Consider the following 72,089-nt stretch of genomic DNA (forward strand, 5'->3'; position numbering starts at 1 on the left):
AACTTGATCAATGGAAGACCCCTAACATGACCTCTTGTGACAAGTTTGTTAATATCCTTGAAATTGAGATGGGAGAGCCTTTGGTGCCACAGCCAGCTTTCGTCAGAATGTGCTTTGGATAATAGACAGATAATTGGGTTTCCTTTGATAGGTTTGAGATTGAGAGGAAACATTTCGCCTTTGCGCTCCGATTTGAGAATTACTTTTTTTTTTCTTCTCTATTATTTCCGAACCCTCATCATCAAACGAAACTTTAAGACCGGTACCTCCAACAAGCTGAGATACACTGATGAGATTATGCTGTAGTCCTTCAACTTATGCAACTTTTCTAATCGTGAAGTCTCCATTTGTTATCATCCTATAACCTTTAATCGTGCCATATGAGTTGTTCCCGAATTTGACATTCCTGCCGTTTGGAAGTGATCGAAATTCCCTCAGCTCTTCCTTCCTTCCTGTCATGTGACGTGAGCAACCACTGTCAATATACCATTCTTCGTCGAACTGCTCGTCACTGATAACCTGCAAAAATCAAGCAGATTTAGGAACCCAAAGTTTCTTGGGTCCACGTGAGCCTTTCATAGGAACAAGAATAGTAAGAGAAATGTCAACGAGATATGTTCTTTTTATTAAAGTTGTTTCATCTTTCTTCTTAATAGTGAAAACTTTAATTTTATTGGGATTTGTTACAGTCGGTTTGGAATGCTTTTGATCACTCTTGACCGAGGAAACTTTCGATTTTCCTTTCAAATCTGTTGAAGATTTTGGATTTTGAGTTTGAACAGAGTTTGATCTAGAATGGGATTGAGAAGAATTAGAATGAGAGAATTTAGACTGAGAAGTTTTCTTGACTTGAGGTTCTAGGTGACCTTTTGTTTGTGGTCATAAGTGAGACCAAACCTTGAACCTTGGTAACTTTTGCTCTCGGAACCGAACCTATGCTTTCGGTAGCTGGTGTTTTCTGAACCGAACCTTTCCTTTCGGTTGTTAATACTTTCTTGCGGTCTGACTGCTCTTTTCTCTGACTTCCTGTCACGATCAGAAAAATGGGCATTTTGAGATCGCCATAACTGTTTTCGCTCTGAAAGATTCTTCTTGTATCTTAGATTTCTCTGCTGCTTTTGATTTTTCACCTGTCTGGGTTGCCTGTAAATATTCGCCTTCTGTTTTGGCTTTTGAACAACAGGTTCGCTCTTTATAGATGAGGTTTCGTTTGTGGAGGTGACTTCTTCTACATGAATTTCTTTAGTGCCACTTGTACTTGGTACGTCAAAGTTGTCAGGCTTGTCTAGCGGCTCTGGTACATATCTTCCTTTTGTTTCCAGGACGTTCGCTCTGATAGACCAACTGTTTCATCAGCATTATCTATAGGAGTAGACCAGAAGAGCTCATCGCAGCCATCTGCGTTATCTTCGTTTACAATGGTAGTGAGTTCGACTGTTTGATGTTCGGATACTCCATTGACCTTATATACCTGATTTGGTGTTATTCTCACCTTTTGGTACACAACAGCCTTTTCCTTAAGAATCGGGGACTTATTTTGTGACAAACGAGCGAACTCCACAGAATTTTCAGAAATAAGATTTTTGTGGTTTTCGTGTTCGCTTTTGACAAACTCAGAACAGTCGACTTCATCTTCTACAAAAATTACACTCATATCATCATCCTCATTAAGTTCAGATGCGTTTTTAACATCAATTTTATTTTCCGAACTTAAATTGGCATTTAATGAGTCAAAATTTTGTATGGTTTCGGTCCTTAGTTTCAGCTTATCGTTTTCATCCAAAAGATTTTTCAGCATGTCCTTATGGTCCTTGGACTTTATAAAAGATTCTATTTTGTCCAGACCATACATGTAAGTGGGATTCACATCATCAGATGATACAACACTTTCGCAATTATATGCTTCAGCATCGATTTCATCCTCCTTAAACTCAAGGAAGGGCAAAATCATATGATGAATTTTCTGCCCTATTTCACAGTTCAGATGAAGTTGAGTGATGTTAGCATAAAGACGTTTAGCAATTAAACAAAAAACATTTCTCTGTTTCAAAAGTTTTAAATTGTCTCTTTGCAAATAAATGTTTTCATCTTTGGATTTAGTCAGCTCCAACTCCTTCAGCTCTATCCACATCCTCCGTTCTTCACTCTTGGAAGACACCCTACTTATTTGGTTAGTTAGGTTAGAATTGGTGACCCGTGTTTGAGTTAAACTACTATCTAGATTTGAGATTCTTGAATTTAAGCTTTTTAATTCTTTTTCATACGAATTTTGTGGGACTTTAAATGAAACAAAAACGGATTGTACCTTCTTGATCAATTCATCTAGCTCATTGATCTGCACACTGAGAGGTTTTGCTGTGAAGCATAGGTCCTCTCGCTCCTTGGAGTCTTCATTCCCACCATCCGTATTGTATCCCCTCATTTGAGATACATCTGTCACCATCAAACACTTCCCACCGCTTTCTTCACCTCTTGCAACGTATGCCTCTCCATGAGATGGTTTCCTGACCTCATCATCCTCTGAGTCGGATGACTAGACCTGCATGCCACCGAACTCATCATCCGCTGCTGAACCTTGCACAATTAAAGCATTCGTTGAAGGGTTAGCAATAGCTTTCTTTCTCTTGATCTCTTCCAGCTTTTTCGTCAACAAGGCCTCTTCATCATTTTCCTCATCCTTCTCTGCCATTTTCTTTAGAACACAGTCTTTGGCATAGTGGTTCTTTCCTCCACAGTAGTAGCAATTCACACCTAAATCTCCTTCAACTTTCGCCTCTTTCTTTGGTTCCTCTATCTTCGGCTCCTCCCTAACCTTTTCAAAACTATAGCTTCCCCGCCAGTTTCGGTTCTTATTGGTAGGGAATCTCTTCTTGATAAACTTCTTTGGATTAGACACCATCATTGCATAATCTTCAGAGGTAAGATCATAGTATTCTAGGTTCAGATCTTCATCTTCTACCACATTTTTGCTTTTAGATAGGAGGGCCAAGGATCCCAAACTTGAGACAACATTCTTCTCTTGCATGACAATCTTTTCTTGGGATTTCAAAATTCCCACCAGCTTTGCCAACGAATAAGACTTGAACTGCTCATGAGCTTTGACTGTAGACACAACAGGTCTCCATTCAAATCTTAGGCCATTCAAAAAGGTGACTTTCTGTTCAATCAACTTCCTTTCTATATCATGTTTGATCATCTTGCTAAGAAGATGATTGAAGCGATTGAACGTCTGAGTAACAGTTTCATCAGAATTATGCTTAAATTCACCAAACTCAGATAAAAGCAAGGTCTGAATAGAATGCTCCAAATCTTCATCTGTGGAATATAGCTCTTGCAGCCTATCCCAGATTTCTTTAGCGGTACTACAGGAATTCACCAACCTAAATGTATCAGATTGAAGAGCAAATCGGATCAGTCTCAATGCTTTAATGTTTCACTGAAACTTTTCCTTTTCTTCTTGAGCAACATCTTTAACATCTTTTAACAGATCATTACACTCTCTCTGAGTTTTAATGATTCTAGATGTTCCTGAGTGAGCGAATGGTCCTGACACAATAGCTTCCCATATAAGATACCCATTGTCTTAAGATCCGATGACGTAGTCTTCAAAGTGATGCGCCCAAACTTCGTAATTTTGAGCATAATGAATAGGAATCTTTGTTGTTGATCCAATACTGTTTGAGATGTTGATAGGATTAGATTGAGAATTGTCACACCCCGCTAAAGCGGAAACGCAAGGTATGACAGCGATAACGGTTTCATTGCAAAAGATAAAGATACATCACCATAGCAGTATTTAAAAGTTTACAACCCATAGCTTCAAAAGAACAAAATACAAGTTTTTCAAAATAACATTGTTCAAAATATAGCTTCATAATAGCTTCAACACGATGCAGCATGCTCTATGATGATGAATCTTTACATCCACTTACTAATTATTTCCTGAAAAAGCATGTAAAACGAGCGTCAACTATGAAAATAGTTGGTGAGTATCACAAGTTTATAAAATCGAGCGTACAATAAGGCTTTTCGTAAATACAAGTACATTGCTTCAATGATAAACAAGTTGATTGCTATTAATGAATACAAGTTTATTGCTATAACGAGAAACGAGTTTGTATGTGTATGAGCAAACAATGAGTCTCAACCAAACCTATGACTGAAGCCCTATCGAGATCTATGCTTATCGTTCCATAGATGAATATGGTATCATGCACTCCAGCGATTCGGGCGAGTGAGGAGTTGTCAATTCCTAATAGCGCTATCCATAACGACCATTGGCTCAAAGAGTTAATGGTTAGAGATAAGGGAAGGGCCTTTGTACGATAAGTTCTCATGTTCCGTGTTGCATAGACATACATAAAGAAACATAGCAATACAATAGCAATCATGTTTGATACAATTCAATTTAAGTACAACATGCAAACAATAGTTTTTCTGGACATGCTTTTCCACCCCAAAACATAAAACTGAAAATAGGGGAGTGCGTGAATACTCACGGTATGCTAAATATAGCAACCAAGTTTATACGAGTTAGATAAATACAACGGATATAAATAGTTTAGGACATGCTTTTCCACCCCAAAACATTTAAAAACATAAAATAGGGGATTGGTGAATACTCACGATGTTTTGTGTAGACACAAGCGGTACTTCGGGATGCACCAACGTCTTACTACCGGGATCCTACGACACCAAACACACGCACTAGTGAGTTTCCATGTCGATATCTAATGCTAATATACTAAACTCTACATATAGGGAAATGCCAATTTATGTTTTAGTATTGGATTTATATCATTTTGTTACACTTTTTCTGATGTATTGAAATTTTACAAGTCGTGCGATTAATTACAACCTTGGAAGGTTAATTTTCCAAATTTTAAGTCTCAATAACAACATAAATTCACGAAAAATAGTATTCGAGGGATAAAAATTCTCAAACTTTTTATTTAACTGTTAATACACAACACTAAGCTGGGAAAATTATAAAAATGGATTTCCAAGCTGTTTAATTATATTTTATAATTTTTGAGCATTTATTTCAATAAAAATTGAAATAAATAGTAAACAGTTTCCAAAATTACCCAAACTTTTTATTTAATTGTTATTATACATAAATAGGCTGGGAAAAATATAAAATATATTTTTCAGTGGTTATTTGTATTTTTCCTTGTTTTATTTCTTTAAATAGTCATTAATTAAAGAAATATTATTAAACAGTTAAAATAAATTACCATAAATTCTTGTAACATCATTTACAGTATAAATATCTTGGGAAAAATATCAAAAGTGGTTTTCATAATGTATAAACTGGTTTTGGGTATTTATGTATATTTAAGTGAATTTTAGTGCAATTAACTTTAGAAAATAAGGGAAAAATAGTTTACAGTGGAGAAAAATATTCAAAATTTTTATGTCACCTCCTACTATATAATATGATATCCTGGCAAATTTTCATGAATTTTGGATAATCAGAACTATTTTTCCCATTTTTAAGCCATTATAATTACCAAAAATTGGGAAAAATAGCTAGACATGATGAAAAATCTTGAAATTATTTTCTTGAGTCACCCATCACAAGTAAGGTATGCGAAAATTGTTAGATAAAATTTTCACATCCTAAAAAGTGGTTTTGTAATTTATCATGTCCTAAATAAAAGAAAATTAGAAATCATATGAAACAGTAACAAAAATTGCTGAAATTTGGTGAGGGGTCATTATTCCCCATAAGTATCATCCATGAATTTATTTAGGATTTATTGACCTCTGGAAGTATTTTATATGATTTATGCCCTTGGTTTTAGCAATAATTCTAATAAATCAAATAAATAACAAAAGCTCTTGAAATTTTCCAGATTATCTCATGCATGCAAGGGCTTTCAAAAGTAAAAATGTTAAGAATGTATTCAGAAGAGAAATGAGGGTAATGATTCCAAACAATTTAAGAAAAGTTGCATGCAATAATGCATGAAGTGTAGATGTGGCTGAGGTTCATGAATTTTTGTAGCCCATTCAGTGAGGTTTTAAGCCACGAAATTTCAACCATAACTCACTAGATATGTTAAGTTTCTAAGGTATTTTTCCTAAGATTTATGGTTGGGTTTAAGACCATTGTTTAAGCAAGATAAAAATAGTGATCACAGAAAAAGAGCTGTATGCGCAACCTTTTTGTAAAATCTGCCAAAAATCGGATATTTAATATTTTACAGTAAGACCAGTTGGGTTTGAAAGTTAACTCGTGGAAATAACCAATACAAAAAGAATATCATGATTTGGTTAAAAAATGACTGAGTTATGACTGTTCAAAGTCGAACAAAATAATCTGGCAGATTGCATGTTTGCTTGTGTGCATTTTTAGGGTATTTCAATAAGAACATCATGCATGTCCTTGGTAAGGCCCGATTTCTAACACATGCATGGAATGAATGAGCATCCAAGATGTACTAGAAATGGTTTAATGCTTTCGTTCATGCATGAACACACAAGAAATGGAGAAGAACATGAAATATTATGTTTTGATGTCACATGATCATATGTGCATCTTTTTCACTCCTTGCATGGGTTTGATCCCGGATTTTCACCATTTCAAACACATGCATTGTGTTATGGTGAGAATCTACAAACCACAAGGGGAGAATAAAGATTTCTAGTCATGGAAAGGCATAGAATCCTAAAAGAAGAGAAAACTAAGAAGGAAAAGAAGTAGAATCATCAAACTATGGAAGAAGATGATGTTGTTTACCTTGGTTATGATCTTGAGAGAAGTAAGAACACTTCAAGGTCTTCAAAGTCTTGAAATTTGGCAGAGAAATGAGAGAAATTTCGTGAGTTTAGAGAGAGAGAGGAAGAGGGTGAAGTGTGTGAAGAGAGTGAAGTGAGAAGAGTGAAGAGAGAAGAGGTGGAGTGTGGGTTTGAGTTTAATCATGAGTTTTGGGAAGAGAGTGCATGGGGAGAGGGGAGATGGCCAGATTTTTGAGGCATTAAAGCCTCCTCTCTCCTAAATTCAAATTTTTATAAAAAATCCCTCCTTAATTTTTATAAAAATCTAATTTTTATAAAAATCTAATTTTTATAAAAGTGATTCTTTAAGCAATTTTTGATTTATTTAAAAATCTTGTTTTTAACTAATAAATTATGATTAATACTTGTAATTTATATTTCTATTTCATTGGTATAATCCATAATTTGATTAATAAAATTTGATATTAGAAAGTTTATAGCCAAATTTTATAAAGTTTTTAAGCTTTAAGATTTATAAATTTGGATTTTTGGCTGTTTAGAGTTTTTGGAACATTGATTGATATTCAACAACATGTTGAAGTATAATTAGAGTGTTTTAATTTATTTTTAGAGTTTTATACCCTATTTCAATTATAACAAAGTTTGAAGCTTATTCTAATTATAGTATTGGCATTTCCTATTGTAGCTAAGCAACTTACTAGAATTGTAAGTATCAAGTATATTAGTCCTAGACCTTAGTTGGATCCTAGTTTATGCAAGATTTTTGACCTAATTTATACTACTAGGTCATGGCATGTTGTGCATGAATGGTTATTATAAATATGCATGAGTCCAAGAATGACCTGAATTGACAGTTGTCACAAGAATCGTCAATGCTTGATCATTTAACCTGTTTGAAAGATCAGACTTGTAATATATAATATTAGCGAAAAACGAATAAGTAATGAGATACGTCAATTATGGAGTGACGGCTCAATAAATATCAGTTAGTGCGGAATAAACCCTAATAACTTCTTTCACAGAAGTGATGTGTATGAATTACACAGCCTCCTGCTCTGATACCAATTGATGAGTTATAAAAACTCTTTGATCGATTAGATCTTTGTAACGGGTAAATAATAAACGTAAAAACAATGAGATAAAACACAAGTATGGATCTGAATGAGTCGAATGATTAGATTACTTAATCCTCAGCAGAGCTTGATTAAGAACTTCCACTGTAGAGGATTCTAGGGTTACAAAAGATATCTTCTAAAACAAGACGTGAAATCTACTTCAAAAACTATATAAAAAGATGCATGCAAGCATCTATTAATACTCAAACCCTAACAAACAAATCACGGATGGACATGCCCATACCAGATACAAAATAGGGTTGTGAAACGAGCCTATGATGCAACACACTGCTCCTAACATGGTTGATAACACTGAAATTGACAACAAAGACGGAAAAGGTCAAACAATAAAGAAGAAGAAAAAATATGTCAAAAGAGCGGCTTGTTGGGCCGATTATGATGAACTTAAGATTAACAACGTTCAACATAGCAAATGCAAATGGTGTGACACATTGCTCAAAATTGATTCCGGTGAAAATAGTACATCTAGTATGATTAGACATACAAAAAGATGTAAACAGAACCCAAAAAAATTTAGAAGAAAATTTGAAAAAGCAAACCACTTTGAATTAAAAAAATAAATAAATAAAACCGGGGAGAATAGTATTGGCACTTGGAAGCATGATGAGAAAAGAATTAAAAAATCTTTGTTAAACTTATTTGTAGTTGGAGAATTACCGTTCAAGTTTGTAGAGAATGAAACATTTATTGAGTATACTAATGCATTGAACGGGAAAGTGGTTTTGCCATGTAGAACCACAGTTTCAAAAAGAGTTGTCGATTACTATGTTGAAGAAATGGCAAAGTTGAATAAGTTCTTTAGTAATCCCCTAACGAATGTGAATTTGACCACCGATTGTTGGACAAGTTCATGTCAACGATCGAGCTATATGGTGGTCACGGCCCACCTTATTGATAAAGATTGGGTCATGCACAAAAGAGTTATCAACTTTAAATTTTTAGATTTTTATAGGGGAGAAGACATTGGGCGCACGTTGTTGACTTTTCTTGAAGCGTGGGGTATCAATAATGTAACGACCATAACCATACACAATGCTACTTCAAATGATAAAGCAATTGATTTTCTAATGAGAAAACTACCAAACTTATACGATGGGAGGGGGGGGGGAACAATTACACGTATAGTGTATGGCCTACATCCTAAACCTTGTTGTTAAGGATGTGTTTGATGAACACCAATCTACTATTAAGTGCATGCAAAAGGCCTTTATATATTTTAGGAATTTCACTCAACGAATTCAAAGGTTCAAAGAATGCATGAAAGAGCTAAATGTGGAATCCAAGAAGTTTTTGTGCAATGATTCCCCAACCCGATGGAACTCCACATACAATTTATTGAAGATTGCAGTGGAGTTGGAGAAGGTTTTTGGAAAGTTTTAAGTTAAAGGTAATTCCATATTCCATTCCATTGTTTTTTGTTTTATAAAAAAAATTAGCATGTTTGTAGATTTTTATGTCAACTTTGAACTGTCATATCTTCTTCATTATCTATCCAATTTGCCTAATTTTTTTTCCAGCATTAAATCAGAATTTAACATTCAATTTACACTATTTTATGCTATTTTTGGTTGTATATTTAATGAGATATATGCCCTTAAACATAGGGTATCGAAACTGTTTTTTGTGATTCAACATGTTTGCGGATTTTTATGTCCACTTTGAACTACCATATCTTCTTCATTATCTGTCCAATTTTTCTAATTTTTTTTCCAGCATGTAGATCATAATTTAATATTCGGTTTACACTATTTTTGTGCTATTTTTGGTTGTATATTCAATGAGATATAGACCCTTAAAAATGGGGTATTTGAAGTTATGTTTTTTTAACTAACACTTATTTTATTTTAATAGATCCTACATATGTTCGAGATGTTGTGTCCCCCGTAGAAGAAGATTTCAAAACTTGTTGAGCTATGGTTGGATTTCTCGAGAAATTCATGGTAAAAACCAAAATAATATCGACATCAACAAAACCTATGACACATAGTTTTTTTGCAGAAATATGCGATGTATACAATCACATTAGAGACTGGTGTCTACTCCCCAATTTTGCTTGAACGGGAAGGATATGATTGAGAAATATGAAAAGTATTCGGGCGACCTTGAAAAATTAAATGACTTTTTGTACTTTGTGATCGTATTAGATCCACAATTGAAGTTTGAATTTCTTCAACAAGCCTTTGAGAAGTTGATTATGTTGAAGAATATCGGAGAACCTCCCATATTCAACTCGGAAGTCACTTTGAAGGCCAAGGCCTTAATACAAGACATTGAAAAAAGTGTTGAGAAATTTTTTAATTTCTAAAAAGCAAAGTTCAACAATGCCGAGTCTTCTCAAAGTCAAACACGTGCTCATGAAGATGTGGTGATGCTTGATGACGAGAATGAATTCATGGGTCATTTAATAGTACAAGCAAATTACTCATCGACATCTACCGCAACGCAGTTGACATGATACCTAAACGAGCGGTCACTTAAATACAAGAAAGATTTTGACATTATGTTTTGGTGGAAACAAAATGCATCTCTTTACCCTATTCTAGCTCGTATGGCGAAATGTATAACTTAATTTATTTGTATACTTTTTTTATAATTATATTTTAACACTTTTTTTGCTTATGTTGATAGATATTTTAGCACTAAAAATTTCTAATGTGGCATCCGAGGCAACTTTTAGAACAAGTGGGTGGATATTAGATCCATATCGAACAAATTTGTCTGCTAATATATTAGAGGCCTTGGTTTGCACCCAATATTGCGTAAGGAAATCAAGGAAGCCAATTGTAGACAACATTGTTGAAGTTTTGAAAGATGATGACGTCGCGAAAGAGTTGGAAAACATGATAAACAATGGAGGTGGAAATGGAAAACAACCAATCAATATTCCCGAATAGTTAATTTGTAATTGGTCATTGTTATTTTGCAAATTTAGTTTAGGTGTTTAATGTTTAATGTTTAATCATGAATTATGGATCTTTGGACTATGAATTATGGATTTTTGAAATATGAATTATCAATGTTTAATATTTATTTTCTTGAACTAGAAATCAATATTTTTTTATTTGGGTTATTCGGGTTATTTCGGTTATTTCGGTTAATTTAGGTTATTCAGGTCAAAAACATAGTGTAAATGTTTATTTGGGTTATTTCGGTCCTTTCAGTTTAATAACTGAACCAAAACCTGTATTACACGACCCAGAACGGTCCCGTATTAGTATAATAGGTTCGGGTTTCGGTTCCCACTTTTCATCCAATTCGGGTTTCGGGTTGTTTGGGTTCGGGTCGGTTCCGACCCGAAGCACATCCCTAACTTCATATATGGTACATTCAAACTCGAGGTTGAAACACCTTTATAAGTAGTGACAACCCAAAATAAGACATATTTAGATGCATATGTTTATCTCATATGAACATATGTAGATGCATATGTTTATTTCATATGAACATGCATACACATGTCATATGTAGATGCATATGTTCATGCATATGCGTATAGATATATGCATATACATATAGACATTCATAAATTCACATCTTAAGATGCATATGCTTACTCACATACCTATGAAATATATATGCATGGACATATGTATACGTATATGTATATTACATATACACATCCATGTGCACTTAAGATACATATGCATATACACATGCATGTTCATATGCATACACATGAACCTATGCATTTGCATATAGTTTTTATATGAATATGCACATACATATGAAATGTTTATGCATAAACATATGTATATGTATATGCATATGCATATACATATTAAGATGCATACGCATATGCACATCCATGTGCACTTATGTATGTATGTATGCTTATGCATATATCCATAGGCATATGCATGAACATATGTATCTAGATATGAAATGTATAGGCATACAAATATACATCGGCATATGACATTTGAATGCATGTTCATATGAAATGTATGTGTATATAGATATACATATCCATCTACACACGTATATATATGTAACATCCCAATTTTTGAGACCCAAAATTTTGTTTTTAATTATGTTACTTATAAAACAGTTTACTTAAAAACATCACCGATATCATATCAATCCATAAAAAAATAATCACAAATCATATCATCAATAGTAATAATGTCAGAGTACAATCCCATGGATCTCAAGATTCCAAATCATGTTTGTGCAATGTGCTTCTACCGTGTCGGCTCCTTCCCCTTCGATGAAGCGATACCTGAAACCAAAAATGAAAACTATAAGCACAAAGCTTAGTTAGTTCCCCCATCATACCATAAAGCATTCAACACTACTAGAAAAATAGCCTTTTACGACGTGCAATTTATGATATGCATCAATTTACGATATGCAAAAATGTAAGACCTAAAAATGATGCCATTTCTCCATAAATTTTAAGGATTTAGGACGCACATTTTTGCGTCCCGTTAAATTAGTGTCTAAAAAAACATGGAGGGCACCTATAATAAAATGTGTGTCGTCTGAAGATATCAATTTATAAATTTTAATTGAAACGCACGTTCCATCCTTTAATAGCTGGGGGGAAAATGAAATCCTAAAAAATTAAAAACCCCGCCTTCCTTTTTCTTCCTTTTCCTCTTGCCCTAATTATTGACGCTCCATCCTTCTCCCTCCCGGCATTGACTACTGCCTACTTCTTCCCTCGCACTTCGACCATCATTACTTGCCATTCCTGATCGTCGACGTCCATCAATGCAAGCATGCCACCTACCGAAAACCTTCACTCTATCCTCCTCCTTTTCTCTGTAAACCCTAATCTGCCTCCGCCACTACCGAATTTACCTCAACTCACCTCTAACCTCGGCTCATCTCTTTCCGTCGGATTTTGGTTCTCAAGATGCTAGCGACACCACTCTTTCCACCGTTTCTGTTAAAGTTGATATCATGTTTCCGATTCTGGAAAGAAAACCAAATGTTATTAGTAATTTTGATGTTCAACTTGATGGTGATGATACAGTTATGCAGAATGGTGAAGAGAGTACTTAAAAAATTTCTATTTCTATTGACATTTCGGTGAGAAAAGGTGTGTGGGGTGGATCAATTACTAAATTGTGCTATTTCTGTTGCAATGATGGTCCTAATTCCCAATTCCTTATTATTTTGACCTTTTTAGCCTTGTTTCTTTTGTTTGTTTTTCACTTCTCACAAGTTTCTTTAAACTTTTGGTCATCATTAGATATTACAAATCCCACCCTGGATCTTACAGTTTACATTACTGAGGGACATATATACATTGACCGATAGATCCATACTAGACAGGTCAGATTCTAAACTTAACTTTCTGTTCCTTCACTTGCTTTTTAAGATTACTTGTATGATGAAAATCTGTAGATTTACCCATCTATCAATGTGATTTCATCCCTATCTCGATTGATGAAGGCAAGGTCAAAGTTTTGTCTTCATATGTTACTTTTATGTATATTCAGCTATATGCAAATTATGCCATTGGAAAAGATGTCCAGGCGATGAAAGCAGTGGTTGGAGAAGAGGCTCTCTCTTCTGAGGATTTGGTCTCTCACACACACACACATTCACGTTTAGATAATATAGTCAGTGATTATATATATATATATATATATATATATATATATATATATATATATATATATATATATATATATATATATAACAAATTGTCTGTATAAATGGAACACATCTATATTTTGAGTTTCTGGACAAATTTGAGAGGAAATTTGTGGCTCAAGGGGCATACGACACTATAAACATCTTCCAGTCACTTGATTTAGCATGGACACTTCTGCGGATCTTCCCCCATGAACTTCTTTACCGTATACCCGCCAAAACCCTTGATGCCTTCTACAACCATGAGACTCCAATTGAAACACACATGCTTTTGTACCATAGTCGATCTTTCAAGTTTTCCTTTGCCTCAAGGTTCCGCAGAGGATACATGGAGTCAAATCTTGCAAGCAATGAAGAAGGTATATTTAATACTTTTCCCCCTCTTCCCAAAAAGTAGTTGTGGTTTGACTTTATGGTCAATCCTATTGAAAATTTGCATAAAAATTTAGAATGGTTTAACATTTGTTATCTTACTCGTTTTGTTCAAGTTTGGGCTTCTAAATGGAATGAAAGAGCATATAAAAACAGGAATAATGATACATTATGCATTGGTATTTTGATTCAAGAACATATTAGAGCTGATTATGCCTTTGTCATATACAAAAATCATCATGTGTCTGGTGACTCCTCACATATATACTCAGAGGTAAGTCTCATATTTATGGCTACTTTTGTTTAGGGCTATTTTCAATTATAAGAATATGGATAGTATTAATTCCCTGTTGACACCTCATCTTTTTCAGCATGAAATAATACATTAACCTAATGTTTTTTTTTTTCCAGGATGCAGCTCCTCAATAAATTGCTGGTGTAGGCTTTGATGTTGTGTAATACGGGTAATGTAATTGTAATCATGTCTTCGTTTATTTTGATTATTTTCTTTTTGGGTGTTATGATCTATTTAATTCTTTTTCAGTTATGTTTTTGTAGATTAGCATCTACTCCAACAATGTTCAATAGTACACTGACAAAAAATGAAAACTTTCTATGTCTAGTTGATGGAGCTATCATGATAACAGCAAGCGATCATCCTTATAATATAAAATGGTTTCAAATTCTTTACTAATGAAGGAGGCCTTGGAAAACCCGACATTAAAGACAATTTGGAGTGTGTTGCAAACATATACATTGGATTTACTCCAAAATCTCTAGAAGAGGCAGAAAGAAAAGTTTCATCTTCCATCACTAAAACTGACTACATGGCTATTTACGCTTCGAACCTTGTAACAGCAGTTCGCAAAGCTTCATGAAACATAGGTATATGTGAAGATTACTTTTTTTTTTCTTTCTCTCATGCGTATTCTCTTACTTGTTGTGGATTACAGAAAAGCCATTGGAGGGATTTCATATAGTTATGGATGTTGGGAATGGAGCTAGTGGTTTTTTTGTTGTAAGTTATCTTTTAGCATGTGTATATAATTGTTTACCTAGGTTCTCATCTCATGTACAGCTTACCCTCCATAAGAAAACCAACATCGGGTAAGAGTAAGAATCTTAAAAAAATATACTATTTTCTTGTATAGTAATGATTGTGACTTGTGAGGGATTAATGGAGCAGGAATGCCACCAATGGATGCAATGTTTGATGTGGAACTGGGAATTTTAAAAGATAAACAACTGGAAGCAGCAACATCAGAGGGCCATGACGAATCACATATCTTATCAAATGAAAAGAAAAGAGATGGGGGCTCGCATGCTTCTTTTGCTTTGTCAAAGCCTCCACATGGACCTTGTTAGTGTCCTTCTTAAACTATACCTACCTGTACAAAGCTAAGGTGGTCTTCAATATGATTGAATCAGGGATGGAATTCAATGATTACTTGCTTTTGGTCCCTGAGTATAACTGATTTTTTCAGTTTTGCTCCCACTAATACAACCATTTTACTTGGAACAGTTTCTCATAGGATTCCAACTGTTATAGACAGTGACATGGTCATGGTCCTCTCCTCTGGTATGTATCTTATTTTTCAGAAACCCATATATCTCATAAAATGACACAATTACCCTCTACAAAATAGTTAAATTTCATGTATAATAGGTGAAATGATGGAATATGATGCACCCTCTAAGCTAATGGAGTCGGATTCTTATTTCTTAAAGCTTGTTGTTGAGTACTGGTCCAGCTGCAGGAGATGATCCACATGTATTTTCTTTTCAAGTTAAAAGTAAAAGTAAAATTTATTATTATTTGTTATTGTATATATGTATATGTATGTGTATGTATGTATACAAATATACATATATCTTTTAATTCATTATTCTTTATGAAGATTTGAACTTGATAGTAGATGATAATGATGGAAATCAGGAAGAATAATATGCAGGTTATACAAAAATTAAAAAGGGTATTTTGGGTATTACATCGGGGGGATCTTATAACGTTGTAATATAATAACATTGTAATATGGAAACACTACAAGAGACATTGAAGCTGTTGGAGAGGTTTTTCCTGCAACGAGTCTAAATCCCACCTAAGAAGCAGAACCAAACCTTTCTTTCTCAATCTCGGGTAGGTTTTTTTATTTTTTTAATTGCTTATTGTCATATGCTTTACTTTTTTCATTTAGCATGTGTAGTGGTTAATTTGTTTGTGTTTGATATAGTTTGATTGTCATTATATATAATAAGTGAGTTGTCCTGTTTGAATCTGAAGCTTATTATTGATACAAAATAGGGATTTCATACCGGACTCAAAATTATTAAGAAAGTGAAAACTCTAGGACTTTTTTTTCTAAGGTTCTGTCTTTAGACTCTGAAGTGTTTGATTTGTTGCGTAAGTGGAGGGTCATAATCTTTTTATCAGAACACAATGTCAATTGATTGAGAGTTTTTATAACAAGGTCTTATCTTTTTGTTAAGAATATATGATGTCTGTATCATTTGTATAGAGTTTAGGGTAAACCTTATCACATCTCAAATTTGAACACTTTTAGCATATGACTCTTTAATTATCATCAATCATCACAATTTTATGGTTTTAGGTTAAAGGACCTGAAATATTAATTTATGGTGGAGGTCCTGTTGCATATACTTCACAACATATGAGTCAAGTTATTTTATTATTGGTGCCTTTTTGTATGTCAATTTAGTAACTTGTCTGCAAATTCTGATATTTGTAGTAAATTTTCTCATGTTTATGGTAACAATGGTGGATAGCACTAAACAAATTTTATCTAGTTTTTCAAAGCGACTACAGGTCCTTCAACTTCAAGCTTCTTATTTGTACTAATTTGCTATGTGCAGGTTCTGACAACTCTAGCCTCTAGCAACCTCCTTCCATTCCCTGCAGCCTCTCAAAGTTCCTGCATTCAGGTTATTCTCTTAGAAACGATATTTTCAAAGGAGAATTTAGTCATGGGTTTCTTTTAATGTTGTACATGTTTTGTTTTCTATAATAAATATTATGCAATATTGGCAAGGTGTTACATTTACTTACTACTAGAATGATTATTTGTATTTGCCATATCAGTGCAATGAATTATCTTTATTATTTATTGTATTTTATTTTGTGTTATCAGAGTTTCAATGTATTATTTAATTTGAAAATTAGAAAATCTATCAATAATATATAATTTTAAAAACATTTAAAATTATGACACACAAAATGCGCGTCGTCTTCCTTTATGATAGAGGCTTCCTAGATACACATTGTGTGTCATAAACACGCGCGTCGTAAGGTTACGACACGTAGATGCGTGTCGTCTTCCTTTATGACAGGGGCTTCCTTGATACACATTATGTGTCATAACTTAGCGTTTGTAAATGCGTGTCGTATATGAGCGTCGTAAATAGACGACGCATAAAAGCATGTCGTCTCTCGTTATGACAGGGCCTTCCTTGACACACATTTGCGCGTTGTCTGAGTATTTTACAACACGCATTGTGCATCGTAAAATGTTGTTTTTCTAGTAGTGCAACAAACCTACTGTCGGGCAATTCTGGGGTGCCAGACCTACCCATGTCAAGCCGTTCTGGGGTGCTGACCTATCCTGCCAAGCGATTATGGGGTGCCCGACGTACGCATGTCAAGCAGTTCTGGGGTGCTGACCTACCCTTGTCAAGCAGTTCTGGGATACTGACGTACCCTCCGGTTTATTCCAACCGGCTCTAGGGACTAGTTCACCCCCTAATATTACCATAAAAAACAAAGCATAAACATACCGTCAGACATATCTGGGGTGCCCGACCTACCCTTCGGTCCTAATAACCGAACTTGGGGACTATTCCCATCCTACTACCACTATCACATATAACATATCATTCAAGCACATAAACATATCAAGTAGTAGCAAACAAGACGATTATCACAAAGACAATCGTCTCAAATATAATCAACTACTAGTGGGCCGGTATTGGTGCCTTCGACCCACTTCTACTAGAATCTAACTCACCTCGCATTTGTAAAGTGTATGAACTGTTCTTGCTGCCGGAATCAACCCCTCTCAGGTCCTACAAACAACAATCTTTCTTAGTTGCCATTTCCTAGTCAACCCAGGTTAAAGTCAAGGTCTACACCTTGGTCAAAGTTAGTGCTAGGTCAAAGTCAACATCTAGTTGAATCAACTCACCGAGTTAGCCCCACAACTCATCGAGTCCCGAAATCATGAAAATGAGAAGATTTCGGCCCTACTCGCCAAGTTCTCCTTTAAATCAAGTTGGGACCTTCTACCTTGAATTTGTTGGTAATGAAGTAACACCTCAGGATCTACTTGTTTCTTTTGGAACCACCAAGCTTCAATTTCTTTCTTCAAGCTTCAAACAACCACAAATACACAAAAATAGATCAAGAACACTCCAATGGCTTTAGGGTTTCTAGTTAGGGATTTTTTGGACTGTGAGAGGCAATGTAGGCTGAAGTCGGACGAGATAATGTGTTTAAATAGGGTGCAAAAATCTAAATATTTGGGTTTCATCAATGAAGTCCTACTTGTCGAGTGAGGCTCCCGACTCTTCGAGTAGATTACTTAAAACTTGTATCCAATATCCAGTCTACTCGAAGAGTTGGGCCTCCAACTCATCGAGTTCAAGTGTGAAACATGCAATTACTCAAATTTAAAATACGTACTGGGAACCGGTTGTTACAACTCTCCCTCAATTATTTTAGACTTTGTCCTCAAAGTCTGCTGCTGCATCTAGAAAAAGCTCGGGATAGTGCTCTCTCAACTCATCCTCCGGCTCCTAAGTCCATTCCGAGCCCTTGTGGTGCTGCCATTGCACCTTTACCAGCTCCACACGCTTGTTCCTTAGGTCCTTCGAATTCCTGTCGAGGATAGCTATTGGTCGCTCAATGTATTTCAGGCATTCATCCACTTAAATTTCCTCTAACGGCACCACTGTAGATTCATCGACCAGGCGTTTCTGTAGCTGGGAGACGTGAAAGTTACTGTGAATCTATCTAAGTTCGGCTTGCAGATCCAATCTATATGCCACCTTGCCCACCTGACCTGCAACCCTAAAATGCCCAGTGTATCTAGGGCCTAACTTTCCCCACTTCCTGAACCGGATGACACCTTTCCAAGGTGACACCTTCAGGAGGATCAGATCCCCAACCTGGAACTCTAGTTCCGAATGATGCTTGTCGGCATAGCTTGAGCTAGCTGAACCTTCTGAACTTCAATCGTGGAGGCTTGTCGAGCAAGTTCTTTGTAACGACCCAATTTTTACGTCCGAAAATTTCATTTTTAAGATATCACTTAGAAAACATTTATAAATAAAAACATTGTTTAAATAAAAAGAAACATTGTTTGTTCACACCATAACATATTGCAACCATGTTCTCAAAAGACAAACCGTACATCCCATCAAAATATCAGAGTACAATCCCAGTCAATCTCATAAATGCGGAAACCGAAGAGTGTGTGTATGACGTGCCGCTACCGCGCCGGCTCCTTCCCCTTCGATGCAGAGGTACCTGAAAACAAAACTGTAAACGTAAGCACAAAGCTTAGTGAGTTCCCCCAACGTACCGCATACCATACGAACACATAACATATATACTGCCAGGCTATTCTGGGGTGCCTGACTACCCGGTACGGCCATTCTGGGGTGCCGACCTACCCGTGTCAAGCCATTCTGGGGTGCTGACCTACCCATGTCAAGCCATTCTGGGGTGCTGACTACCCATCGGTCCTAACAACCGATCCTCGGGGACTATTTCACCCCCTACCACTACGATCACATATAACATAACAAACCAGCATGCAAACATATCATCACATACTGTCAGACGCATCTGGGGGGTCTGACTACCCTTTGGTCCTAACAACCAAACTCTACTACTATCACATACCACATATCATGCTAGCATATAACATATCAGGTAATAACAAACTTAGATGATATCACAAAGACAATCATCTATCATACATCTCCTACTGGTGGGCCGGCATTGTGGCCTTAGACCCACCGCTACTGGAAGGTAACTCACCTCAAAGTAGCTGCTGAACTGATCGGGGACTGACTGACTGCTGCTGCTCCGGGAATCCTCCGGCTGCAATTCCCACAACATACCCAATCAAACACTGCTAACCGACCTATGGGTAAAATGACTATTTTACCCCTAGATAACTCTAAGCCAAAGCTGGAGTCAACTCTTTAGTTGACCCGACTCGCCGAGTGGATCACCACTCGCCGAGTCCTAAGCAACCAATGTCCTTGGGTCCTGGTTCTACTCGTCGAGTCAGGCTATGACTCGACGAGTCCGCCTTCTAGCTGTCATTCCATCACCTTCATCCTACTCGCCGAGTTGTATGAACAACTCGTCGAGTTCATCTTCATCCGATGAACACTTTCTGCTAAGACTCGCCGAGTTGTATGAACAACTCGCCGAGTCTGTTCTTGAGCTATGAAGATTGCCTTGGACTCGCCGAGTCAGGGCATTGACTCGCCGAGTCCTAACATGGGTGAGTTCAGCTCCCAACTCACCGAGTCACCCCTGTGACTCAAGGCTCAACTCGACACATGAATAAGGGACCAAATCGACGACTCGCGACCAGACTCGCCGAGTCACCTATGCGACTCGCCGAGTCGTCGCCATGCACTCCTTAAATATACCGATTTGCTCGATTCCAGTCCATGCCATTCATAGATCTGGACTTCTAGGGCACGAATCACACGTAAAGTTTCCAACTTTACGTGTGGATATTCAACAAAATGGATTATAAGGCTCAAAATGTCCCAAAAGGTTAGATCTAGGGCTAACAAGCCTCATGGGGCCAAAAAGCTAACAGATCTGAGCTCCTGGAGCTCAACCTTGTATAGATCCAAAGGCCAAACACCTTATTACAACATATAATGCACATACCAACTTGGGGAATTGATCAAGAAGGACCCAAATGAAGTTTCAAGCATAGAATCAAGGGGAAAACGGGTTATACCTCAAAGAAACTGTTGCAATGACACAAGGATGGCTGATCTCCTTCTCCTCTTCTTGATCTACACCTCTTGCTCTTCAAAACCTCCAAAGACACACCAAAAACACCTCAAACTCTCAAGGAAACAAGGGAAAACGATGAAGGGGAGTTCTGGGGGGAGAATGGGGACGAGTTGGGGCGGAATGAGGGCTTAAATAGGGTGCAAACCCTTGAAACTTAGGGTTTCATTCCGCAGCGGTGACTCGCCGAGTCCAGGATATGGACTCGTCGAGTCGCCTACTTAAAACACGTCCTGAGTCCCGTCCCTACTCGGCGAGTCGGACCCTATGACTCGCCGAGTCTAAGGCTAAATTAGGGCAATGCTCAAATAAAATTCACATACCGGAAACCAGGTGCTACAAATCTCCCCCACTTATTTTAGACTTCGTCCTCGAAGTCTGCTGCCTGATCCTGAAACAGCTCGGGGTAGTGCTCCATCATCTCGTCTACCGGCTCCCAAGTCCACTCTGAACCCTTGTGGTGCTGCCATTGCACCTTCACTAGCTCCACCCTCTTGTTCCTTAAATCCTTCGACTTCCTGTCGAGGATTGCGACTGGGCGCTCAATGTAGTTCAGGCTGTCATCAACCTGAATATCCTCCAAGGGCACTACTGCAGAATCGTCCACTAGGCACTTCCGCAACTGCGAAACATGGAAGGTGCTGTGGATCTGGCTAAGCTCGGCTGGCAGATCCAGCCTATATGCTACCTTGCCCACTCGGGCTAAGACCCTGAATGGTCCGATGAATCGCGGGCCCAACTTGCCCCGCTTCCTGAATCGGATGACGCCTTTCCACGGCGACACCTTCAGGAGGACCATATCCCCTACCTGGAACTCTAAATCGGATCGACGCTTGTCGGCATAACTTTTCTGCCGACTCTGAGCAGTCTGAAGCCTGCTCCGGACCTGCTGTATCCTCTCAGTCGTCTTGAGCACCACTTCAGTGCTTCCCATAACTCTCTGGCCAACCTCACCCCAGCATATCGGGGTCCTACACCTCCGTCCGTACAACATCTCGAAGGGAGGGCGGTCGATACTCGCGTGATAGCTGTTGTTGTAGGAGAACTCAGCCAAAGGAAGATAGGTATCCCAGCTACCACCGAAATCCAGAACACACGCCCGCAACATGTCCTCCAAAGTCTGGATGGTCCGCTCACTCTGTCCATCAGTCTGCGGGTGAAAGGCGGTGCTGAAATGCAGACGAGTGCCCAACTCGTCATGGAATCTCTTCCAAAACCTGGAAGTAAAACGCACATCCCTGTCTGAGATCACCGATACTGGCACCCCATGCCGTGCCACAATCTCCCTGATATAGATGTCGGCCAATTTCTCGGCCGATATGCTCTCCGGAATCGGAATAAAGTGAGCGCTCTTGGTCAATCTATCCACGATGACCCAAATCGAATCCACTCCACGCGCGGTCCTGGGAAGTTTCGTGATAAAATCCATCGTGATATCTTCCCACTTCCACAGTGGAATGTCCAACGGCTGCATCTTGCCATGCGGCCTCTGATGTTCGGCCTTGACCTTCCTGCAGGTCAAGCACCGCTCGACGTACCATGCCACATCCCGCTTCATGCAGGGCCACCAATAGTCTAGACGAAGATCCCTATACATCTTCGTCGCCCCGGGATGAATAGAGAATCGGGATTTGTGCGCCTCCTCCATCAAAATCTGGCGCACGCCCCCGTGATACGGCACCCACACCCTATGGTGTAGTGTCAATAACCCTCGGCTATCATAATCGAAGGAGGAAACCTGACCTACTACACGCTCGCTCTTCCGATGCTCCTCCTTGATAGCCTCCTGTTGAGCTTCCCGAATCTGCTCCAACAGGGGAGTCACCACAGTCATCCTCAAACAGGCGTCCCTGATCGGCGCCGTCTTGCGGCTAAGCGCATCGGCCACCACATTGGCCTTTCCCGGGTGGTAAAGGATCTCGCAATCATAATCTTTCACCACATCCAACCACCGACGCTGCCTCATATTCAGATTCGGCTGGTCCATGAGGTACCTCAAGCTCTTGTGGTCCGTGTAGATGGTACACCGGACCCCATAGAGGTAATGTCGCCAAATCTTGAGGGCAAATACCACCGCCCCCAACTCCAAATCGTGCGTCGGGTAGTTCGCCTCGTGAGGCTTAAGCTGCCTCGAAGCGTAAGCAATGACATGCCCCCTTTGCATCAGCACCGCGCCCAACCCAGAAATGGACGCATCACAATAAACCACGAAATCCTCTACGCCCTCTGGCAGGGCTAAGATCGGCGCCTCACACAATCTCTGTCTCAGCGTCTCAAATGCAGCCTGCTGCTCGGGTCCCCACCGAAAGACCACGGCTTTCTTCGTCAGCCGCGTCAGGGGCACGGCTATCTTGGAGAAATCCTGGATAAACCTCCTATAGTAGCCTGCCAATCCTAGGAAGCTCCGAATCTCAGATGGGGACTTCGGAACCTCCCATCTCATCACGGCCTCGACCTTGGCCGGATCGACCAGAATCCCGTTCTGGTTGACGAGGTGCCCCAGAAATTGCACCTCCCGCAACCAAAACTCACACTTGGAGAACTTGGCATACAAGCTCTCCCTCCTCAGGGTCTCTAACACCTCTCTCAAATGCTCCTCATGTTCCTCCCGGGTCTTGGAATAAACCAAGATATCATCGATAAAGACTATCACAGACCGGTCCAGCATCGGTCTGCATACGCGGTTCATGAGGTCCATGAACGCGGCAGGAGCATTGGTGAGCCCAAACGGCATCACCACAAACTCATAATGGCCATAGCGCGTCCGAAACGCGGTCTTCTGCATATCCTCCTCCCTGACCCTCATCTGATGATAACCCGAACGCAAATCAATCTTGGAGAACCAAGATGCACCCTGAAGCTGGTCAAAGAGGTCATCAATCCTCGGAAGCGGGTAACGGTTCTTCACCGTTGCCTTGTTCAGCTCCCGATAGTCTATACACATCCGATGCGACCCATCCTTCTTCTTCACAAACAGAATCGGGGCTCCCCATGGCGAACTGCTCGGCCGAATAAATCCCTTGTCCAGCAGCTCCTGCAGCTGCGTAGACAACTCCTGCATCTCGGGAGGAGCCAACCGATACGGTGCTTTGGCTATCGGAGCCGCACCGGGGACGAGGTCAATCCTGAACTCCACCTGTCGCTCCGGAGGTATCCCAGGTAGTTCTTCCGGAAAAACATCAGCAAAATCTCGAACCACCGGGACCTCGCTCACGGTCGCCTTACCCGCCTCCCGGGTGTCCATCACGTATGCGACATAACCTGCGCATCCCTGCTGGAGGTAGCGCCTAGCCCTCGCGGCTGAATATACAGTGGGTCCACACTGCGGCCGCTCTCCATGAATCACTAGCTCTCCCCCGCTTGGGGTCTTGACTCGCACTAGCTGCTGTGCGCAATCTATCACTGCCCCATTAGGGCTCAACCAATCCATACCAATAATCACCTTGTTCCCACGCAAAGGAATGGGAACCAAGTCTACCAGGTAACACTCCTCAAATAGTCGCAGGACACAATCTCGAAACACCATCGATGCTCGCACCGATCGGTCATCCGCAATCTCTACCTCTAACGGGCAATCTAACTCGCCTGAAGTCTCATGAAATCTCTTGCTAAAAGCAAGAGAAACGAATGATCGGGATGCACCCGAGTCGAACAATACCTGAACCGGGATGCCGTTCACATGGAACGATCCTAATACACATGTATACACATATCAATATCATAACAACGGAAAATAAAAGATAGAAGGAAAGAATCATACCCGTCACCACATCGGGTGCGGCGCGCGCCTCCTCGGCAGTCAACTGGAATGCCCGACTCCTCACTACTGGAGCCTCTGCCTTGCCCTGACGGCCATCCGTGATCCGCAGGGTCGCTGGAGCTGGCGCCTTCACTGGCGCTGAAGCTGTCAACATGGGGCAATTGGCCTTCTTGTGGCCCCTCTGGTTGCAGTGGAAACACAGCAACTCCGATGTCTGAATAACGGTCGCAGGAGCAGGGCAATCCCTGCTGATATGTCCAAACTTGCCGCACTTGTAGCAGCCTGACGATCCCATCCTGCACGCCCCCTCGTGCGGTCTGCCGCACCTCCTGCAGCGGCTCGGTCCCGACTGGCCTTTCGGCCTCCCATCCGATCCCTTGGGCTTCTTCCCCGAAGCCCCTGATGCCTGACTATCCTCCAATCTCCGTTTCCGGATGTGCTCCAAATCTATCTCCCTCTCCCTAGCCCTGGCAATCATGGAGTCCAGGGTAGGGCAAGCCGAAAAGCTAACATGCTCCCGAATGTCAGCTCGTAACATATCGTGGTAACGAGTCCTCCTCATATCCTCGTCACCTGCATACTGGGGCACCAATAAAGCCCTCTCCCGAAACTTGGCGGTGATCTCCGCCACGGTCTCTATCGTCTGTCTCATGTCTAAGAACTCCCTGGCCAGCTGCTGAAGCTCGACTGCTGGCGCAAACTCTGCCCTGAACCTAGCCACAAAGTCCGACCAGGTCATTGCCTCGATAGCCGAGGCTCCCATCGAGTCACCCACTGACTCCCACCAATCTCGGGCCCGGTCCCGCAAACACCCTGCTGCGTACCTCACCTTCGACCCCTCAGGGCAGAAGCTGATCATCTGGGCGGACTCGATATCCGCAATCCACCGTCTGGCGGCAATGGGGTCCTTCACCCCATGGAAATCCGGCGCACCACTGCCCCTGAAGTCCTTGAAGGACAGTGTGCGAGATCCTGACTGGCTGGAGGCCACGTCGCTCCTGAATGCCCGTAGGCGATCCTCCATCAACTCCATGATCCCTTCCTTGATCGACCCAAAGATGATGGGGGTCGACTCAAGGATGCCCCTAGTGATCTCCGACGTGATGAACTCACGTAGCCTCTCCTCAATCGGCTCGGTGCCAGATCCCGAACCTGACCCCTCTCCTGACCCGCCCTCTGTCGGTCTCGGTCGAAGTACCACCATTCTGCAAAACATCAATATAATCATTAGCGGTACTGCTACTTTCTGAGGGATCTCAACTACTTACAGGTTCCTTGGTCTCGTCTTGGCCTTCCTCGGCTCGGGTACGGATCCTCTGCTTTCAGTAGTACGGGCCCATACTACCTTCCACATCTATCCGTACCGTCTCCGAGGAATTCCTCGACTCCACCAGCTCCCCTTTACTACTGCTACTCTCTGCTATTCTCATCCTGGGCTTGCCCTAGGGGAAACCCAAGTTCAACACAACTGGTCCTCAGCTGCTGTAGGTCTCCTCATAATGCCAGTTAGCCACCACCTAAACACCATCACATGTAATGAGGATCAGATAATCCTTCAAGTAAAAGATCCGTCCCTACAACGGTTGGACTCAGACAAGAGCTGCGCAATAGGGCCAGTTCCAATACTTTGGGATTATTCAACCCTGATTACATGTGGTGTGACGTGTTTACCTAGTGGCTCACTCCCATTACTCAGAATCCCACCGAGCACGAAGCAAGCAGCATTCGGATAAGGAAAATCAGACTCAAGCCAAGACCGTTCTTAGAACAAGAAATGACACTTAACATAGGATGCTAAGCTCATACTATCAGGCATAACCTAAACAGGCTACCCTACTGCTGTCTACTCAATTCTAGCATGCACTATTCGATAAGCTGTAACAAATAAACAGGCACATAAGGCATCACTCCTAGATCCTTATCCTATTCTAGCATGCAATATTCATAAAGCTGATAACATAAACTTGTATGGGTACTTTGGGGAATACTTACTTGAGCTCGGCCGGTCGCGCGCGTCACACACTTTACTCTTTCTCATGACTCTCTTCCGGGTTTTAAAAACAATTTCTTTTGGAAAAATCTTTTAATCCCTCGATTTGAGTCCAAACACTCCCGAAGGTGTGTCCGAATCCCTCAAACCAGGGCTCTGATACCAACTTGTAACGACCCAATTTTTACGTCCGAAAATTTCATTTTTAAGATATCACTTAGAAAACATTTATAAATAAAAACATTGTTTAAATAAAAAGAAACATTGTTTGTTCACACCATAACATATTGCAACCATGTTCTCAAAAGACAAACCGTACATCCCATCAAAATATCAGAGTACAATCCCAGTCAATCTCATAAATGCGGAAACCGAAGAGTGTGTGTATGACGTGCCGCTACCGCGCCGGCTCCTTCCCCTTCGATGCAGAGGTACCTGAAAACAAAACTGTAAACGTAAGCACAAAGCTTAGTGAGTTCCCCCAACGTACCGCATACCATACGAACACATAACATATATACTGCCAGGCTATTCTGGGGTGCCTGACTACCCGGTACGGCCATTCTGGGGTGCCGACCTACCCGTGTCAAGCCATTATGGGGTGCTGACCTACCCATGTCAAGCCATTCTGGGGTGCTGACTACCCATCGGTCCTAACAACCGATCCTCGGGGACTATTTCACCCCCTACCACTACGATCACATATAACATAACAAGCCAGCATGCAAACATATCATCACATACTGTCAGACGCATCTGGGGGGTCTGACTACCCTTTGGTCCTAACAACCAAACTCTACTACTATCACATACCACATATCATGCTAGCATATAACATATCAGGTAATAACAAACTTAGATGATATCACAAAGACAATCATCTATCATACATCTCCTACTGGTGGGCCGGCATTGTGGCCTTAGACCCACCGCTACTGGAAGGTAACTCACCTCAAAGTAGCTGCTGAACTGATCGGGGACTGACTGACTGCTGCTGCTCCGGGAATCCTCCGGCTGCAATTCCCACAACATACCCAATCAAACACTGCTAACCGACCTATGGGTAAAATGACTATTTTACCCCTGGATAACTCTAAGCCAAAGCTGGAGTCAACTCTTTAGTTGACCCGACTCGCCGAGTGGATCACCACTCGCCGAGTCCTAAGCAACCAATGTCCTTGGGTCCTGGTTCTACTCGTCGAGTCGGGCTATGACTCGACGAGTCCGCCTTCTAGTTGTCATTCCATCACCTTCATCCTACTCGCCGAGTTGTATGAACAACTCGTTGAGTTCATCTTCATCCGATGAACACTTTCTGCTAAGACTCGCCGAGTTGTATGAACAACTCGCCGAGTCTGTTCTTGAGCTATGAAGATTGCCTTGGACTCGCCGAGTCAGGGCATTGACTCGCCGAGTCCTAACATGGGTGAGTTCAGCTCCCAACTCACCGAGTCACCCCCTGTGACTCAAGGCTCAACTCGACACATGAATAAGGGACCAAATCGACGACTCGCGACCAGACTCGCCGAGTCACCTATGCGACTCGCCGAGTCGTCGCCATGCACTCCTTAAATATACCGATTTGCTCGATTCCAGTCCATGCCATTCATAGATCTGGACTTCTAGGGCACGAATCACACGTAAAGTTTCCAACTTTACGTGTGGATATTCAACAAAATGGATTATAAGGCTCAAAATGTCCCAAAAGGTTAGATCTAGGGCTAACAAGCCTCATGGGGCCAAAAAGCTAACAGATCTGAGCTCCTGGAGCTCAACCTTGTATAGATCCAAAGGCCAAACACCTTATTACAACATATAATGCACATACCAACTTGGGGAATTGATCAAGAAGGACCCAAATGAAGTTTCAAGCATAGAATCAAGGGGAAAACGGGTTATACCTCAAAGAAACTGTTGCAATGACACAAGGATGGCTGATCTCCTTCTCCTCTTCTTGATCTACACCTCTTGCTCTTCAAAACCTCCAAAGACACACCAAAAACACCTCAAACTCTCAAGGAAACAAGGGAAAACGATGAAGGGGAGTTCTGGGGGGAGAATGGGGACGAGTTGGGGCGGAATGAGGGCTTAAATAGGGTGCAAACCCTTGAAACTTAGGGTTTCATTCCGCAGCGGTGACTCGCCGAGTCCAGGATATGGACTCGTCGAGTCGCCTACTTAAAACACGTCCTGAGTCCCGTCCCTACTCGGCGAGTCGGACCCTATGACTCGCCGAGTCTAAGGCTAAATTAGGGCAATGCTCAAATAAAATTCACATACCGGAAACCAGGTGCTACAAATCTCCCCCACTTATTTTAGACTTCGTCCTCGAAGTCTGCTGCCTGATCCTGAAACAGCTCGGGGTAGTGCTCCATCATCTCGTCTACCGGCTCCCAAGTCCACTCTGAACCCTTGCGGTGCTGCCATTGCACCTTCACTAGCTCCACCCTCTTGTTCCTTAAATCCTTCGACTTCCTGTCGAGGATTGCGACTGGGCGCTCAATGTAGTTCAGGCTGTCATCAACCTGAATATCCTCCAAGGGCACTACTGCAGAATCGTCCACTAGGCACTTCCGCAACTGCGAAACATGGAAGGTGCTGTGGATCTGGCTAAGCTCGGCTGGCAGATCCAGCCTATATGCTACCTTGCCCACCCGGGCTAAGACCCTGAATGGTCCGATGAATCGCGGGCCCAACTTGCCCCGCTTCCTGAATCGGATGACGCCTTTCCACGGCGACACCTTCAGGAGGACCATATCCCCTACCTGGAACTCTAAATCGGATCGACGCTTGTCGGCATAACTTTTCTGCCGACTCTGAGCAGTCTGAAGCCTGCTCCGGACCTGCTGTATCCTCTCAGTCGTCTTGAGCACCACTTCGGTGCTTCCCATAACTCTCTGGCCAACCTCACCCCAGCATATCGGGGTCCTACACCTCCGTCCGTACAACATCTCGAAGGGAGGGCGGTCGATACTCGCGTGATAGCTGTTGTTGTAGGAGAACTCAGCCAAAGGAAGATAGGTATCCCAGCTACCACCGAAATCCAGAACACACGCCCGCAACATGTCCTCCAAAGTCTGGATGGTCCGCTCACTCTGTCCATCAGTCTGCGGGTGAAAGGCGGTGCTGAAATGCAGACGAGTGCCCAACTCGTCATGGAATCTCTTCCAAAACCTGGAAGTAAAACGCACATCCCTGTCTGAGATCACCGATACTGGCACCCCATGCCGTGCCACAATCTCCCTGATATAGATGTCGGCCAATTTCTCGGCCGATATGCTCTCCGGAATCGGAATAAAGTGAGCGCTCTTGGTCAATCTATCCACGATGACCCAAATCGAATCCACTCCACGCGCGGTCCTGGGAAGTTTCGTGATAAAATCCATCGTGATATCTTCCCACTTCCACAGTGGAATGTCCAACGGCTGCATCTTGCCATGCGGCCTCTGATGTTCGGCCTTGACCTTCCTGCAGGTCAAGCACCGCTCGACGTACCATGCCACATCCCGCTTCATGCAGGGCCACCAATAGTCTAGACGAAGATCCCTATACATCTTCGTCGCCCCGGGATGAATAGAGAATCGGGATTTGTGCGCCTCCTCCATCAAAATCTGGCGCACGCCCCCGTGATACGGCACCCACACCCTATGGTGTAGTGTCAATAACCCTCGGCTATCATAATCGAAGGAGGAAACCTGACCTACTACACGCTCGCTCTTCCGATGCTCCTCCTTGATAGCCTCCTGTTGAGCTTCCCGAATCTGCTCCAACAGGGGAGTCACCACAGTCATCCTCAAACAGGCGTCCCTGATCGGCGCCGTCTTGCGGCTAAGCGCATCGGCCACCACATTGGCCTTTCCCGGGTGGTAAAGGATCTCGCAATCATAATCTTTCACCACATCCAACCACCGACGCTGCCTCATATTCAGATTCGGCTGGTCCATGAGGTACCTCAAGCTCTTGTGGTCCGTGTAGATGGTACACCGGACCCCATAGAGGTAATGTCGCCAAATCTTGAGGGCAAATACCACCGCCCCCAACTCCAAATCGTGCGTCGGGTAGTTCGCCTCGTGAGGCTTAAGCTGCCTCGAAGCGTAAGCAATGACATGCCCCCTTTGCATCAGCACCGCGCCCAACCCAGAAATGGACGCATCACAATAAACCACGAAATCCTCTACGCCCTCTGGCAGGGCTAAGATCGGCGCCTCACACAATCTCTATCTCAGCGTCTCAAATGCAGCCTGCTGCTCGGGTCCCCACCGAAAGACCACGGCTTTCTTCGTCAGCCGCGTCAGGGGCACGGCTATCTTGGAGAAATCCTGGATAAACCTCCTATAGTAGCCTGCCAATCCTAGGAAGCTCCGAATCTCAGATGGGGACTTCGGAACCTCCCATCTCATCACGGCCTCGACCTTGGCCGGATCGACCAGAATCCCGTTCTGGTTGACGAGGTGCCCCAGAAATTGCACCTCCCGCAACCAAAACTCACACTTGGAGAACTTGGCATACAAGCTCTCCCTCCTCAGGGTCTCTAACACCTCTCTCAAATGCTCCTCATGTTCCTCCCGGGTCTTGGAATAAACCAAGATATCATCGATAAAGACTATCACAGACCGGTCCAGCATCGGTCTGCATACGCGGTTCATGAGGTCCATGAACGCGGCAGGAGCATTGGTGAGCCCAAACGGCATCACCACAAACTCATAATGGCCATAGCGCGTCCGAAACGCGGTCTTCTGCATATCCTCCTCCCTGACCCTCATCTGATGATAACCCGAACGCAAATCAATCTTGGAGAACCAAGATGCACCCTGAAGCTGGTCAAAGAGGTCATCAATCCTCGGAAGCGGGTAACGGTTCTTCACCGTTACCTTGTTCAGCTCCCGATAGTCTATACACATCCGATGCGACCCATCCTTCTTCTTCACAAACAGAATCGGGGCTCCCCATGGCGAACTGCTCGGCCGAATAAATCCCTTGTCCAGCAGCTCCTGCAGCTGCGTAGACAACTCCTGCATCTCGGGAGGAGCCAACCGATACGGTGCTTTGGCTATCGGAGCCGCACCGGGGACGAGGTCAATCCTGAACTCCACCTGTCGCTCCGGAGGTATCCCAGGTAGTTCTTCCGGAAAAACATCAGCAAAATCTCGAACCACCGGGACCTCGCTCACGGTCGCCTTACCCGCCTCCCGGGTGTCCATCACGTATGCGACATAACCTGCGCATCCCTGCTGGAGGTAGCGCCTAGCCCTCGCGGCTGAACATACAGTGGGTCCACACTGCGGCCGCTCTCCATGAATCACTAGCTCTCCCCCGCTTGGGGTCTTGACTCGCACTAGCTGCTGTGCGCAATCTATCACTGCCCCATTAGGGCTCAACCAATCCATACCAATAATCACCTTGTTCCCACGCAAAGGAATGGGAACCAAGTCTACCAGGTAACACTCCTCAAATAGTCGCAGGACACAATCTCGAAACACCATCGATGCTCGCACCGATCGGTCATCCGCAATCTCTACCTCTAACGGGCAATCTAACTCGCCTGAAGTCTCATGAAATCTCTTGCTAAAAGCAAGAGAAACGAATGATCGGGATGCACCCGAGTCGAACAATACCTGAACCGGGATGCCGTTCACATGGAACGATCCTAATACACATGTATACACATATCAATATCATAACAACGGAAAATAAAAGATAGAAGGAAAGAATCATACCCGTCACCACATCGGGTGCGGCGCGCGCCTCCTCGGCAGTCAACTGGAATGCCCGACTCCTCACTACTGGAGCCTCTGCCTTGCCCTGACGGCCATCCGTGATCCGCAGGGTCGCTGGAGCTGGCGCCTTCACTGGCGCTGAAGCTGTCAACATGGGGCAATTGGCCTTCTTGTGGCCCCTCTGGTTGCAGTGGAAACACAGCAACTCCGATGTCTGAATAACGGTCGCAGGAGCAGGGCAATCCCTGCTGATATGTCCAAACTTGCCGCACTTGTAGCAGCCTGACGATCCCATCCTGCACGCCCCCTCGTGCGGTCTGCCGCACCTCCTGCAGCGGCTCGGTCCCGACTGGCCTTTCGGCCTCCCATCCGATCCCTTGGGCTTCTTCCCCGAAGCCCCTGATGCCTGACTATCCTCCAATCTCCGTTTCCGGATGTGCTCCAAATCTATCTCCCTCTCCCTAGCCCTGGCAATCATGGAGTCCAGGGTAGGGCAAGCCGAAAAGCTAACATGCTCCCGAATGTCAGCTCGTAACATATCGTGGTAACGAGTCCTCCTCATATCCTCGTCACCTGCATACTGGGGCACCAATAAAGCCCTCTCCCGAAACTTGGCGGTGATCTCCGCCACGGTCTCTATCGTCTGTCTCATGTCTAAGAACTCCCTGGCCAGCTGCTGAAGCTCGACTGCTGGCGCAAACTCTGCCCTGAACCTAGCCACAAAGTCCGACCAGGTCATTGCCTCGATAGCCGAGGCTCCCATCGAGTCACCCACTGACTCCCACCAATCTCGGGCCCGGTCCCGCAAACACCCTGCTGCGTACCTCACCTTCGACCCCTCAGGGCAGAAGCTGATCATCTGGGCGGACTCGATATCCGCAATCCACCGCCTGGCGGCAATGGGGTCCTTCACCCCATGGAAATCCGGCGCACCACTGCCCCTGAAGTCCTTGAAGGACAGTGTGCGAGATCCTGACTGGCTGGAGGCCACGTCGCTCCTGAATGCCCGTAGGCGATCCTCCATCAACTCCATGATCCCTTCCTTGATCGACCCAAAGATGATGGGGGTCGACTCAAGGATGCCCCTAGTGATCTCCGACGTGATGAACTCACGTAGCCTCTCCTCAATCGGCTCGGTGCCAGATCCCGAACCTGACCCCTCTCCTGACCCGCCCTCTGTCGGTCTCGGTCGAAGTACCACCATTCTGCAAAACATCAATATAATCATTAGCGGTACTTCTACTTTCTGAGGGATCTCAACTACTTACAGGTTCCTTGGTCTCGTCTTGGCCTTCCTCGGCTCGGGTACGGATCCTCTGCTTTCAGTAGTACGGGCCCATACTACCTTCCACATCTATCCGTACCGTCTCCGAGGAATTCCTCGACTCCACCAGCTCCCCTTTACTACTGCTACTCTCTGCTATTCTCATCCTGGGCTTGCCCTAGGGGAAACCCAAGTTCAACACAACCGGTCCTCAGTTGCTGTAGGTCTCCTCATAATGCCAGTTAGCCACCACCTAAACACCATCACATGTAATGAGGATCAGATAATCCTTCAAGTAAAAGATCCGTCCCTACAACGGTTGGACTCAGACAAGAGCTGCGCAATAGGGCCAGTTCCAATACTTTGGGATTATTCAACCCTGATTACATGTGGTGTGACGTGTTTACCTAGTGGCTCACTCCCATTACTCAGAATCCCACCGAGCACGAAGCAAGCAGCATTCGGATAAGGAAAATCAGACTCAAGCCAAGACTGTTCTTAGAACAAGAAATGACACTTAACATAGGATGCTAAGCTCATACTATCAGGCATAACCTAAACAGGCTACCCTACTGCTGTCTACTCAATTCTAGCATGCACTATTCGATAAGCTGTAACAAATAAACAGGCACATAAGGCATCACTCCTAGATCCTTAGCCTATTCTAGCATGCAATATTCATAAAGTTGATAACATAAACTTGTATGGGTACTTTGGGGAATACTTACTTGAGCTCGGCCGGTCGCGCGCGTCACACACTTTACTCTTTCTCATGACTCTCTTCCGGGTTTTAAAAACAATTTCTTTTGGAAAAATCTTTTAATCCCTCGATTTGAGTCCAAACACTCCCGAAGGTGTGTCCGAATCCCTCAAACCAGGGCTCTGATACCAACTTGTAACGACCCAATTTTTACGTCCGAAAATTTCATTTTTAAGATATCACTTAGAAAACATTTATAAATAAAAACATTGTTTAAATAAAAAGAAACATTGTTTGTTCACACCATAACATATTGCAACCATGTTCTCAAAAGACAAACCGTACATCCCATCAAAATATCAGAGTACAATCCCAGTCAATCTCATAAATGCGGAAACCGAAGAGTGTGTGTATGACGTGCCGCTACCGCGCCGGCTCCTTCCCCTTCGATGCAGAGGTACCTGAAAACAAAACTGTAAACGTAAGCACAAAGCTTAGTGAGTTCCCCCAACGTACCGCATACCATACGAACACATAACATATATACTGCCAGGCTATTCTGGGGTGCCTGACTACCCGGTACGGCCATTCTGGGGTGCCGACCTACCCGTGTCAAGCCATTCTGGGGTGCTGACCTACCCATGTCAAGCCATTCTGGGGTGCTGACTACCCATCGGTCCTAACAACCGATCCTCGGGGACTATTTCACCCCCTACCACTACGATCACATATAACATAACAAGCCAGCATGCAAACATATCATCACATACTGTCAGACGCATCTGGGGGGTCTGACTACCCTTTGGTCCTAACAACCAAACTCTACTACTATCACATACCACATATCATGCTAGCATATAACATATCAGGTAATAACAAACTTAGATGATATCACAAAGACAATCATCTATCATACATCTCCTACTGGTGGGCCGGCATTGTGGCCTTAGACCCACCGCTACTGGAAGGTAACTCACCTCAAAGTAGCTGCTGAACTGATCGGGGACTGACTGACTGCTGCTGCTCCGGGAATCCTCCGGCTGCAATTCCCACAACATACCCAATCAAACACTGCTAACCGACCTATGGGTAAAATGACTATTTTACCCCTGGATAACTCTAAGCCAAAGCTGGAGTCAACTCTTTAGTTGACCCGACTCGCCGAGTGGATCACCACTCGCCGAGTCCTAAGCAACCAATGTCCTTGGGTCCTGGTTCTACTCGTCGAGTCGGGCTATGACTCGACGAGTCCGCCTTCTAGCTGTCATTCCATCACCTTCATCCTACTCGCCGAGTTGTATGAACAACTCGTCGAGTTCATCTTCATCCGATGAACACTTTCTGCTAAGACTCGCCGAGTTGTATGAACAACTCGCCGAGTCTGTTCTTGAGCTATGAAGATTGCCTTGGACTCGCCAAGTCAGGGCATTGACTCGCCGAGTCCTAACATGGGTGAGTTCAGCTCCCAACTCACCGAGTCACCCCCTGTGACTCAAGGCTCAACTCGACACATGAATAAGGGACCAAATCGACGACTCGCGACCAGACTCGCCGAGTCACCTATGCGACTCGCCGAGTCGTCGCCATGCATTCCTTAAATATACCGATTTGCTCGATTCCAGTCCATGCCATTCATAGATCTGGACTTCTAGGGCACGAATCACACGTAAAGTTTCCAACTTTACGTGTGGATATTCAACAAAATGGATTATAAGGCTCAAAATGTCCCAAAAGGTTAGATCTAGGGCTAACAAGCCTCATGGGGCCAAAAAGCTAACAGATCTGAGCTCCTGGAGCTCAACCTTGTATAGATCCAAAGGCCAAACACCTTATTACAACATATAATGCACATACCAACTTGGGGAATTGATCAAGAAGGACCCAAATGAAGTTTCAAGCATAGAATCAAGGGGAAAACGGGTTATACGTCAAAGAAACTGTTGCAATGACACAAGGATGGCTGATCTCCTTCTCCTCTTCTTGATCTACACCTCTTGCTCTTCAAAACCTCCAAAGACACACCAAAAACACCTCAAACTCTCAAGGAAACAAGGGAAAACGATGAAGGGGAGTTCTGGGGGGAGAATGGGGACGAGTTGGGGCGGAATGAGGGCTTAAATAGGGTGCAAACCCTTGAAACTTAGGGTTTCATTCCGCAGCGGTGACTCGCCGAGTCCAGGATATGGACTCGTCGAGTCGCCTACTTAAAACACGTCCTGAGTCCCGTCCCTACTCGGCGAGTCGGACCCTATGACTCGCCGAGTCTAAGGCTAAATTAGGGCAATGCTCAAATAAAATTCACATACCGGAAACCAGGTGCTACATTCTTCTTTTAGAGCACTTTCTTTGGCAAGATCAACATGAAGAGATTCCAGCCGAGAAGACACTGAACTAAGAAGTGAAGTGTTCTCAGCTTTAGTGGAAGAACGAACATCTTCAAATTTGGTATGCTCTTCTTGAAGGGACATGGAAAACTAATCCACGAAGGCTTGTACCCTGGCTTTGAAGAGGTTGTCATTAATGTGGAAAATGAAGAAAATATGGAGAACAATACTGTATTCTAGCAGAATGTATTCTGTCAGAATTTATAAATTGTTATTCTTTCGGAATGTATTAGTGTTTTTGTTAGATTGTGCGCTTTTTTTTTTTTTTTTTTTTTTTTTTTTTTTTTTAACTATTTTTATTTTTAATTTTTAAGAATAAATGTAATCCTTAAACCATTATTAGTCATAAATTTTTTAGAATGAATGTAATATTTGTTTATAGTTTTTTTCTTTACGGATGAATGTAAATAGTGATTCATAAAGAATAAAATTCGTATTCTTTAGAAAATGTTATTCTTAATAATATGTTGTATAATTATTTAAGAATGTTTAATATAAAAAATATCTTGAATCAAACAATATTCTGCCAGAATAAAACCGCAAATTTATTTACTAGTTTATTATTGACTTTTTGTTATTCTGACAGAATAAGGTCGGTTATTATTAAAAATAATATTAAAATTTAACTAGAATTAATTTAAAAAATCCATATTTTTTAAAAATAAGGGAATTAATGATCCTTTAAAATCCGAAAATTTCATTTTTTAAAGTAGGTTAATTGACCAAAATACTCTTTTTGCTAAAATTTGTATACATGCTACCCTATTGTAATATTATAGACCCTCAGATAATGACTGTTGGTTCTATTCATCCGGTAGTCTAGATCTGTGCATTATATATATATATATATATATATATATATATATATATATATATATATATATATATATATAACCGATAAATGATTAAACCTTAATTTTTTTATGAGAAATGAAATTGTCTCCTACCTTTTATTCCTACAATTAATCATACACACTAAAATTATGACAAATCACCATTCAATTTAATTTTATTTGATATATTCCTAATATAATCTTAATAATTTAGTTTAAAAAATATGGAAATATGACACTTATCATAATTTTATTGGGTAGGAACATTTGTAGGCATAAAAAGTAGGAATCAATTTAATTTCTCTTTTTTTTTATATATATTTGGATATTATATTTCTCTATTTGATTTATCTATGTTTCTAGTTTATCTACTACTAATTCCTTTTCTACGTATTTTTATTTGTTTATTAGTTATATATAACCGATAAAGGAATGTAAGATTTATTTTGTTACATATATTTGGATATTATATTTCTCTATTTGATTTCTCTATGATTCTACTTTATCTATTGCTAATTCCTTTTCTACATATTCTTCATTACGCCTTTGTACATTGCGTATTGGCGAAAACTTAAAAATGGCGGTAGGCATCTTTTCCAAAATTGAGTATAACACCCTCAAACAAGTTCCTGAAAACGAGGAAACAATGTAACGAATAAAATCTTACATTCCTTTTGGAAATAATGTAACTAATAAATCTACTCTATATTATCCTTTTAGAATCTTTGACAAGTTCTGATCATAATGAAACTATCGAGGACAAGAATGTTACGGATAAAATTTAAATCGTACATTCCTTTATAACACTCTATATAAGAAATAAAGCCAAAGGGTCTTCCATCAACACCACGATAAAAGTGACATCTTGTATCATTCATGGCCTCCAAAAAAGCAACATCAGGACAGGGAGATCTCATAACCATACTAAGCATTGATGGAGGTGGAGTGCGGGGGATAATTCCGAGTGTTATACTCGACTTCCTAGAAACCGAACTTCAGGTACAAATTTGCTATCTTTAGTTGGAAATCTCAATTACACAAAGATCAACGACCAGATTTCAACAATTCATAACACAAAACTTGTTTATGGACAACGCCAATGAAGAAATATTAGTATATTAACATGCATGGACATCACTAATTAACGTAAAATCTTTTCTTATAGCTTCTTAGTCTTTTGCTTTTTCCTTAGCTTTAGTAGTACGTGTTCTTATCTTGTATAATTTTCTTTTCTTAACAAACTTTACCCCGGGAAATTGCTTAACCTAAAAAAAATATTGACAACTGAATAACAAAAAGTACAAGTATATATTAGTCAATCTCTGTTTTATTTCAAATAGAAGACTGAAATTTGATTGTTGTTTGTAACATCTTTTCACGCACGAAAACACAACACAACACAGAGTTTAACAAAGAAACCAAACACATTTGCAGAAATTGGATGGCGAGAATGCTAGGTTGGCGGATTATTTCGATGTGATTTCAGGAACAAGCACAGGAGGCCTAGTGACAGCAATGTTAACCTCCCCTAATGAAGAGAAGCGACCTATATTCGCAGCCAAGGATATCACAAACTTCTATCTCGAACATTGTCCTAAGATCTTTCCACAACATACGTAATATATATATGTTGATTGTATAGAAAGAAAGGCATGCATGCTTTTTGTGATTTATAGCTAACAGTGTTTTCTTGTAGGAATCCGTTTGCTCCTGCTGAAAAAGCGTTGAAAGCTCTATCTGGTCCAAGGTACGATGGAGTCTATCTTCATAGACTTGTTCGAGAAATACTGGGGAACACAAGACTCCATGAATCACTAACGAATGTCGTGATCCCAACTTTTGATATCAAACGCTTGCAGCCTGTCATCTTCTCAACTTACCAGGTTAAATTAAAAAAAAAAAAAATATCTTTTTGATAAAATCAAGGTGCATGGGATGTGTGTATCTACATGTGTGTTTTCTTTTCAGAAGAAAATGACCAACTCGTGTGTCCTACACTTCATGCATGTTTCAGCTGAAGAAAAAACCAAGTCTAGATGTGATGTTGGCAGATATATGCATCGGAACATCAGCAGCGCCAACTTATCTTCCTTGCCATACTTTCAGACACGAAGATTCTGAAGGGAATCTAATTGGAGAGTTCGATCTCATCGATGGCGGGGTGACTGCAAATAATCCGGTATCTACATTTGCACTTTACGTATGTGATAAAGCTAATTCTAATGGATGCATGTATTTTAATTTGCAGACTTTAGTCGCAATAAATGAAGTGACACAGGAGATAAAAGGAGGCATTAAAACAGGTGGTTTTCTAGTATTGTCATTGGGGACGGGCTCACCAAAATTCATCGAGAAGTATGACGGTAATACATCGTCTCATTGGGGTGTTGTCGGGTGGCTGGCGAGTGGTGGCTCGATTCCACTGATAGATGTATTTACTCAAGCAAGTAGTGGAATAGCCGACTATCATACCTCCACCTTCTTGCAAGCCCTTCATTTGGAGGGGAAGTACCTTCGTATTCAGGTGTAATAATGACTGTTTTATGACTATCTATAACCATGCAAAAAAAACAAACGATATATAGTAATATATATATATATATATATATATATATATATATATATATATATATATATATATATATATATATATATATATATATATATATATATATGTCATGTATTTGATACTTTGAAATGGTTCAGGATGACACTTTAACAGGAGACGTTGCTTCGATGGATCTGGCAACAACAAAAAACTTAGAGGATCTGGTTCAAGTTGGCAAACAATTGTTGCAAAAACGACCGATGATGGGCATGGGTAGACAACCTTTTTCTGATAGCAGTACCAACGAAAAAGCTCTAATAAGGTACCTAAGTTTATATCTATAAATATATATATATATATATATATATATATATATATATATATATATATATATATATATATATATATATACACACACACACACGGAAAATAACACAAATATCATACGAAGTTTTTAAAGTTTACCCGTTGAGTTCCTAAAGTTTTTATCAGGCTTTATGGGTACCTAAATTAGGATATGACCTGCTTTTTTAGTCCATAATAGTCGGTTCAGTGATCTTCTAGACAAAAAAAACTAATAACATGTCGCTGTAAAGCCAAAAAAATAAGTTCAGGATCGATTTCTAAAAAAACAAACTCCTTTCTTTTAAATCCGATTCACACTCAATTCGTATTGATCCTCAAACTTATTTTTTTGGTTTTATAGCGACACAATGTAAGTTTTTTTTGGTCTAGAAGGTCACTGAACCGGTTATTAAAGGTTGATAAAGACTAAAAAGAGAAGTCATATTCTAATTTAGAGACCCATAAAACCCCACAAAAACTTTAGGAACTCAATAAAATGCTCATACTTTATTGAGTTTATGCCATGATCGATCAGGTTGGCGAAAATGCTGTCAGAGGAAAAGATTAAGAGAGAGCACAACAATAGCCAAGAAGTGGAGATCAATACTTCGGTTTCAAGGAGAACGGGAATGTATTTGAGGGCAGTTTCTGGGTCCCTCCCGAATTTGCAGCAAATCACTACATAGGAAAAAGCAATGAAAGCATGCTTATAATTGCGACGTCCGCCGTTGCTGTTTACTAGTATTATATTAGTCGTAATTATTTCCTCTCAATAAACTATGTAAATAAAAGTATGGTTTTTCATTTTTATTCTGAAAATTAAACAAATATAAATAAAAAATGTGGTTTTTGGTTTTTATGAATGCATTGATGTAGGACATTTGAATTTATATATTTGGACTCTTTTAATTCTCTTTCGTAATCTCCTTCTTCGATTTTGACATTTGTCTTCGTCTATATAGTAGGAAGATTACTAGGAAAGTAGGAGGATATTTGATCTCTATTGATTTTCACGCTTTTATTCCTCACACTTTTCATTACGACATCTCAATTACATTTATGTTCATAACTTTATAGAAAATAACACATGTACTTTCAATTTTTGACTTAATCTTAATCGAAAAGTCGATTTTTACCTAGTCTAAAATCCTATCATCGATTATGACACTAGTAATTTTGAATGTTGATCTGTGTGAATTATGTGGGTTGTTTGTTGATTCTTTGCGAATAGGATATCACATCTATAGTTCATAAATTACATGTAAAAATCATACCATTGTTATTTGTAAATGAATATCCAATTTTCAGTTTGCAGGTTCCCATTAGCACCTAGAGCATTTCCCAAGGGTTGCAGATGTTGGCACATCGATCACATCTGGTGATCACTGCAAGCATACTGGTGAGTTGAACTTAAGTGGTTGTAAGGGATATTACAGTTGCAAGAGATATATTTATAAATGGAGAATGAGAGGAATATATCCATATGGTCATAGCCCTAACATGGAAATCCATTCCAGTTTTTATATCGCTATATATTTGTTATATATAGAAATACATTAATGTGAGATAATAAGGTATATCAGATAAAAGTTTGCAAATGGTTGGCGTCAACTATGAGTATCTTGAGTTGCTAGATATCACTATGTATGTTATGTTAATGTATTAGCATATAAATTCCGTTTTATTCTTTACCTTCAAAAAGTTTTTTGCATAATTGAAACCAATAAGGGTAGTCTGGTAGATTACAAATATCATTACTTGTTGGATACCAATTGTTTAAGGCTTGAAGCTTTGATTTAATAAAACCATGATATTTATCATTTTACAACTTTATCAAACAAATATGATCTGTTTTAGATCTGGGAAAAGTTGTCAAAGTAATATTAAACTTTGAATTCTTGATTATGTGAATATTAATCATGGTTTTGGCTGACTATTATTTATTCAAGAAAATACTTCACAAAAACCAAATACACCATCAAGCATGCCAACACCATTTTTTTCCAAAAAAAAGAAAAAACCGACGTCTTCTTTTACGACCATATTTAGAGTCAATACGCAAAACTACATCGATTGTTTATACGATCGTATTTAGAGTCAGTACTTACTTTAAAGCAAAATTACATCTATTGTTTAGATACTAAGTATGTTCAAACGAGATTAAGAACATTTGAGAACAATTTTGGACCACTAATTTAACCATTATTATAAAAAATCTATTATTTGTTCTTTTGCTAATTATTTATTATAATTTTATAATTTATTAATAAACAAATAAAAACTATCTACACTCCTTACCCCCAACTCCATCCTACCTACTACCCACTCCACTAGTATACATGTTAGTACGTCCCTTTCATTTTGCTGGACCACCATTAAAAACACCGGACAGCCGCCGGAACCGCCATATCACCATCGTCGACCGTTTAATTGTCAGACCACTGTCGAAAATGCCGTTTCTCCGCTCTCTACATATATGCTTCAACTCCTCGTCTCATCTGAACCGTATGTCATATCTAGTTTCATTGGATCTAGATTTGAAGTTGAAGGCCAACAGATCTGGTTCGCAGTCACCATGATACAGATCGAGAATCCGGAGAAATGTCTACCGGAATTAAATTTGTCGCGCTGGGGGTAAAACTGGGGAGATCTAACTACGTGATTTCGATTTCGGGAGTTGAAAAGCAAGTGGTGGTATGCATGACGCGTCTTCGTGTGGTCCGGCCGACATTTGAGGTTTGCAACATCGTTCAATCAATTACGAGGGTTCCATGTATCGATCGAGCGTGATCTATCGATGGACTTCTGGTTCCTAGACGAGTTATAGAATATCATAGTCGAAGGCGGTGACGACGAGATCAAAAAGACCAAACTAACCGTACCTAGGGTTTTCATTGGGGATAGGTATATCAGAGGTGCAGATGAGTTCAGGCAGCTACATGAGGCCGACCAGCTGAAGAAGTCCGAGGAGGATTTAAGTCTCCAGTTTTGTTATTTTCTACTTCCCAAGTCGCCATGTTGGTCGGACTCTATTTTGGAACTGTGTGTTTCTAGTCATGAAGATGACTATAACGAAGGTACCGCTTTTCTTTTTAATTCTTCTTTCGTTCACTTTAATTTGTTTGGGATTTCATATTACTTTTTGCTTTAATTTGTTATTATAATATATTCGAAGATTGCTTTCTTCGAAAACTTGCTAGCGAGTCACAACAATCCTTAAAATATTTTTTAATTATTTCTCCTAAAGTATTATGCCATTTTCTCTTTCTAATGTGTTGTCATGTTGAGTGTTTTTGTGACAACCCGAAAATCCTTGTCTTGTAAAGTTCAACTATTCAACTCAGTCGAGTGTTAGGCTTCGTTTTGCTATCTTATAACGAAAATGTGGGTCTATATGAGTGTTCTAGGCTTATTATAACCTTGATATGAGCCTTAGGAAGGGTTAGAAGGGGTGTAGCATCACAAAATCGGGCCAAACACACCAAAGAAGGTGTGTGCGGCCGCACACCCGCGTGTCCCGCCAGCCAGCCGCACACACCCTCCAACCTCACACTCGACCCTATATATTGAACACTTAGCCAACCTTACACCCCTTTTCCCACTCTCTCAAAGCTGTAACTTTCTCTCTCTAGAAACTTCATCCAAGAACATTCTAAAGGCCTAAAAAACGTGAAGTACTCCATCATTCAACTTGTTATATTGGTAAGACACCTGAATCTAAGCCTAAAACTCATAGTGTTCTTCGTGTTCTTCATCCTTTGAAGGTGTACGGTCGCACACCATCATAAGGTGGCCATACACACCTCAAAAACCCTCCAAAGTGAGAGTTCCAACCCCTATCTACTAGTTGGACTTGGTATTGGCCTTGAAACACCTAAAAATAGACATTTTGGTCATGAATGAGGAGTGTATGGTCGCACACTCCTATGTACGACTGCACACACATCCTGGCCGCACACCTGGACCCACACTCACAAAGGTTGAGTTTGGTGGCCTTACACTCAAATCTAAGGCCTTACACTCATTTAGGGACTTCAATAGGTGTTTGTAACACTTATTTATAAGTGTTTTCATGTCCCTAAAGTGTGTCCATGTGTCTATTAGTGGTTATATACCCTAAGTGTATTCATATATGTGTTGTTACATGATAAACTAGGATCCGTTTGTACTCACGACTTCATTCGACACCCGATGATCCTATATCAATCTTTCTTTCGAGTTACTCACTTCAGGTGAGTTCATACCCCCTTAATCAAACTTTTTAAATGATTTTAAATGCTTTTATGGGGAAAATACAAGTTGAACTAGTACGTTATTAGATCAATCACATGTGATTAATAATTGGCTAGCAAATAGATTTCTGCATGTTAAACTGTTTTTTTATCCAACTAAAGGTTTTCAAATCTTTTTTTTTGTTTTTGTTTTATTTATTTATTTATTTATTTTATTATTATTATTATTATTATTATTATTATTATTATTATTATTATTATTATTATTATTATTTTTTATAAACTGACATCAAGTCATAAATTCTTATTTATAGATTTTCCCAAGGTTTTACCAAAAACTTATTTTTATACTTTTTTATTGTCAAATGCATGCTTGTATATGTATAGTTATATAAGTAATGTTTAAAGGACATAGGAATGCTAACTCGCTTTAATTCATTTTCCTTGTTTGGATGTGGCTTTAGGGTAACAGTTATCTGTCCGAAGGTCGTTTAAATATTAGTTATATATCATGTATACATATATACTCATAAAAGTTCCATCAAGCAATTCATCACCTTTGGGTAGCAAAGACATCTAGATAACCTCTCAAGTAAACTATAATAGGTATAGTATAGAAACTAACCATAACATTCATGAATGAGAACTTAGTTATAATTATATTCTAAAACAAATACTTTTTAGTAAAAAGGAAGGTTTATAGAAATCAAAACACGAGATACATCCTCATGACGCGGATTCCACCATTGTCAAGTTGGTAACCAAAGTCTTCTGGAGGGAGAGCAGGCATTGTGTTTATGGATCTATACGGGACAAACACTCCCACATCCTGACTGCTAGCTACAGTCCCGACCGACCACGCCAAGGGGTGACAAATGTCACATTCATTTCGATGGTAGTAGGTCGTCAAGTATTCGATCATCAATTAGTATGGTTACAAGTATCTTTACATTTACCTTATAATTCATGGCTTTAAGGTAAGAAGTATTATCACGATATTTTCTATATATGAAACCATCATGATATGTTTTCCTAGTTATATACTAGGCCACATTTTAAATCGTTAAACTAATCTACGTAAGATCAAAGGCTATTTTAGACTCTCCGAGGCGCATTGTTCCCTTAATACTTCCTGGAGTCTGTACTTCATTCTTTTAGACTTTGCGAGACGTATTGTTCATTCGATACCGTCTGGAGTCTGTACTTCATTACTTTAGACTTTGCGAGGCGTATGGTTCATTCAATACCACCTAGAGTCTATGTTTTTTTTACTTTTAGCCAGCAGTGTTACAACTAAGGTAAAATATTATTTTCCCTATTACTTTTGCTTGTGATCTTCTTACATATTCTTGAAAGTATAAACTATATTTTGGATAATGATAGTACTTTTGGGGGAAATTACTCCTAAAACATAAAACGGTCACGTCTTGATAGAAGATTGCTTTTAGTAGAGATACGCATTGGTTTAAACATAAAACAATTGAGTCTTGGTAGAAGACTACTTTTATTAGAAAATATAGGATTTTCTGGAAAGGATTCAAATACTCTGTAAACTCAAGTCACCATCACCTAGTGAGATTATTTTGAAGTAAATCATGTATTTATAACCAATGTCATTAAATACTTATGAACTCACCAGCATTAAAATGCTGATACTCGCTTTCAAAATAACTTGTATTCTCAGGTCATAGATAGGCAGGTGCACTCCGGGAGCTTTTGTGAAGACAACCTTGTACCAAGCTGCAGTTTATGTTATTCTCTGTATCTACTTTGATGTTATTGTTATATCTAACCTATATAAAATTATTACTATTAATGCAATGGTTGTTGTACTTTGATTACTATACTGCATATGTTGTGATACTTGACATGACGTTCTCCACCCCAGAATGTTTCCGCCGTTCTGGTTTTGGGGTGTTACAGATTGGTATCAAAGCATTGTTTATAGTGAGCTCAGTATATCAAATCATAAAAGATATACAACCTATAAATACAATGGGATAAAAACACTCTGACCAAGAAATTATACTTTAAAATATAACCATATTTTACAAAAGTATAAGAACATCCATAATATAAAAATCCGAACAAGTATCACTAGAAGAATAAGAATAAAAGTCTTTGGATGCTGAGCATTACCGTCAAACCTGGGCAGTTATGTAATCGTAAGCTGGAATAAATATAACCTGATCAACTATATTTATTCGAGATGCGACTAACGTGTGCTTAGGAGTGATGGTGGTGTTGCAATAAATCTGTAACTTACCATACAAGAATTGCTAGAGCCAAACATAAAGTTTAAAATACTATAGGAGTATTTTATGATATTAAAAGACTAACAATAAACCCAAAAGCATGTTCAGAAGTTTTAGAATCAAATACGTAATTAAAATACTATGGGAGTATTTTAGGAACCACAAATAACCTTGCGTGAAAACTAAAAAGACCTTTATTGATAGACCTATGATTACAGAGTGTATACTCCCAAGGTTATATATAGTGATGATCTCATAGGCTAAGAATGAGTGGTTCCGCTCTACTTCCTTTTCCTTGTTTGGATGTGGATATAGAGTAGTATCACATATTCGAAGGCCTATCAGATCTAAGTTATATATGATTTGTGTACACTTTGTAATTATAGTAGGACTTGATATGGATCACCCAGTGAAATGTGTGAATAATCTCTTAAGATTCTTTAGACATTCCCATTCTCGCATAAACCCCTTTAGAAAACCTTATCCACTTTAGTAATTGGCAGAAGAGTCGATACAGACCTATAAGGGGTTCACTGAGAAGATTTCCAATTTGGAAATAAATGAATAGGTACGAGACTATTGAAATTACCATGTGCCTTTACCTTTTAGAGACATTGGTGGGAAATTCATCTGAACTCCCGAGATTCCAGTCATCCATTATGAAGTGATGACACTCAGAGTCCGAATCGGAAGTAAGGCAGAGCAGAAATTCAATATGTCTAGAAGAGAAGAGAACCCTATATAAGTACCCGAAGAAAACCAACGCCTGATCCAGTCAAGGATAAGAGGTGGACTGTAACATCTTGTTTCAGATTGTCCGTGATTAGTGTTGGTGGGCCACAAGTCGGACGCAAGAAGGTTTCGGGTTGAGGCGAGTTGCTTGAAATGTAAGGGATCTCATTACCTTTCGATATGTACGAGGATTGTGGATTCAAAGTTTTATCTTTGAAGCTATGAAAGTTTGGAGGGTTGACAAGTTATGTCCTTAAAGTCAAGAAGTTGGCAGCGAAGTACGCTGGGCGTACGTATGCGTACACTTAGCGTACATATGCGCGTGTTTCTTAAGCAAGAGCCACCTAGTACGCTGGGCGTACCAGGGGGTACGCTGGGCATACTAGGCACAGAAGAAAACCCTAATTAAGTGAAGTTTCCCTATAAAAAGAAAGAGATGGTCTCATTTCTAGCCACCTTCCTCAGTTATTAAACCCTCTAAAACTCTAATATCCGTTCTTGAAGTTTGTGGTGGCTATGATGAGCTTGTTTGTGTTCTTGTGGACTTTTGAGAGTTAAGAAGGAGCATGGCAGGGAGTGAAGTCGACGAGCAAGTCGTGGATCTGAGCTTCCTTGGGGCTAGAGCACCATTTGAAGGTATAAAGCTCCAAGCTTTCCCTCTCCTTTTGTTTTGTGCATTTTGTAACACCGTGATTTTCGAAAAACAAAATTTTCATTTAAATAATCAATTTAATATTAAAACACTTGGTAAAAATCTTATTCATATTTGAATTACAAAACATAGTTCCATTTTCATTTGCATGAACAACCAGGATCCTCCAAATACAACTCTTTCTTCAGTGTGTACAATCGAACCGTTGCCATTCCGCGTTACTGAGAAAACCTGAAACAATATAACATAAACACTGTAAGCACGAAGCTTAGTGAGTTCCCCAATATACACCTTACGCACATACGCCTTTCCAGGCCCTGACCTTCCGGTCCACTGCACAATGCCTTCCGGCCCATGAGATAATCGCCTTCCGGCCCCTAACGTGTTGCCTTCCGGCCCATAAGATAATTGCCTTCCGGCCCATAAGATAATTGCCTTCCGGCCCATAAACATATATAACACATAATACATTTACTCTAACACATAAAGCACATATATCATATATCAACTTGCCTTCCGGCCCGAAACATGCACAGCACATAATACATTTACTCTAATACTTAAAGCACATATATAGCATATCACACCTGACCTTTCTGTCACATAACACTTTGCCTTCCGGCCCATATATAACATGTATATCACGCGTAGCAGCTAACTTTCCATTTATAGCATATAAACATAACACATAACATATTTGACCTTCCGGTCACACAATCAAACCCTTTCGGGTACAGTATAGTGAGAAAACTCACCTCGCGGACGCTGGGAGATAGCAACTCCTGAAGTCCCTTGCACTTGATCCTCCGAGCTACAAGCTCCCTGTAACATCATATATCTCTTATTAACACTTCTATCTTCCACGTTAACTGACCCTAAGAAATCACACCGGTCGTCTCTGGTCAACAGTCCATTGTCAGCTCGACTGGACTCGGCGAGTTCCCTGACGACTCGGCGAGTCTGGTCGTTCTTCAATCCTCTAAAATTCCCTTTCTGCTCGTCGAGTATCCCCTTTGACTCGACGAGTTACTCCTGGAAGAATCGCGGGGCCACCCCGACTCCACTCGCCGAGTCTGGAGAACAAACTCGGCGAGTCCCAGTGAATCTTCAAGCTACTCGCCGAGTCTGATCATCCGACTCGGCGAGTCCACGCCATGCAGTCGATCGAACTGCTTCCTGAGGTACATATTTTCCCGAATATACAAACATGGATCCTTCTGGACCTCTAAGGGTCCTAATGCAAGGTTATAAACGTTGAATAACAACACAACAAACCATCTAGACTCCAAATGGGTTCCATAAACCCTAAATCTATATACACATCAATCACAGGAGAATGTAATCCGAATTATTACCTGAATGATGTACCTTCCATGTCCCCAAACTTCAGAACTCGAACTCCCTGCAGTTCCTTTAACTAAAACCCTTCTCCTCCTTGCACAACAATTCCTTCAAGGTCACCCATGGCCTTCAAGCTTGCTCTAGATGCCTCAGTCGTTTAGGGTTCTCTTCAATCGGCCAAAAGACGAGCAATGACGGCATAAGATCCCTTATATACGTCCCAAACTGAACGGCTAGGGTTTTCCGCTGAACAACGTCGACTCGCCGAGTCCATACCTGGACTCGTCGAGTGCAGCCGCGAACCCGCAACCACAACTGCGACCCTACTCGGTGAGTCTGGCTCCAACTCGCCGAGTCTCCCCTTTAAAACACCCCAAAAAGCAATTAAACAATACTTGTGATTTTGGGCTGTTACAATTCTCCCCCACTAGAATTAGACTTCGCCCTCGAAGTCTCACTCTGAAAATAGTTCTGGATGCTGCTCCCGCACCACACGTTTCGGCTTCCCTAGACACTTCCGATCTCTTCCGAGGTTGCCACTGAATCAATACCAGAGGTACCTCCTTGTTCCTCAGAAACTTGATCTTCCGATCCCTGATGGCCACTGGCCTCTCGGCGTAACACAGGCTCGCATCCACCTAATCGTTCTCTAGTAGAACCACTGCTGACTCATCTGCTATACACCTCTTCAATTGCGACACCTAAAAGTGTCATGGATCCATCCCTATTCCGTTGGCAGCTCCAACCGGTAGGCCACTTTTCCTACCTTCGCACCTTCACGCAAAGACCCAACATACCGGGCCCCTACTTACCCCTCTTCCTGGATCGAAACACCCCTTCCCAGGGAGAGACCGTCAGGAATACGCAGTCGCCGACCTGAAACACATGCTCGTAATGGCGTCTGTCTGCACAACGTTCCTGTCAACTCTAAACGATCTTTAACCTCTGTTTAACCTGTTGCATCTGCTCTGTCGACCAAAACACGATCGCTATACTGTCCACCACTTCCTGCAACCGAGAATTTCCCAAGACGCGACTCTGCTCTAAATCTCAATGATCACACGACCCATAAGGGTTATGAAACTCTGAATCACCGGTCCCCCGATCCTAAGCCCACTTTATCCATATCGGAACAACTGAGGGACCTATTCTCAATTCTCAGGGCAACTCTCACGATTTCACCTCTTGCAATCGTATACACATGCTGCACTCGCCCCAACATACCTTTCCCTTCCCTCACTTAGTGAAATCCGCTTAATAACCTTGCCACTACTCCCTGTATCACACATGCACTGGATCTGCTCGCAAGGACTCTCGGGTCCATGCATTACCTTTCCTCAACGAACGAGATTCCGACATCACCTTCCATGCAACAGCTCAAAGGGCGGCATACTAATGCACTAATGATGGCTGTTAATATGGAACAACTCAACCAATGATAATTACGTACCGCGGCTTCCTCCGACAGCTAATACACATGCCCGAAACATGTCTTCGAACGTCCGCATCGTTCGCCCTCTCTAAAGTGTCCTCAGATGTCATCATGATAAGCTCCTTTCCCATATTCCTCTTCAAGACTAAGTACCAGATTAACTTTTGGCTCCACATCTGAGCCCCCAACGGTCACCCATATCGCGATCCAAATATTCCACTGACTTTTCTCCCCGTGACCACTATCCCGGCCCAGTGACACGTAAGTCACAAAATCTTTTTTTCCTCGTGAGAGAAAATACAATCCCACCGAGGATCGTCTCAACTCTAATCTCTGGTTTCTGCTGTGCCTCTTCCTTGCGTATCTCCCCGCATCTCCCGACAGAGACGAAGACCCCCGTCTCGCCCCCGACTCAACATCCAAGCTCCAGAGACTCAATACCAGGGCTACCCGAACTCGAAACTCTTCCACCTCATACGCTGCTCGAAAATATTCCAACATAAAAATTCTCTTGCCACCCAGTGAGTACTGCAACTCCACGCAGTATCACAACACCCTCTGACTAGTGAGTACTGCGACTCGAACATCCACCACAGACTATGGAGGCAATCAACATAACGAACGCCCATCTTGCAAAAATCCATCCTCTCAAATAATCTCCCTGAATGCCCATACCCGAAGACTCCTACTAAATCCGCAGATACCTAATATGCCACACGTCGATTCAATTCGGGATTCCCGAATAACTCCAAAATAAGGATATCATACCCGAATATCCCAGCATACTACCACCACCACTGATCCCCTGCACCCCATAATTAAATCTATATTTTCCCCGTCCTACAACCTTGGTGCATCTAATTTCTCGATTGGAATGCGAGATAACGTTGACGTACGAAATGTGCTGATAATTCTCCAAATCCCTTTTTCCCGACACTCAAAATGCAAACAAGGATACGCATACCGACTCCGGAAGTTGACTGCCCAATCATTCTCTATCTCCTTGCAACAACACCAATCACCTGTCATGGATACGTTCGTTCTCCTCTTCAAGTACTTCCCGCATTAACTCACTCTGACCCCTTTACTCGATCATCGACACCTCTGGTCTCATGATTTCCTACTGCATCTCTATAATCCACTTATAACTACTCTTGTCAATTCTTTGTTTTCTACGTACTGCACCCGGTTCTCCCCCACTAGGGTTCGAACCGTCACTAGTTAGCATACCATCAACCCACGACTATCTTTCACCAGCGAAATCGTACCTGCTCCAGGAAAGTGCTGTGCAACGCCCAATAGTCCCTCCCCTTATGAAGTCAATCAACCCTCTATACTCTGAACCTCTGGTTAACTCTCCAAGAACTTCTCATCACGGCTGCCTCTAATCGTTCCAAATCCCACACCAATCTAATACTAAGCACCTGCACTGCTCGATAACATCTTTGACTCGTAGACTGCACCGCAAAACCATCGTTCCTCTCATCTCAACTCATCAACCCATATCCAACGCCGGATTTGTCCCAAGGACAGGAACTCACTCTCAACCTAGACGAAACTCTCTGCACTGCAAAACTCGACTGAATTCTTCACTGCTACCACTATAACACAACCTGTCATTCTCAATTAGGTGTGGTGTGGTTCTCGACTACCTCAGTCCCAACTGACTGTCTGCTCACGGTAAATCACTGTCTCGCGGTACACCCGCTACCTGATGCTCTGAGGGAAGTCATTATCGAAAACTACCTGCAGGGTGTACTCCCAAATCCAGAACTGAAACACCAGACCCCTCGTGTCTTGCACACGAACATAAATGGCACTACCCACCTAGAAGGTGACCTCTCCTCTATCGACTGATTTCTCGACTCAGACCGGAATTTCCCTCTCCCTTTAACTCCCTACCACAATACTCCGATAGGTACTCGCCTTTCCTCCTCTCAAGGAACGCCTCTCCATCCTCAATCATGGTCCACAGGCCTAAAACCCATAGCGTCCGATCTCTACCTCATCGATCATAATCGGATAACAAGATAGTCACCAACATCATCCACTACGAACCATGGTACTCATCCCATGCCATGCCTTCTCAATTTGCTCCAGTGTATGGTACCTGAACCATAGCATCACCCTCCATCCGCTCCAACGTATGGCACTCGAACCACAACATCTATTTCAATCTGTTCCGATGTATGGTGCCCGGACCATAACATCACCCCGCAATCTGCTCCGATGTATGGTGCTCGAACCATGACATCACTCCATATTCCGTTCCTTAGGACCTTCAGAATGCTCCCTGTATCAAGTATGGGTCCTCTGCTTTCAGTAGTACGGGCCCATACTACCTGCCACATCTACCCATACCTTCCACACGGACCATACCAGAGTTCCTAAGTAGCTGATCGAGCTACTCTTTCACCAATCCCCTCACGCGTGCTCGCTCTCTAGCGAAATCCTCTACTCTACCAGCGCACTCATCTGGCTAGGTTTACTCCCTAGTCCCTTCCGCCGTCCCCCCACTTCTTTGCTATCAGCTGCTGAAGAGTTCCTAATGATGCCAGCCATCTACCTCCTGAGTATCGTCATACTCACTTAGTAGCTGACTCCCATCATCGAGAACTCCACAAGGCACGAAGCAAGCAGCATTCAAGCATCGAAGCATACATAGGACTCCCTATCCTTGATAGCTCCACCTTCTCGGCTCATCCTCGGAAGTACCACTGTACTCTGTAGCTCTACCCCTCGTGCGTTCTAACTAGATACCCTCACTCATCACATACACACCAAAGCATAACGCACATATAACAACAAACCCTAGGCTAAGGCATCACGAATCAGGCCACTCTAGTCCTAAGATATGAAATTCCTAGCCTGTCTCTAGCATGCAATAATATCTCATAAAGTGCATAATAGATATTTCATAACACAAAAGTAAGGGTATCTTGGGAAATCACCGTTTGGCTCTGGTTGATTGTACACACTGCTCTTTCTTGCTTTCTCTTTGAACCCTTATTCACTTTTAGAAAACTATTTATTTGAAAACTTTTTCTTACTTCCTCAGTTTGAGTCCAGATTCACCCGTAGGCGCGTCCGAATCCCTCAAACCAAGGCTCTGATACCAATTGTAACACCGTGATTTTCGAAAAACAAAATTTTCATTTAAATAATCAATTTAATATTAAAACACTTGGTAAAAATCTTATTCATATTTGAATTACAAAACATAGTTCCATTTTCATTTGCATGAACAACCAGGATCCTCCAAATACAACTCTTTCTTCGGTGTGTACAATCGAACCGTTGCCATTCCGCGTTACTGAGAAAACCTGAAACAATATAACATAAACACTGTAAGCACGAAGCTTAGTGAGTTCCCCAATATACACCTTACGCAAATACGCCTTTCCAGGCCCTGACCTTCCGGTCCACTGCACAATGCCTTCCGGCCCATGAGATAATCGCCTTCCGGCCCCTAACGTGTTGCCTTCCGGCCCATAAGATAATTGCCTTCCGGCCCATAAGATAATTGCCTTCCGGCCCATAAGATAATTGCCTTCCGGCCCATAAGATAATTGCCTTCCGGCCCATAAACATATATAACACATAATACATTTACTCTAACACATAAAGCACATATATCATATATCAACCTGCCTTCCGGCCCAAAACATGCACAACACATAATACATTTACTCTAATACTTAAAGCACATATATAGCATATCACACCTGACCTTTCTGTCACATAACACTTTGCCTTCCGGCCCATATTTAACATGTATATCACGCGTAGCAGCTAACTTTCCATTTATAGCATATAAACATAACACATAACATATTTGACCTTCCAGTCACACAATCAAACCCTTCCGGGTACAGTATAGTGAGAAAACTCACCTCGCGGACGCTGGGAGATAGCAACTCCTGAAGTCCCTTGCACTTGATCCTCCGAGCTACAAGCTCCCTGTAACATCATATATCTCTTATTAACACTTCTATCTTCCACGTTAACTGACCCTAAGAAATCACACCGGTCGTCTCTGGTCAACAGTCCATTGTCAGCTCGACTGGACTCGGCGAGTTCCCTGACGACTCGGCGAGTCTGGTCGTTCTTCAATCCTCTAAAATTCCCTTTCTACTCGTCGAGTATCCCCTTTGACTCGATGAGTTACTCCTGGAAGAATCGCGGGGCCACCCCGACTCCACTCGCCGAGTCTGGAGAACAAACTCGGCGAGTCCCAGTGAATCTTCAAGCTACTCGCCGAGTCTGATCATCCGACTCGGCGAGTCCACGCCATGCAGTCGATCGAACTGCTTCATGAGGTACATATTTTCCCGAATATACAAACATGGATCCTTCTGGACCTCTAAGGGTCCTAATGCAAGGTTATAAACGTTGAATAACAACACAACAAACCATCTAGACTCCAAATGGGTTCCATAAACCCTAAATCTATATACACATCAATCACAGGAGAATGTAATCCGAATTATTACCTGAATGATGTACCTTCCATGTCCCCAAACTTCAGAACTCGAACTCCCTGCAGTTCCTTTAACTAAAACCCTTCTCCTCCTTGCACAACAATTCCTTCAAGGTCACCCATGGCCTTCAAGCTTGCTCTAGACGCCTCAGTCGTTTAGGGTTCTCTTCAATCGGCCAAAAGACGAGCAATGACGGCATAAGATCCCTTATATATGTCCCAAACTGAACGGCTAGGGTTTTCCGCTAAACAACGTCGACTCGCCGAGTCCATACCTGGACTCGTCGAGTCCAGCCGCGAACCCGCGACCACAACTGCGACCCTACTCGGCGAGTCTGGCTCCAACTCGCCGAGTCTCCCCTTTAAAACACCCCAAAAAGCAATTAAACAATACTTGAGATTTTGGGCTGTTACACATTTTAGGTTCCATTTTAGGGTTTTTGGTCCCAAGCTTGAGACTTTATGAGTTGATGCACTCCAAAGCTTAATAACCCGTCCTTTTAAGTGTATCTAGTGATGAAGGACCATAAAAATGAGATCTTGATCGTGTGAATCTACCCATGCATGAGTTATGAGCATTTTGGGTTAAGAAAGTAAGAGTTTTATGTGTTGTGACCTCATCAGCCATGCAAAGGCTTAAAGTCGATAACTTTATGGAGTAAGAGATGTTAGGAAGTCTAGATCCAAGAGATAAGTTAAGGTCTTAACGGGTTAAGATCCAGAAATTTATTTAAGCAAAACTGAGAGTACGCCCAGCATAATCCTAGTACGCCCCGCGTACTGGGCTGAGGTCCCCGATTAGATTTGTGCATGCTTGAGTACACTAAGCGTACCAAGAGAGGTATGCCCACGTAACCCCTTTGTGGGCTTTTGGGCTAGGTGATCTTTTGGGCTTTAAGTTTTGGGCCGGAATCCTTGGGCCTGCTTAGTGGAGCCTGTGATCAGAGAATTAAATTGATGTCTTGGGCCTCATGTTGGGCTTGTCTTGTAGGATGAGGTTGGGCCTTGGGGAAAACTCAATTATTATTGGGCCTTGGTGGGCCCAATGGGTTAGGACCGTAATGGATTGGTAGATGGTCTATCTTTTGACTTGGTAATTGAGAAATTGGACTTAGTTCATGATTGGGTTAATTGTGGGTTTTGACACAGAGTTAGAGGTCGGTGTTTGGCAAGCAGCATGATTGGAGGTTGATTCTTAGTGCCAGGTGAGTCTTCTCACTATACTTTACCTAGTGTGGTAACAGAGTTATGTGATAGAGTATTTTAGAGTTATACGCCCGTGTAATTGCATGTTATTTATGTGCTGTGATTTATTGTGATATGTGCTATGTATGATTCAGAGTTACAGAGTTAGGACCTTCGGGTCCATAGAGTTAGGACTTTCGGGTCCACAAAGTTACGGCCAGAGGGCCCATAGAGAGTTGGGGGTGGAGGGACCTACTGAGACACATAGACTTGAGGGTCAACAGAGTTACAGCCTTGAGTGGCTATTATGTGTTAGAGTGGTATTTTGGGGAACCCACTAAGTATTTATGCTTACAGTTGTTGTGTTATGTGTTTCAGGTGCCAGTGATGATCGCGGGAAGGCGCCAGCTTGATCAGTACACACACGGAATTTTTATGATCTTGGGATGTATTTTTGTTACGATGACAATTGTTAAACATGGGATTTCAGATTATTAAATGATGGTTTATGTTTTTTGAAAAATGAAAAATTGTTTTGAAAAATCTGAGCGTTACAAGTTGGTATCAGAGCCTTGGTTTGAGGGATTCGGATGCACCTTCGGGTGTATTTGAACTCAAACCGAGGATTTGAGAAATTTCAAATAAAACTAAGATTTTCTAAAAAGAAAAAGAGGTTTTGGAAGCAAACAGAGTGGAAGGTGTGTACGGTCAGCCAGCGCCCAAATGGTGAATCCCCAAAATACTCTTACATTATGTGTTATGAGTTATGATATGATATAAAATGCATGTTAGAGTAGGCTAGGTAATCATATTAGGACTAGAGTGGCCTGATTTGTGATGCCTTAGCCTAGGAGATTTTTGCTGCTATGAGATACTTGAGAGTGAGTAGGTAGCAGTGAGGAGCTTACGAGAGGTCTGCAGGAGATTAGACTATGCATAGCGAGATCAGAGTGCTTGTGTTCTGGGATCCTAGGAGGAGGACTTGGGGTGAATACTGATGCAGTGTGAGCAGTAGTATAGGGCCCGTACTACCGAAGACACCAGAGCAGCGAGCAGTCCATGTAAGAATCCTTTGGGTACTGGGTACCATGGTTTGTAGTGAATGACGCTTGTAGTTCTCCGATTATCCGGTAATGGTTGAGTATGCGGAGATTGGACGTGATGAGGTTTTAGGCCTGAGGGCCATGATTGAGTCAGAAGAGGCATCCCTTGAGAGGGAGGCCGAGAGCATTTCAAATATTTTTGGTAAGATGTCAGATGTAGTCACAAGACTCAAGGATGAGTAGAGATGGTTTTTATGGAGGATTACGGCTTGAGAGGAGCAATCAGCCGAGAGAAAGGGGATACTTTTTGTGACCTGAGTGGTGCTATTTCCGCTTCCTATGGGAAACATAAGAGGTATGAGACTTCGGTTTTGGGGTTAGGAGTAAACCCTGCGGGTTCACATTGATGGTGATCTTCCACCAGAGTTTTTGTCAGCGTGTCTGCCGCGAGAAATGATATACCATGAGCAGGTTGTTAGTTAGGACTGAGATGGGCAGGGACCAGGATGCACCGTACTTGAGTATAGTAGGACGTATGCTAACTGTAGCAATGGGTGATCCAGAAGAGTATATCGGGGCGGTGACCCTTATGTCTATGTTGGGTATTGAGTATGGGAGTGGAGTCCCTGCTCTTGTGATGATTCACACGTTGGTTGGGAATACAAGGATGAGGAGTATGATGATTCAGAATTTCCAGTTTGATAGTCAGGATTGTTACTGGACAATTGAGATGTTCGGTAGTGGATGGTATGAGATTTTGGAGGGACTAGAGATAGTCGTGACGAGAATTTCTTGAGGACTTCATCAGAGATTTAGGGAATTTTGGGGTTGCTTGATCCCTATGTGGGGAGATCATGGGGCGTCGTGTAGCACCTTCCAAGAGTAGGTGCGATGTTCTGGTAGAAACTGTCTGTGGGATAGTTGTTAGTGCATCAATTGGTGATGGTTCGAACCCTAAGTGGGGGAGAACCGGACTTTATGGAGGGGATCAGAGATTTGCTCAAGGGTGGTTAGAAATCTGGATATAGAGACCTGCGGTTCGGAATCATGAGACCAGGGTTATTATTGGTCAAGGTGAAGTGCAGAGCGAGATTATGCATGAGGTACGGACGTGTGTCTCCATGGCAGGTGGCCATTGGTCAGGAATCTGGTGGTGGTTAGGGATGTTAAAGGTGGTAAGCTCGTAGGGAGGGTATTAGAAACTGAGGACTTATGGTTCCGCGTTCGGATTGTTATATGCCCTTTTAAGGTATTTAGGAGATAATCGGGTGGCCAACTCCTGGGTCGGTATGTGTATTCTTGTATGGGTTTTGAGCAGTAAAGGAAAGAACTTCGGATGGTCATCAACGCGTTCTGAAACGTTAGCGATTCCTTCGTGTTCTAATGGAGTGTTTGAATACACCGAGGTTGCGCGTTGGGTAAAATGAAGGATTATTTACGAGATTCAGAGAGAATGTATTGTTGTACCTGCAGGATGCTGGAAATCAGAGACAGTGGTTGAGGCAGGACTTTGGAATGTTTTGTAATAGTGGTTCGAGGGATCTGAGTATAATGCCTTGATTTCCGAATTAATTTTAAGAAGTCTTGAGTTTGTGATGGCAGGTGGTGTATCGAGTATCTATGACTCCAGTGAGAGCCTTCGGGTAGTGTCATCAAGAGGGATTATTTAGAAGATAGGGTGTTACGATGCTACGGGAGCCGTAGTACTCATTATTCAGAGGAGGGTGTGGTGATGCTACGGGGATCCGTGTTACTCACTAGCTAGAGGATGTTATGATGCTACGGGGAGCCGTAGTACTCATTATTCAGAGGAAGGTGTGGTGATGCTACGGGGAGCCGTGGTACTCACTAGCCAGAGGATGTTGTGATGCTACGAGGAGCCGTAGTATTATCTAGTCAGCAAGAGGTTGTTATGAGGGAATACTCTTTTATTAGAGCACGATACATGAGGATCTTGGGCTTGAGTAGCTCTAGTATTGAGTTTTTGGGAGTCTGGTGGTTGAAACAGGGGCGAGACTGGGGTCTCCGTCCTTGACGAGAATCACTATATTTGAGTTGAGTGGTGATTGTCGCATCATAAGGGAATTGGAAAGGTGGTATTTGCGCTGGGCGCAGGTTGAGTCATGGGATAAACGTTACATTGGGACATGAGGTTCCAACGTTGGTACGGGCCAAACTCTTGAGTTGAGTTTGGCATTAATGGTGTGTGGGTACAGGAAGTGAGATTCTAGAATTCTGAGACGAATCCCATGCTAAGAGGAGGGATTATTGCTATCACCCGATATCTTAGATCTGGGTAGGGTCGGTCCGCGGATACAGGAAATGCCATGGGGAACATGAACGATTCTATCGGGAGTATAGTATCTGGTTGGAGTAAAGAGAACCTAGTGAATTATGTATCACTGGGCAAAGAGAGCTGATACGAGAGAGAATTCAGGGAGAGTTTTTCTGCTGAGAGACTGGCGGAATTTTCGAGAGAAAGGTGGTATCTTCGCATGGATTGCCAGATCCGATTGCTTCAGATCGAAATTTGCGTTTCTCTTCCAGGTTCTAGAAGAGATTTCATGAGGAGTTGGGACACATTTTTGCCCTTGACTGAGTCTTCTTACAACAACAGCCATCACTCGAGCATTGGTATGCCACCCTTTGAGATGTTGTGCAGAAGGAAGTGTCGGACCCCCTTTCGTTGGGGAGAGGTAGGGTAACGGTTGATGGGTAGTACAGAGATAGTCCTTCAGACAACAGAGCAGATTCATCAGGTCAGACAGAGGTTGTTGACCATTCATAGTCGCCAGAAGAGTTATGCGGATAGGAGACGATCTGAGCTCGAATTTCAGGTCGGTGATTTTGTACTCCTGAAGGTATCTCCTTGGAAAGGAGTGATTCGATTCAGGAAGATGGGGCATGTAGGGGCCCCGATATATCGGGATGTTTAGAGTGATCGCGAGGGTAGGCAGGGTAGTATATCGTTTGGAGCTACCTGCGGAGTTGGATCTGATTCATGATACCTTCCACATGTCTCAACTAAGGAAGTGTGTATCCGATGAGTCGGCAATGGTTCCACTAGAGTATATCTAAGTGCATGCGAGTCTGAATTGTGTCGAAAAACCAGTCGCGATGGTGGATCAAAGGATCAATGAGTTATCGGGGTTTGACATTCGAGGAGCGAATATCATGGTGGTCGTTTCAATAGGCGGTCTGGCGGCGGGTCTGGCCACTAGCGTTTCCAGATTTTGGGATTGAGCGTATCAACGTCAGAGTGGTTGGATTAGTTTTGATTTTGGGGGTTCTGTGTGGGTTTAGTTGTCCATGGAAGAAGATGTCGGTATGGTATGAGATTCATTCGGTGGTACCCTTCAGAGATAGTATAAATTCATATATGGCTAAGGGGCGATTTCGAAGACGAAATCTAATTCAAGTGGGGGAGAATTGTAACATCCTCTTTCAGATTGTCCGTGATTAGTGTTGGTAGGCCACGAGTCAGGCGTGAGAAGGTTCCGGGTTGAGGCAAGTTGCTTGAAACGTAAGGGATCTCATTGCCTTTCGATATGTATGAGGATTGTGGATTCAAAGTTTTATCTTTGAAGCTATGAAAGTTTGGAGGGTTGACAAGTTAAGTCCTTAAAGTCAAGAAGTTGGCAGCGAAGTACGCTGGGCGTACGTATGCGTACGCTAAGCGTACATATGCACATGTTTCTTAAGCAAGAGCCACCTAGTACGCTGGGCGTACCAGGGGGTACGCTAGGCGTACTAGGCACAGAAGAAAACCCTAATTAAGTGAAGTGTCCCTATAAAAAGAAAGAGATGGTCTCATTTCTGGCCACCTTCCTCAGTTATTAAACCCTCTCAAACTCTAATATCCGTTCTTAAAGTTTGTGGTGGCCATGATGAGCTTGTTTGTGTTCTTGTGGACTTTTGAGAGTTAAGAAGGAGCATGGAAGGGATTGAAGTCGAAGAGAAAGTCGTGGATCTGAGCTTCCTTAGGGCTAGAGAACCATTTGAAGGTATAAAGCTCCAAGCTTTCCCTCTCTTTTTGTTTTGTGCATTTTAGGGTTTTTGGTCCCAAGCTTGAGACTTTATGAGTTGATGCACTCCAAAGCTTAATAACCTATCCTTTTAAGTGTATCTAGTGATGAAGGACCATAAAAATGAGATCTTGATCGTGTGAATCTACCCATGCATGAGTTATGAGCATTTTGGGTTAAGAAAGTAAGAGTTTTATGTGTTGTGACCTCATCAGCCATGCAAAGGATTAAAGTAGATAAATTTATAGAGTAAGAGATGTTAGGAAGTCCAGATCCAAGAGATAAGTTAAGGTCTTAACGGGTTAAGATCCAGAAATTTATTTAAGCAAAATTGAGAGTACGCCCAGCGTAATCCTAGTACGCCCCGCGTACTGGGCTGAGTTCCCCGATCAGATTTGTGCATGCTTGAGTACACTGAGCGTACCAAGAGAGGTACACCCCGCGTAACCCCTATGTAGGCTTTTAGGCTAGGTGATCTTTTGGGCTTTAAGTGTTGGGCCGGAATCCTTGGGCCTGCTTAGTGGAGCCTGTGATCATAGAATTAAATTGATGTCTTGGGACTCATGTTGGGCTTGTCTTGTAGGATGAGGTTGGGCCTTGGGGAAAACTCAATTATTATTGGGCCTTGGTGGGCGCAATGTGTTAGGACCGTAATGGACTGGTAGATGGTCTATCTTTAGACGTGGTAATTGAGAAATTGGACTTAGTTCATGGTTGGGTTAATTGTGGGTTTTGACACAGAGTTAGAGGTCGGTGTTTGGCAAGCAGCATGATTGGAGGTTGATTCTTAGTGCCAGGTGAGTCTTCTCGCTATACTTTACCTAGTGTGGTAATAGAGTTATGTGATAGAGTATTTTAGAGTTATACGCCCGTGTAATTGCATGTTATTTATGTGCTATGATTTATTGTGATATGTGATATGTATGATTCAGAGTTACAGAGTGAAAACCTTCGGGTCCACAGAGTTAGGACTTTCGGGTCCACAGAGTTAGGGCCAGAGGGCCCATAGAGAGTTAGGGTTGGAGGGCCCCACTGAGACACATAGACCTGAGGGTCAATAGAGTTACAGCCTCGAGTGGCTATTATGTGTTAGAGTGATATTTTGGGGAACTCACTAAGTATTTATGCTTACAGTTGTTGTGTTATGTGTTTCAGGTGCCAGTGATGATCGCGGGAAGGCATCGGCTTGATCAGTACACACACGGGATTTTTAGGATCTTGGGATGTATTTTTGTTACGATGACAATTGTTAAACATGGGATTCAGATTATTAAATGATGGATTATGTTGTTTGAAAAATGAAAAATTGTTTTGAAAAATCTGAGCGTTACATGGACAGAGGGACCAATGCATGGAACCCAAGAAGTGTTTCTACCACTTTAACGTCACACTAATAATCCATAAAATAATACAATTTAGTGAGCTAGTGATTTAACTACTCACACTATGTGCTAGGCAAACCGTCTTTCCCGTCGCAATTAATACGAATAGATCGGATATGAAAACCTCGATTGAGAGTGTTTAGCCATAAGTTTTCATGAGCCTTTTCTTCCGTCGTCTTCATTCCGAACTTCTCTCAAATGTTTTCAAAGCCAAAGAGTGAACCTCTCAAATTTAAAGATAACTTAGTTGGAACGAAACCCGATTTATGGCTTTCCGATACACTTACTCCTACCTTTTTACCCGGACTGCATCATAGGGATGTAGGTCGACACTCAGATAACCATAACTCAAGGCGTGGGAAAATTTATGCCTATCATATTAAAGAAAGATACGTCTAGGGTTAACCATCGTTTCTCATCAACTTTTGTTCCTTTTTCGTGTAGGAAAAACCATACCTCCGAAGAACCGTAACCAACCCACTAGCAAGACATCGATGCTTCAAATTGATGAAGCTACATTTTAAGCTGCAGTTTCAGCAGCCGTAGCAGCTGTCATGGCTCACCTCAATGCTAACAATGCCAATGTTAGCAAGAGCACTATTGGGAATCCCGATCATAGCAATGGACAGCAGGAACCAACACTGGTGTGTAAAGCCACCCAAGAACTCCAACCCAATCCACTAAAACGAAAGTTTGAGAATGAGGAGGGAAGTACCTCGACTCAAGGACCTTCCAAAGAGCAACGAGCTGAGGTAGAAAATACCCCTATTAACCCGCCTGTCTCAACACCAAGAAGACCATACCTAGGAAACCTTCCCCGCTGCAGCAAGTGTGCCATCATCATGGAGTCTGTCGAGAACCCTTTTGTGTTAGGTGCAACATGAAGGGGCATACCGCTCGCAACTGCAGAACCCCGATTGAGTTCATTAGATCAACCACTAATGTTGGGACTAGACCTGTATGTCACCTATGTGGTGAAATTGGACACTTCAAGAGGGACTGCCCAACAGAAAGAAATGACAAGGACGCAGGAGAAGTTTAACCCTAATGCCTAGAGAGACGTCAAGGAACCTCGTAGAATTTTGGTATGCCTCTCAACCTTAAGTAGATAATTGAAAACTTAAAATAATCAATTTTAATTGTAATTACTCCCTCGTTAAGGCGAAAGTCGCAACACTGTTGGAACACTTAAAAACCCATCAGGTAAAGCTATGATGGCTTAGTGTATACGTTAAGGCCATGTATAATTGGGATTGATAGACCTAAAGTAAGCGATGCGGCCTTATTTCCTGTTCGTTGTTTGGTTGTGGATTTAAGGAGGAGTCGCTCAGTCAAAAGTCCTTTTAATCTTAACTATACATGACTAATGTATACTAGGCAGTTATAGAAAGGCCTCTTGAGAAATCCGTTCATGGAAAGTACATTATTCCAAAACATCAGGACCCCTAGAGTTCATCGTCAATCATGTCGGTCCAAGTATCCATGATAGTAATACCATGGACGAAACCTGAGACGCTAGGGACCTGTGTGCCTTGTTTATTAATTTCGACATTGTCGTCAATCATGGTTCGACTTGGAGCGACCATGTGAAAATTCCTAAGAGAACTTTCACCATAGCTTATGCGTCAAATAAAGGTTCTTCCGAACCTAATAAGAAAACCTAATGCGAACCGTCAGTCGTCTCTCTTAGCCAAACCTTCCGAAGTACCTAGGGGAAGCGTACCACATGCTATTAACCAACCCCTCCTTAGACAGATAGAACCCACAGCGAAAGGCACTATAGGTATCCCTAAAGACAATAACCGCCCGAGGCCTAGCACCTCACAATCAGGTTCGTGAATCAAGAGAAATAACTAATGGGATTAACTTACTACTAATGAGTATATGTATTGGAGTGGTATATGATTTAGATCAATAAGATTTAAGACGTGTGCTTCCTCCTTACTCCCAGCTCCCCGTTTGGTTGTGAGTCTGGGGTGGGGCCACACCTCTGAACATCTAGTCAAATCTCAATTATATACGACTTGCATACACCGAGTATTAGTGATTAAGCCAAGTATGAGGTCGACCACAAACCTTATAATAAGACCTTTCATCCTGTCCCATAGAAAGGGAGCTGGAGTTAAGAAAACCACTGTGGGTTGAGCTACTAAAATGACCACAAATCCAAAATTTGTTGTCATCCCTATTAAGCCAACATAGTGGCTAACACCCTCAGTCAGGAAAAGTAACTCTAGTCATAAGAGTCAAAACATTGACTACGACCATCCATTTGCGATTAATCCGACAAATTAAGCATCTCAGCAGTAGTCCCAAAAACCTGAAAGCTGTGACAGGTTAAACTCTGAGAAGAATGGATGAGGAAATTAGAGGTTCTGAGTGGCAGTGTCTTATGCTATCTAGATTTGATCTAGATGGAGAAACTCGGTAACATCGAAAGAGTAGTTGCAAGGGATGCTTGCACTACTCAAGCACTTCATTCATCCGGATACAAATGAAAGATGCCTAGTTCGGAAAGAGTTGTGATAGTGCCTTGCCATGTGAGAAAGTTACCGTCGCCCTATAGATGGTAATCTGCATTCACCCAAGTTAATACAAGGATGCAAAGAACTGCATGATTTCCTCCGCGACCAGGAATAGTGGAGTAAAGTAGACAACAAGTTGCGTTAAGCTTTATAACCTAGGTCACAAAGATATTATGGACTAGACACCGGTCTAAGTGTTAGTCGACGAGTTATACAAGATCACGCGCTCCCTACAAACCTGAGGAAGTAGACACAATGGAAAAACTAATGGAGCATGCCATAGAGACTTGTTAGACTACAAGGTGTTCCAAGGAATATTATCTCTAAAGAGATAGTAAAACCACCTCCCGAAATAGTCAATCACTTCAGAGAATCTCTAAGGGCGAAGCTAGCCCTGATCAGAGATTGTTATTCATGAAACAGCAAACCGAATGATAGAACGATTCCTTTTGATTAGGAACCATGTTGTGAAAGCATATATTAGAATAAGATGAAAATTAGAGTTATTTAAGCATCATCTAGTAAAACCCTTTATCATCCTGACGTTGAGATATTCCATTAGAAACACCTCATGAGTTGAAAGTCTAGGTCCTTTCTACACTCAGCTGAGGTAGATGCCACGCAACCAATAGATGCCAACATATACTCAGCACCTTCATTGATCCAGAAAACCTCCAAAAGCCAACCAATAGGGAATACAAATCCAAATACGACCTGAGATGCCTAGGAACAAATCAGAAGGACTACACCTCCAGTAAGAGAAAACGTTTGGAACTTCAGAATGGTGATCACGCCAAGTGATGATCTCACCAAGGAAGTGTTGGATTAATGTCTAAGTCCATAACTATAATTGGTAAGACTTGACCCGACCCGGCATGGTCCATTTGGGTTGCATGGCATCATGCACTTGGATAGACTATAATGAGAGAAATAAGACACTTACGATTATTAATATATTATAAGTTCTAGTATATTAATAATAAGAATAATGAGATTATTTAATTAGTATTGATCAAGAATTAATCTAGAATTAATTAAGTGATCAAAAGAAGACTAATTAAATATATGGGTTGATTGTGTAAATCATTCATTCTTATATATGTGGGCTTGTGATCCAAGATTCCTTATGTTGGACTAAGTCCATGGGGTGACCCATGGATACTCCATGGAGGTTAAAATCCATGGAGCATAAGGAATGGGTAAAGTCATGAGTTACATGGTGTAACCCTAATAGCCACCATATAAAAGAAACCCATGGCTCAAGAAATCGTGACTATGACTAACACAATGTGTATGTATGAGGGCTACACGATTTCATGAAGTGTTCTAATTTCTCTCAAGTTATTCCAAGTGCATTTGGTGTTGTGTGAACCATTTGAGGTGTCACACTTGGGGCACTAAGCACTCAAGCTTCATGAAGACAAGCACCATCAAAGAGGTATGTATTCTATCTTGTTATATTGATAGTTTTGTATGCTAGATTAGGATAATACCTTGGATGTTCATATTTGCATGTATAATAGAGAAAACATAGATCCAAGGTATTTAGAGTTGCATGTACACTTAGGAGTGTTAGAATGCTCATAACCCAACAGGAAGTACATTATGTTTCGAGTACGGAACGTTGTATTTTCCCAAGAACTTAGGACCATCATAGATTCTTGATAAGAATTAGTCCAAGATCTGTCAGACCCCGACTACTTTAGGGATTCCATAAATTTCACCCTAACCTGTCCACATCTCAGCGAATGAACCAGTGGTACCCGACAAAACTCTCATCACTTGCTCGACTAGATCCATAAAAACTAGAGTCAAGTTCGTTAAGGGAAACATGAGAAATCTAGCTCGGTAAAGGAAACCGATGAAACCTTATCTCGTGTAGCCTAGAGATCAGAGGAGAAGCCATACCTCGTAGTAAATGTTCGTTAGAGCCCAATATAGATCTGATTCCCCCAAGGGAATGGGTAGATCAGATAATGTATGAAGTATCTGCATCCTTCGCACCTATCCCTGAGTATTCGTTAAGATTCTAATTTCGGGACGAAGTTCCCTCTAACGGGGGGATAATGTGACAACCCGAAAATCCTTGTCTTGTAAAGTTCAACTATTCAACTCAGTCGAGTGTCAGCCTTCGTTTTGCTATCTTATAACGAAAATGTGGGTCTATATGAGTGTTCTAGGCTTAGTATAACCTTGATATGAGCCTTAGGAAGGGTTAGAAAGGGTGTAGCATCAGAAAATCAGGCCAAACACACCAAAGAAGGTGTGTGCGGCCGCACAACCGTGTGTGCGGCCAGCCAGCCGCACACACCCTCCAGCCTCACACTCGACCCTATATATTGAACACTTAGCCAATCTTACACCCCTTTTCCCACTCTCTCAAAGCTGGAACTTTCTCTCTCTAGAAAATTCATCCAAGAACATTCTAAAGGCCTAAAAAACATGAAGTACTCCATCATTCAACTTGTCATATTGGTAAGACACCTAAATCTAAGCCTAAAACTCATAGTGTTCTTCATCCTTTGAAGGTGTACGACGCACACCTTCATAAGGTTGCCGTACACACCTCAAAAACCCTCCAAAGTGAGAGTTCCAACCCCTATCTAATAGTTGGACACGGTATTGGCCTTGAATCACCTAAAAATCGACATTTTGGTCATGAATGAGGAGTGTACGGTCGCACACTCCTGTGTACCACTGCACACACAGCCTGGCCGCACACCTGGCCGTACACTCACAAAGGTTGAGTTTGGTGGCCTTACACTCAAATCTAAGGCCCTACACTCATTTAGCGACTTCAATAGGTGTTTGTAACACTTATTTCTAAGTGTTTTCATGTCCCTAAAGTGTGTCCATGTGTCTATTAGTGGTTATATACCCTAAGTGTATTCATATATGTGTTGTTACATGATAAACTAGGATCCGTTTGTACTCACGACTTTATTCGACACCCGACGATCCTATATCAATATTTCTTTCGAGTTACTCACTTCATGTGAGTTCATACCCCTTAATCAAACTTTTTAAATGATTTTAAATGCTTTTATGGGGGGTACACAAGTTGAACTAGTATGTTATTAGATCAATCAAATGTGATTAATAACTGGCTAGCAAATAGATTTTTGCATGTTAAACTATTTTTATCCAGCAAAAGGTTTTCAAATCTTGTTTTTTTATTTTATTTTTATTTTTATGTTTTTTATTTTTTATTTTTTTTTGTTATAAACTAACATCAAGTCATAAATTCTTATTTATAGATTTTCCAAAGGTTTTACCAAAAACATCTTTTTATACTTTTATATTGTCAAATGCATGCTTGTATATGTATAGTTATATAAGTAATGTTTAAAGGACATAGGAAGGCTAACTCGCTTTAATTCCTTTTCCTTTTTTGGATGTGGCTTTAGGATAACGGTTATCCGTCCAAAGGTCATTTAAATATTAGTTATATATCATGTATACATATATAGTCATAAAAGTTCCATCAAGCAATTCATCACCTTTGGGTAGCAAAGGCATTTAGATAACCTCTCAAGTAAACTATAATAGGTATAGTTTAGAAACTAACCATAACATTCATGAATGAGAACTTAGTTATATCTATATTCTAAAAAAATACTTTTTAGGAAAAGGAAGGTTTATAGAAATCAAAACACGAGATACATCCTCATTACGCGGATTCCACCATTGTCAAGTTGGTAACCAGAGTCTTCTGGAGGGAGAGCGGGCATTGTGTGTATGGATCTATACGGGACAGACACTCCCACATCATGACTGCTAGCTACAGTCCCGAACGACCAAGCCAAGACAAATGTCACATTCATTCCGACGACTGTAGGTCGTCGAGTATTCTATCGTCAATCAATATGGTTACGAGTATCTTTACATCCACCTTGTAATTCATGGCTTTAAGTTAAGAAGTATTATCACGGTATTTTCTACATATGAAACCATCATGATATGTTTTCCTAGTTATATACTATGCCACATTTTAAACCGTTAAACTAATCTACGTAAGACTAAAGGCTATTTTAGACTCTCCGAGGCGTATTGTTCACTTAATACTTCCTGGAGTCTGTACTTCATTCTTTTAGACTTTGCGAGACGTATTGTTCATTCGACACCGTCTTGAGTATGTACTTCATTCCTTTAAAATTTGTGAGGCATATGGTTCATTCAATACCACCTAGAGTCTATGTTTTATTTACTTTTTTGCCAGCAGTGTTACTGCTGAGGTAAAATATTATTTTCCCTATTACTTTTGCTTGTGATCTTCTCACATATTCTTTAAAGTATAAACTATATTTTGGATAATGATAGTACTTTTGGGGGAAATTACTCCTTAAACCTAAAACGATCAGGTCTTGATAGAAGACTTCTTGTAGTAGAGATACTCCTTGGTTTAAACATAAAACAATTGGGTCTCGGTAGAAGACTACTTTTATTAGAAAATATAGGATTTTCTGGAAAGGATTCAAATACTCTATAAACTCAAGTCACCATCACCTAGTGAGATTATTTTGAAGGAAATCATGTATTTATAACCAATGTCATTAAATACTTATGAACTCACCAGTATTAAAATGTTGATACTCGCTTTCAAAATAACTTGTATTCTCAGGTCATAGATAGGTAGGTACACTCCGGGAGCTTTTGTGAAGACAACCTTGTACCGAGCTGCACTTTATGTTATTCTCTGTATCTACTTTGATGTTATTGTTAAATGTAACCTATGTAAAATTATTACTATTAATGCAATGGTTATTCTACTTTGATTACTATTGTAACGACCCGTTTCCGGTATGTTAATTAATTGTTAATTGTCTAAGTTTTCAAGAGGGACTCGGCGAGTTCTAGCCTGACTCGCCGAGTTGGGTCGCGCATTTTGTGCACGTGGAAGCCGGCGACTCGGCAAATCCATATCCCGGACTCGGCGAGTCCGTCCGTCTGGGTGAAACCCTAAATCCCCGGGTTTGCCCACTATTTAAACCACATTATAGCCTCATTCTCGCCACTTTCACCCTGAGAGCTCTGTGAGAAACCCTAATCCTCCCTTGAGAGCTTATAAGTGATTTAGTGCCACTTTTGTGAAGGTGTGAAGAAGGAGAAGAAGAAGGAAGCAAGGAAACGAGTTGTAGTGCAAAGATCCAAGGTCAAATCTGAGTTTATTGAGGTAATTTCGGAGTTCCCTTCTGGTTACATGCTTAAACTTCCATTAGAGCTCTTTTAAGAGCTATTTGATGTTTGTTCCAAGCTTTATGTTTGCATGAATGTCTAAATAAGTCGAAATACCTTTGGATCTGAGTGTTGGGGTGTTGTAGAGCCCAGATCTACTGTCTTTTTGAAGTTACATTGCATATTAGCCATGGATCTACTCTTGTTGTGCATCTTTTAGCCTTATTTCCCTTATTCATGAGGTTGTGCACGTAAAGTTGGAAACTTTACGTGGTAACACAGCTTATTGGACCCAGATCTATCATTTGCATGTGTTGGATTCAAGAGAAATCGAGTAAAAATCTGTTGCATGGCGGCGACTCGGCGAGTCGGAAGAACGAATCGACGAGTCAGGTCGCGAGTCCCGAGTTCTTCAGTTTCTTTAGTGTCGAGTGGACGAGGTGAGTTAGGGAGTGGACTCAGTGAGTTGAGAGTAGACTCAGTGATGGAGGGACTCAACGAGTTTGTTCATACAACTCGGCGAGTCCAAGGCAATCTTCTTGGGGATCAAGAACAACTCGTCGAGTCTGTTCATCCGACTCGGCGAGTTGGATGAAGATCATCTGAGTTCTTGGATCCAGAGGGTACTCGTCGAGTCGATGCCACACTCGACGAGTATCAGCGTGTAAGAGTTGAGAGGAGAGTCTAGGACTCGGCGAGTTGGGTATCCCGACTCGGCGAGTCAGCCCTGAGTTAGTTGACTTTGACCAAAGGTAAAAGAGTCATTTTACCCCGAGTGTAGTGTTAGTGATTGATTGAGTGTGTTTATGGATTGTAGCCGAGGAGATTCAGGAGCAGCAGCCGTTAGCTTTCCGAGCCACACACTCATCCGCTAGCTTACGAGGTGAGTTTCCTTCCAGTAGGGACGGGTCTAAGGCCACAATGCCGGCCCGTCCAGTTAGTAGTAGTTTCCGGACTTCGGTCCGATGTAGTAGTTAGTTTGTTTGATACCTTCGTGGTTCAGACATGATTTATGCGCTATGTGTTATGTGTTTTATGTTTCGGGCTACGTCCCGATGCAGTATGCAGTATATTTGTTATGATATACTATGCTATGCTCAGTCAGTTCCGGACTTCGGTCCGATGCAGGGGACACGGTCCCAGTCAGTTTCGGACTTCGGTCCGATGCAGTCA

The 72,089-nt window shown here is 41.6% G+C and overlaps 1 protein-coding gene across 1 annotated transcript; it reads left to right on the top strand.

Moving 5' to 3' along the window:
* Positions 1–15,044: 15,044 nt before the first annotated feature.
* Positions 15,045–41,143, top strand: LOC145010861 (patatin-like protein 2). Its single transcript, XM_078969423.1, has 9 exons — positions 15,045–15,216; positions 30,791–30,850; positions 38,463–38,563; positions 38,999–39,180; positions 39,261–39,447; positions 39,579–39,743; positions 39,813–40,088; positions 40,271–40,434; positions 40,993–41,143. Exons 1-9 carry the CDS (start codon positions 15,045–15,047, stop codon positions 41,141–41,143), a joined length of 1,458 nt encoding a protein of 485 aa, XP_078825549.1.
* Positions 41,144–72,089: the final 30,946 nt, after the last annotated feature.

This window comes from Lactuca saligna, chromosome 1 (assembly GCF_052625555.1).
Source record: "Lactuca saligna cultivar CGN05327 chromosome 1, ASM5262555v1, whole genome shotgun sequence".
NCBI classification, from domain to species: domain Eukaryota; kingdom Viridiplantae; phylum Streptophyta; class Magnoliopsida; order Asterales; family Asteraceae; genus Lactuca; species Lactuca saligna.

What these genes read in the sequence shown, in the direction of transcription:
- LOC145010861 (XM_078969423.1), top strand. Translation starts at nt 15,045, where the DNA reads ATGCCACCAATGGATGCAATGTTTGATGTGGAACTGGGAATTTTAAAA. An exon ending in TCCTAGAAACCGAACTTCAG is followed by an intron (nt 38,564 to 38,998) that starts GTACAAATTTGC and finishes ACACATTTGCAG; the next exon opens with AAATTGGATGGCGAGAATGC. An exon ending in GGGTGACTGCAAATAATCCG is followed by an intron (nt 39,744 to 39,812) that starts GTATCTACATTT and finishes TTTAATTTGCAG; the next exon opens with ACTTTAGTCGCAATAAATGA.